Source organism: Manacus vitellinus, unplaced genomic scaffold, assembly GCF_001715985.3.
Source record: "Manacus vitellinus isolate BGI_N305 unplaced genomic scaffold, ASM171598v3 scaffold_54_pilon, whole genome shotgun sequence".
Classification (NCBI taxonomy): Eukaryota; Metazoa; Chordata; class Aves; order Passeriformes; family Pipridae; genus Manacus; species Manacus vitellinus.
The window spans coordinates 966,811-1,038,392 of NW_021940645.1; the positions used below are offsets into that span (position 1 = coordinate 966,811).

Genomic DNA, 71,582 nt, shown 5'->3' on the forward strand with positions numbered 1-71,582 from the left:
GAGCGCGGCGGCACCGCAGGTGATGCTCCACGGCCAGGTCCGTTTCAGCTGGCGCTTCACCTTCCGTGGAAATAGAGCGGTTTCATTTTGGGACTATCTGGATAAATAAATAAATAAACCCCCAAAATAAAACCAAACCCATGCCGTAACAGAAGTTACTTGTTTGTTTTTTCTCTTCCTCAGTAGATCTTCAAAGGTGGTGGTGGTGGAAAGAAGGGTATTTTTAAGATAACTGTCAGGACAAGATTTTTCCAGCACTGCTTTTTTGTTTGCTTGGGGATTTGTTTGTTTTTTTATAGGGATATAAAGCTTGTGACCTAGAGCTCTGGAAAGCAGTTTCTAGAGAATAGAAGTATACAGGGTATATGTTGTTCGTGAGTGCTCCCTGGTGTGATAGTCTCCTTTCTGCTCTTCTAACTTCCTGAGACACTTTATACTCACGATAAATGTGTGGCATTTTAGGTGCTTGGGAGTGGAAGATTGAGGTGCTAGTACTGTTTGCTTGACAGAAGAATTGTGTGCATAGAGAAGGGGTCAGGTGGGAATTCAAGTCCAGTCATTAGCGTGAAGTAGAAGTGAGCTGTGGGGGAAACTAACTTGCAGGTTTTGTTTTCTGTTTGTGTATTGGTTTGGGTTTGTTTTTTCTTGGTTTATGTTTTGGATTTTTAAAGAATCCGGGACATTTGTGTTGGTTCTTTATCCTCTGGTTAATGGCACTTGAAGAAATTACTTTTAGGGTGTGATTTATATCCTTTTAGCTCTATTCTTGGAAGGTGGGGAGAGAATATAGTGTTGTTTCCTGTCCTTAGAAGATTGTCGTGTTCAAAATTGTAATGCCACTGAAACAGCAGTTTTTAGGCATAGCTTTCCAAAAGTTTGTTTTTCAGCACTGTCATAAATGCACTTCCAATATGCGAGTAAATTACATATTTGGCATTTTGTTTTGTTTTTGTTGATCTTGCTCACAGATGGACTTGCTAAAGGTGGAGTCCAGCTCTAAATTGCAATCATGGAAAATTGCTTTTCTGGCTGGTGTGTGCACTATGCGATTTTTATTTAGTGTAAGTTGATCCAGTTAACTTCCTTTGTAGCTTCCTCTGTGTAGAAGCATTATCTCCAGTCCCCAAATCAGTCTGAATTGAGTCTTATTTCTGGGCACAAGCTTTGCCTGACATTTAGTGCATTGTAGAAAAATTAATCCTATGCTGTTTTCCTGTTTAAAGCCTCTTTCCTGTCCTCTCTTCCTCCTTGCAAGGGAGAGAGAGGGTGGCAGAAAAGAAAGAAGAAGTATGATCTTTGGTTAGGAGCAGTGTCTGTGCAGGAGCCCTCCCATAAGTAACATACCTAACAGGACTGAAAGGGGGTGTGCTCTGGTCTGACATTTGCTGGCCTTAGGCCTTCTAATACTTAATAAAAGGGCCATAAAAAGACCTTACTCTGACCCCTAAAATACTGTTTAATTGGGACACTTTTTCTTTGTTATTGAAGATGTAACTTTGCTCTCAGATGTCAGAAGAAGATTGTTGGCATGGTGTCTTATGAATTTAATCATATCTGGATGATGAAGTTTAAGTTGTATGCTAACTTCTAATGAATAACTGAGGAATGTTTCTCTCTTCTATTGCTTTGTTTTAAGGCTGACCTCTGACTTTTTTTAGAGGGTATTTATATTAGTTAATGAAGCTTTGGTGAGTGGCTACTAGTTGGCCATTACCTGTAAGTGGCTGCTTAGAAAAAAAGGGGGGTAATTTTTCTGCTGACAAACTCCTACAGTTAATTCTCATGGTCTTCTATCAAGTTTCTTATTGTGGATTAGATATGGCACAGTTTGAGCACTGATCAGTGTGAATAAATTAAACTCTTGTTTTGAATCTCACTGTGTTTAGTTTAGAATTCTCATTGGGGTGTATGTGAGGGGAAGCGGAGTTCACAGAGCTATTGTCTAAACTCTTCCACAAGTCCTCCCTTTTATGTAGTTTTCTGCTTTTACAAAAATTTCCACCTGGGTGGGGCATGGAAAAGTGTGTGGGTTTCAGATGCACTTCACTTATGGGCTCTCTGTGCCTTGCTGCTTTGCACTGTGACTACCTGGGGCAAAACTTCCTGGTTTTGGTAGAACGGGCTCTTGTGTTTTGGCACCCGTGGTGCACTTCTCAGGCTAGGAGGGCTGCAGTTGACAGAACTCATGAACATTCTATGGTTCTCATGTTGCTTTAAGCTGAAATACCTCAGATAAAGTAAATTAGACCTTTAAACAGTAAATGCTGCAGGCTGTTGCCAAAAGCGAATTAAGAAGAGGTCCTTTTCCAAATGGCTTCTGATTGTATGTCCAAAGGATGGTCATGCATCTTCCTCACTAGTATTGCACAGTCCTAAAATCTGTGGCTCTTCTAAAGCTGTAGTGTTGGTATCTTGTGTGAAAGTACAGACACTGCCTTCCAGCCCTTGGCACAGCTTGGGCAGGAACACGATCCTTCTCCTTGACCCTTTGGGTCCTGCTCAGACAGCAGCATCTGATAAAGGTTAAGAACAATGTCAGAGGTAATCAAACTAAAGCTTATCAAGGTTAGATATGTGTGGGTCTTAAAGTTTAATAGTTTGTGTCCTCCCAAGTATACAGAGACCTGATTTTAATTTAGCAAAGAAGAAAGGGAGGGGCTGAATTGTCTAGGCTCAGATGACTTAATTTTAAAAGCAGCTATAATTTATTACTTAAATATAGTTGAATGTCTTGCATTTGAAATTTTTTTTGCATTGTAAAACAACTTCTCTTTATTCTAGATGACTGAACAAAATCTGCTTTCGGTATGGTCAGCAAGCTGAAAAATCATTGTTGGGTAAATTCTATTTTAGGCATGTCACAGATGAGGATAACAGCAACGGGTTTAACCTGCAGAAAGTGATGATCCTCAAATACTGGCAATATAAGGGATTGTGATGTTGGCAGTTGAAACCACTGCCTTGAACGGCCAGGCTTTTGCTGACCTTTTTGACCAGTCTGACATAAATCTTGGAACTGAACCTTTCAGAGAGAAGCATCGTTCTGCTTGATTATTCACATGTGAATTCTGTTATCACTTGTGCAGAAAACTTTTAGCAAATGAAAATAAAGTGTACTGGCACCAAGAGGAACTATATCGAAATGCAGGGCTCTTAGCAGGATTTAAAAATAACTTTATTTTCCTTTCTGGTTCAAAGTGTGCCTTGGCCCCTGTTTGGCAGGGTGGACCAGCACTTGTTTTGCTTCAGTGTTTCCTGTCTTTCTTCAACTCTTTGGGAGCAAAGCAACAGTGTTTTATCGTTTTCATTGTAGTACAGCTCATAAATGATACGTGGGAGTGAAAGAATTGCTGTTCTTACCCAGAGTGCCTACTTACATGTTTCTTCTGAGAACTCTCTCTGTATCCTTGTCTTTAGAAGTTTGCAAAAGCTGAAAATCTTAGGCCTGTCTTCATCCTTAATTTGAACCTGAGTGTGAAAGGCAAGAGTGTAATAAACAGAGGCTTTGCTTCCCCTTGATCTTTGCAGTAAGCATTGTTGAATGTTATCCTAGTAGTACAAAAGAGCTTCCTCTGGTTTACAGTCCCAGTCTAGAGAACAGGCATTTATACCAAATGGATAAGGGTCTTCCTTGTGCAGAACTGTACTGAAGCCCCCTGATGTAGCTGGGGCTCTTTGGCACTAACTGGCTCAGGCACTTGATGAGCTTGTGTGTGCCTGTGAGCTTTTGGCTTTATGGGTTGTTTTATTTTGGCTTTTTCATTCTGTTTCAGGCACGTTGCTAGTGTACAGCCCTAAATATGTTCACGTGACCCAGCAGCCCTTTCCAGAAAGCTTTTTTTCCCCTCTTTTAAGGTTTTTGTTTCCTGCTCAAAAACTAAATAATTGATACTTAAGTCTCTCTGGAAAGGTGTTTTCTCTAAATAATTGATGGACCTGGAGTTAACAAAGGCAGGTTCAAGTTGCTGCACTTGCAGCAACAGGATGAAGCAGAGTATTCAGAGGCAGCTGAATGCTGTGAATTTTAATATTTAAAAAAAGGTCATTTGTTCTGCTTGGCAAGAGCTGTCTACTCTTGCTTTGGGGTATAAAATGAGCGCTGAAATATGTTCACTGACAGACACCCAGACACTCCTGGAATAGAAAACAGAAGGAATAGCATTGAGTAACTTGCATCTGAAGACAGACACCTCAGATGTTAGACTTGTGTCACTATGTGACAACAGCCTTCTGACTGCCAGGATATGGAGCCGATTCTTTTGATGCACACTGCTTTTCCCTCAACAATTTGTTATTAAATGGTGCTCAGGGAAGTGCTTAATGTTGTGTGAAATATGCCTGCAGTGGTGTAACTATATATAGTAAAGGGTACAAAACAGCAGAGCTTTCTACCCTGCCCTGAGAACTAAGTTACTTCAGTTTGTCTGTGTGGCAAACCTGCCGAGGAGAAAGGTTCATTGAAAAAGTTGTCTGACTTGAAACTGATGGAAGGCAATTAGTGAGATGACTCTTGGAACACAACAAGGTAGCTTTCTTTGCAAAGTGTACAGTGTGCTGAGGTTGCAAAGGGTATTTTGACAAAGTGGTCGTAGCATTGGTCTGCTTCTGCAAAGCAGGAGCGCGTGCAGCTGAAAGAACTTGTCCAACTGAGGCAAGTGAGAAAGGAATGTGTTTTTCAACTCTGGGTTGTTGTGTTTTGGTTTTTATTTTCTCTGAGCTGTGGTGCTCGTGTAACCAATCATGCTGTCAGCCTGTTGAGGTGGCAGTTTCCTGCGTTATCACTTTTTTTCCATCAGGAAGGCACAGGTTAGGATGTGTTTGTGTCTAACCTCTTCACCTTCTAACGCTGCTGTTGTTTGCTGTTAAGCTATTGCAGAGGCTGAGGTCTGCAGTGGAGGGAGCACTGACTGTGTCCCTTCACAGCCTTTGCTGCCCTGATCTCTAAATGGCACAGTGTTGTTCTTGGCATAATCTTAAGAGGTGGAAAGCCTGTTTTTCCTCCTTCCCCAGGGGCGGATGCAGAGTCTTTGGGCAAGACAGTCGAGGGTTTCTCACGACCTGCCAGAGCAATGACTCTTGGGGGAAGGGCTGGAGCTGTTCAAGCATGGGCTTGGCCTGAAGCCGCTGTGGTCTTTGTCTTTTTAATCTTTTCCTTGTGTTGTGGTAGCATGTGTAGAGTGCTCTGAAAACCTATTTGCAGTATCTCCTGGAGCATTAGCTTGTTGCTGTGTATTTGGGCTGAGACACATAGTCTGCCCAGGAGCTGGTAGTGGCATTGGTGATCCTGAGGCATTAGTAAATGTTGTTCTATCACATCTTCTGTGTTTTCTGGTGCTGCGTTGGAGGCTTATCTGCTAGTTGACTTTTGAAAGTTGCACAAGTGTGTTTCTTTACCAGAAAGTCAGTGGAGAGACTAATTACATGGTTGTTGAGCTGTCTACGTGGCTGCAAAGAGACATTTTCTCTTGTGGCCTTTAAGCTGGTGATTTTCCTTCTTGGCAAGTAGAGTAAAGTTGTCCTGGTTGTGTTGTGAATGCAGCTGGTGGAGGTGGAGGGCAGCAAAGGCAAGCTTAGAGCATGGTCCCCAAACCCTACATGTGTTAGCACCCCATTCCCCCAATAATAGGATCCCCTGGTACGGGGAGGGTGCCTCACTTGGAATGAGTGTTCCTCTGGTGTTTGAAAGCATAGGTCCTGTTACTTGGGGTGGGAGGGGGGGAAAAAAGCCTGAGGCTTCATGGATTGAACTCCACATCATGTTTCCATGACTTGGAATCAGCACTGTTTGACCAGAACAAGTGGAGGATGTAACTAGTATTTTACAGATACATGCAGTCATTTCTTAACATGCTAATTACAGGAGATCAGATGTCAGCACCGGAATCCTTTTTTTAACTAAGAGATACATTGATTTGGTTTACACTGTTCAAATAAACACCTATTTTATTATATGCAATATATATGTATTTATTTATATAATATATAAATATATATAGGAACATACAGTGTGAAGGCTAAGAAATATGGTGTGGATGTGGACAGACTGCACATTATATCCAAAGCAAGGAATGTTTTCAAGAAAACAAACAACAAAACCCAAAGCAAATTATATGGTCATCACTTCTTTATTGTATACTGCTATAATCAGTCTCTTGTTTTTCTCTCTTATGAATAAAGAAAATGAATGTGTATCCCTTTTGAAGAAAATGTAACTGGAGTTTGAACAAGTGGCATTCCTGGAAATGGAGAAAAGCCACAATATGTATAGAAGTTTAGGATGTTCTCTGAAGAAAGAGTGTATTTGTCAGCAAAGAAAGTTAGTGGCTTCCTGTCTTTTGTCCTCTAAGTTGTGACTTATTTTTTGTGATATAAAGTGCTGTAGCAAATGGAGAGAGCATTTTGTTCTAGAAACCTTTTGGTCTATGGGGAGGGAGCAGTGTATGGAATAGGTTCTGTTACTGTTACTGGATAGAAATAAAATTATTCCTCAGTCACCAAACAGAAATAAAATTATTCCCCAAACTGGAAATTCTGGCTCCTCAGATAAGATGTTTACTTTGTGAGGGTTCCAAAACCTTCTGTTGGAAGGCAAAAAAAAGTCAAATTACATGCTGTCTTTAAGGCTGAGTTTTGCCTTGCTGCTGTTGATGTTATAGGCAGTGGGTGTATATGTGCTCTCATAAGAGGTAGCAGAAAACAGCTGAGGAGTTTGGATCAGCTAAGATTATTCTGGCTACTTGTTCTAACAGGTTTTGTTTCCTGGAGTGAATAAACTCCTGGTCAGAATAACTGACACACTTCTGTGTGTTTCACAGTACTTGAACTTTCTGCAAAGTAGAAGGGAAAACATAGCTCCTGGCTTGTTGTGTGTACTAAATAAGTTACAGCCCAGGCAAGGTCCTATTCAGGTTAAACTGGTCCATAGCTTTATTCAAGAAAATTTTCATACACATGAAATATTTTTCTAAACTTTTCCAAGGTGTTAATGAGACATTTATTGAACTGTAGTGACAGTGTCTAGTGCTGTTTTCACTTACTCTGGTGTGATCTGACTGAGCTTTATCTCCAGGGGTTTATCCAGTAGCGCTTTTGAGGATAAGGTCCATGAAGGCCCTACATCCTGTGCTCCTGCTGTTGTCTGCAGTTCTTAAAGATTAGTAAAGAGATGGGTAGCTTACAAAAGGATCCTTCTCTCTTCTGCTGTGTTCTGCTCGTGTTTGGAAAATTACTGGCTTTTAGATGAGGCTTACATGTAACACTTCCTTTTCTCTGTTTCCTGTTTCCTAAAACTCTCTCTTGCTTTAAGTCAAAATAAGGCATATGCAGTCTATTTGTAGTCAACTACTTTGAACAGATTTTCCTTGAGCTAGGTGAGATATCCATGCATTTTAGTTGGTGCCTTTGTCAAGCATTACTCTATGTTGGAGCAGATAGTATCTCATCTGTCTACTTCTTTGATGAACCTTAGGTCAGGGGAACAGAACTAGCACAAACCCACTAAAATTTAGTGGATAATTGAGCTGTGCCTAAGTAAGTTATTGAATTATTTAGTCAATTACTAAAAATATTTGCATTTTAAATTTACATGGTCAATACTTGCAGTGTCATTAACTTTCATTCTGACCAGTTTGTAGAAATGAAAATGTGGAATCTGTGGAACTATTTTTGTTTTGTGGATTTTTTTTTTTTTTAAATTAGTGGTAGCATTTTTGGCCGAATAATAATACTTCTACATGTGAATATAGAAATAAATACTTGTACATGTGAAAGCAAGGCCAGCCAACAATGTCTTTTGGGAGCTTCTGTAGGAAGAACAGTGAAAAGTGAAATTATTAAAACTGCTGTTGTCCTCTGTCACAGCTTTTTAATTGCTATGGGAGCAGTCCTGAATTCTCTTGCTGTTTTCAAGTCTTCATGTAGTGTAGTTTTGTTTAAGAAATCAAGTGGGGCTGAAAATATTCCATGAATCATAGTTTGAGTAACTCCTTGATTTACGGTTTTGCAATGCAGAGCTTTTATGCCAAAGTACTGGTGATGTTAGTTGAGTGGGCAGTTTAGAAGAGATTCTTGATGTGCATGTAGCTTATTTCTCAGAATTTCCAGTGTCTAGATTCTGAATGTTACTCTGAGTTCGGAGTGCTTACATGTATTTCATATGCAACTCATCTGCATAAAACCAGTAGCTTGGTCAAAAGCACAGCATAACTTCAGTGTGAGTTATACAGGGAGCTGGAATTGAGCTCTTCTGAGTTGCTGCTTCATTGTTTTGGGTTTGGGAATGCTGCTATATGTTTCTTAAAAGTTTTCATAAATTGTAGTCTGAGCTGTAGTGAATAAAAGCTCATCAGTGAATCTTGAAACCCTTCCCATTTGTAGGGGATTGGTTCTGCTCTGAGCGATATAGAGTTTACACTGGAGCAACTTGTGCTTGAAATATTCTTCAAATACTGAGGACTTTGAGTCTTGACTTCTCTACAAAGGAAGGGCCCCAAATGATGATGTCTTAAGAATTTTGTCTGGCTTTGATCACGTTTTCCATTGAATTCCGAGATCTGTTATCTGCCTTTATTTTTCAGGTAAAACCTATTAAGGATATCTGTCTTGCATCCTGAGTCTTTCAGGTTAAAAAACACTCTTTTGTTGATTAATCCTCAGCTTTCCTCTAAGAATGAGCAAATATTTCTCTGCTCATCTGGGCTGCAGCAGAAGTAAATACACTATACTTGTACTCCTTAAGAGAAGCTTGTCTTTTCTTTGTAAGGCTCCAGTTTGAGTTCCTTGGAGACAAAATTGCAGAATGACACATGTTTGCCTGGAGTTACTGAGTCATGGGCAGGACTGTCTCTGTTTCCAGGAACAGATTAGCCTGTAAGAGCTCTGAATCCTGTCAGTTTGTCTTGCCTTTTTGTTGTACCAGTTCAGTCCCTACTGTGAAGATCTATGCCCAGCACCCAGACGTTGTACTGAACATGACCTTTGCTGATCAACTTCTAGCTAGACTGTGGAAAGAACAGTCTATTTGTTGTTCCATTTTTCAGAAGATCCAAAGAATATCTCTGAATTATTCCTGGTCAGGGATAAGGTCTTCTTTCAGCTTCACAAAAACTGCTAATGATTGAACACCTTCAAAGAATGACAATTATTTTTAATGGCACCATGGCTTGAATGAATTGATGCTTTTTGATACAGATTTGGTGTTGATGGATTAATGGAATTAAGGACTCATATCAAAACAAGTCATAGGCCAAAGTGCATCTGTTCCTGTATTTTAAAAGTTCTTGCTCCTCAGTGTGTTCTTCTTTTGACTTTGTTCATTTGCTTCACAAGCTTTACTTAGATTTGATGCTTTGTGTTGGTGAAGAATGGTGGAGGAGTCAACAGGTTGCCAAGTGAAATTTTTTTCTTTGTTTTCTCTTGCCTCAGTTCTGCCCCTGTTCCCCCAGCTTCATCTGTTTTAGCATTTTGGCTTCAAGTGTGGTGCTGGTGTAGGCTGCCATTGTAGAGGTGCTCATGAGCACACTCATCTACCACTGCTTTTGCCTTCCCATCCTTGTCCTTCCACCTTCTGACTGCACCCACACTGGCTTTTGTGTGTGCTCTGGCAAGGTAGGTTGGAAGGCTTAAAACTGTTTGCTTCTTGGTGCAAGATCACAGAACTGATGTGAAGATTTGCTGTATGGTTTGCTGTGTGATTGTTTGCTCCACTGAGTAGGTTGATTAATGATTGTGGATTTTAGGAGGGGCAGGGAGGAGGATCAGGACTCTACATATGGTGGTAGTACTGGCTGAACTTGGAACTTCAGCATAACTTAGGTCTGCCTTGTACAGTTAATGCCTCCAGAGGATTAAAAGAATTTGTGGTCCTAGATCTAGAAAAGAGATTTGCTTCAGTTGTTCTAGATTTAACATCTTATCTATGAGGCTTTCTCTGCATGTTCACATTGGATTAGTTAATAGATCACATCTTCTGTTTTAGGGGAGTTAAAGTATATACATTAGGAGTATCACTGCTGTAGCATTTTGAAGGTAAGAGTGGAATCGTGGGTGTAGGAATGCTTTGGAAATGGTAGTAGCCTTTTGATGAATGACTACATTTTTTTCCCTCCTCGCTAAAGCTGTGAACACAAAGTTATGTATTCTACCAAAGCAGCAGTGCTCTGCATTTAATTTTTAGAAATTTGTTACTGTGAGTGGGTGATAACTGTCAGCTGACCCAATGTGACTTGCTTTGTCTGAAATACAGTAGAGAACGTTATTAGTCTGTGCTGCCCACATACTACTTTAATCTTCCAAGTATTTTGTAGTATTGCCTAAGCATAGTTGTGTAGCCAGTGATGTGAACTAAATGAATGACTGATGTAGCAGATTTCTAGCCCAATAATAGATGCCTCCTACATTGGGAAACGTGACTGCTTTTGGTATAAACATGGGGAAGGTGGCTGTGTGGCCTTGAGTGGATTGCTTGGTCTGTTTGTAGTGTTTGGGGAAAAAGTCAGGCATCCCTGCACTTCAGATGTATTGTATCACTCCCATACCAGCCATATGCTGTTCAGTGGTCTGTCAGTTCTGATGAGGATAAGCAAAGAGAGTAAGTCAAATCAGCTCTTAAGATAGGCAGGTGTTTCAGAAGGTAATATGTGTCTGGGGAGCCACGTGCAGTTATAGGACAGCCTCTTGCTAATACTGGTAATACAATCCCCTTGTTTCATCTCAGAGCATTAACAAGAAGTGTTTATGTTAAAAAAGCATTTTACTTTTTCATTCTGTTAAAATACTGTGATTGATATTGACTGGGACATCTTACCAGTTTTTGAAGAAGTGGGGAGAAATGTCTTGCAAGCTGCTGGTCAAAACAATGAGGTAGCTGGGAGTAGTGCTTATCAATAAGGGTACTTTTGATGCTCTTATTCCTGTGAATAGTTTCACTGAAGCTGGGTCTTGAGCAGTTGAATGTAAGTCCCAATGCCAGGGAGGGTGACCTAACAAAAAGAATCTTCAAAGAACGCTTGTGTTTTAGGTCCTGAAATGATGTGCTTGCTGGTTTACAAGCACAGATTATATTTTAAGCCTCTTTATCTAGTAGAACCCCATTTTTATGGAATTTAATGATGTGCTAGCTGAATGCCACCTGCTGTCTCCTCTTTTCTAGAGGTAGCAGCAGCAAAAGCAGTACTTCTGACTATTAGTATGTTCATTTTACTGTTGCTGCTCCTGTCTTTTACCAGGTTCCTAATTTTTGCAGGGAGGGAGGCAGAACAATAATGGAGGCCTTAGTGTGCCTGTATGTGGAGAATCTTTGCACTGGCAGCTAGTGTATTGCTGTAATACAGGATTTATACTCATGCAAATGGAGTCTTGGGCTCTGCTCAGATTAGTGGGATTCTGCTTTTGTACCCTCTTTTTCCACTCTTCCCCAGGCAATCATACTTACTGAGTAGGACAAGTATATGAGTATTGATTGTTGAAATATAAATTGCCATTTGGAGCTAGAAAGGGGAATGAACTTGAGAACCAGATATTTTTTCCTTCTCTTGTATTCTCTCTCACCTGCAGTCTTAGGTAAGTGTGTCAGGGGAGTGGTACTTAAATAAGTGTTCTTTACTCAGATCCATGTTAGTAAGGTTCCTAAATGTCTGTGATGTTGAATGGGTTGAAAAGATAAGTAACTAAAGCTGAACCAGAGGATGAGCAAACAAAACTACTTCTTAGGAATGTATGTCACAAAACTCATTTTTATGAAATACAATAAACATTCCTAAATCTGACCCTAGGATGGGTCACATCAGGAAGATCCTTTCCAATCACTGCCTGTACTACCATAAAGTACAATTTCTTTTGTTTTAACAGAAGTTAAGTGCTTTTTGCTATAAAAGAATTGTAAGCATTAGAACCTAATTATAAGGTGAGGTTTTGGAAGGAAAAAAAGACTTGTTTTTAGTGTTTGGTTAAAACTGTATGAAAATCAACATCTGAACTGTGGAAATATCAGGTTCAAGTATTAATGGTGAATGCTTGCACTCTGTAGCCTGTAAAATTTTACAGGTACTGTTTCTGTAACAATGTGCAATAAATAATTTACTTTTCTTCAGACTCTTTTCTCTCTGAAGCCTTTACTGTGGCTACTGAGGGAAAGATGTTTGAATTCCGACTGAATTCAGTTTTACTCCTTCTCATCAATCATCAGGAGGAAGAATTTCTTCTCTTAATGATTTTTTTCTGTTGCTACTTGCCTGTCCAGATGCACTAATCTAGAGTTGCCTGTGTGTGATATATATTAAGCAACCTGCACTGATAGCACATACATGAAGGCTACTTAGGTGTTGTCTGCCTTTGTTATATATAAATTAATCTACTTCGTGCCAAGTGGATCAGTATGACTTGTATAATAACTACTAACTTTCAGTAGGATCTGAAAATTCCTCTTATGCACGTGCAGGCCATTTTAGCTTAAAAAAACCCAGAAATTACTCTCAGTCCACAAATCCTGCAGTCTTACTTCGTTATACCAGCTCACATTATTTTCCAGTGTTTTTTTTCCTCATAGCTACTTAAGGCTGTGGAGTATTCTACCAAAATGTACCCTGCTTAGATTTTTCTACACTGTCTTTGTATTTCTGAAAGCAATTTTAATTTGGTTGAGCAACAAAGAAACTTTCTGACTGGACTTGTAGAGGGATGAGGGATGTGTCTGGACCAAGGAGGGACTCTCAGTGGGATTCCAGACGTAAGCCAAACCTGGCATGAAAAGACCTCTGGAAGGAAAATCAAAGTCTGTTAGGGATCTGTGTTCATAGTCTTGTGGACTGGAGACCTCTTTTGTGTCCTTGATCTGTATGTGTGTGGTTTTAACTTTGGGGAAAAAAGTTTTAAGGCATAGCTTGAAATATTTGTGTTGAGATTTCAAAAAATAAGCTCCTTCAGTAAGATGCTGATGGTAGTACTTCATAATTGTAGAAAACAATTGGTATTTCACTTAAAAGATAAAGTAAGCTGTTTATTGAATTGAATGGAATTCTCAAAGCTGACAGGTATTTACTTCTTTCTTTTGGTGGGATCATCTTTTATATTAAGGTGCAGATTGCTTTCTAAAAAAAAAAAAAAAAAAAGTTCAAACTAGTTCACCACATCCACAGCAATGAGTTTTGCATTCCATGGTGCTTGATTTCAGTCTTTGCTGGGTAGGCAAGACTGACATGATTTTTTTTTTGCATGTTGTCTGTGAGTGTCCAGCCGGGCACAATACTTTTTCTTAGTTATGAGTTGTTACAATAAATTCTCATCCTTGCTTCCTTCCCTTTGCAAGTCTTTCACTAACATTTACCTCAAGTGAATGGAGGGTTGAATTGTGGAACTTGTCTGTCATGGGCAGTGCTCAGCTGTCCAGAATATGAGGGCAGTGTGAGTGCTTTGTGAGTGCTTTGCCTTCCTTGCTCTGGCTCTCCATTTCACAGCTTGTCCTCTGTTTTCTTATGCATGGCATTTTTGCAGAGGTGGTTTAGTTATGATACTCTGAAAAGCTGTAGTTCTTGGAAATATCTGAGCAACAGCTGCAGTTGAACCTTATCTCTAGTGTATGTAAGGAAGCAAAACTCTGCAGAGCAGATCGACTGTTGAGTGGTGGGGCTTTTGTTCTTGAGAATAAAACCTCTTACGGGATATGATTTGGTAAAGAAACATTAAAGTGTGGAATGGACCAGGTACAACTGCCTGTTGTATTTAGCAATCTGTAGACACTGAGGGATTCCACGTAACCACTTCCAACATCCTGCTAGCTGGGTTGCTGGATGTGCAATCCACAGTGTGTTCAGACACTTGGGTGTTGAGCAGTCATCTCTAAGTAAAATGGTTTTGAAGGAGTGACAAAGTGAATGAATGTCAGCTTGCTGATGCAGGTCTTCCTAGGCTAACTGTATAGCTGGTTTCCTTTCTGAGTGATCCCTCCCTGTTACCACATAAGGGTGCTTAAAGATAGGATTATTAAGCAGTTAAATAAGTAATATTAAGTAAATAAAGTAATTAAAGGGAATTGAGGGTCAGTGAGCTGATTTTTAAAATACCTCTGAATGGCATATGGTACAGGTTACTATAGTCCCTTTTCAAGAGAGATTTGGAAAAAACTCTTGAAATCTTTCACTGTAATTATTCTCATTGTTTCTCTTCTTTGCAGACGCTGTGCCATAGAAGATGCACTATTACCGATATTCTAATGCAGAAGTCAGCTGTTGGTACAAATACTTGCTCTTCAGTTACAACATTGTCTTTTGGGTGAGTATGAAATGTAGAGTCTGAAATAGTTTAGGCATAGCTCAGTTTTATTAACTTCATTCCTCTGTTAAAGAGAACAAGCTGAAATATTTACCTGAAAGCAGTAAACTGATGGATAGTATATACCAGGTGTTTTGGAATTGAAGAAGCTTATCCCATGTGAGAAATTAATTATTATTGAAAATGTGAGGAATCAGTATGCATGTTATCTATGTTAAGTTGCTCTCCTGTTAAAAGAAGTCTCTTACAACATCTCTTTTCAGATCATCTTTGATCTTTTTTGGGTGGTATAGCTGTAAATACACTACCCAGAAGAGAATAAAGGAGCTGCCCCAGAGATGTGTAAACAGCTGGCATTACAGTGTAGTCAAAATCTTACATGTGGGCAGCACACTGCTTATGCTTACTCTGTGGGCAGCAGAATTGTCTGATACAGTCTTGAAATACTTAGCTATGGACTAACCTGTCTATAATGTTTACTTAGAACTGTAAAAAGGTACAAAAGCAAATGTGTGGTTTCAGATGTGTATGGTGGTCAAGGTCACTGGAGGACCAGACTACCTTGGAAAAGAAGGTTATTCAAAGGTTAGTACATAGCATTGCACTAGAAATGGTTAACATGTCTGTGAGGGGAAAGGGAGGATACAATTCAGATAAACTTGACAATTCTCTTTGGAACTCAAAAGTCAAATGTTAAGAGTTTGCATCTGAATCCATGGAAAGGCACAGGTAGTCATGGAAAAGTGCAAATTCAGTGACTTGTTCAGTGCTAGCAGTATCATTGCTGAAAACCAGAGAACTTTTTGCTACTTGTCACCACCCTTGCTTACTAGTGCAGTGTTTTAACATGATACTGTAGCATGAAGCCCCAGGGGAGTTATCCTTGTGGGGATAACAGGGCAGAAAAGATGCTTGGTTTGTGTAGAAACTTGTTCCATTACTGGTCAAGTGGCCACAATATTGCATAGTGCAAACGTTCCTCGGGATGATGTTTTCCACATTTCAATTGAGGATGCCCATCAACAGGTCAAAAATCATATGCTTAAAGGCCACCAGCTCTGTTGTTGTTTTTCTTCTGTGTTGTCCAGCTCCATGTACCTGTAGTGGAGTGTGGTGTAGTAAGAAGTAATACTTGTGCTGGTCTGGTTCAAGCAGCAGGGGAGGGATATGTGGGAAAAGGATGCCTTTTGATTGTTCTAGACCTCTGCTTTTTTTCTAGTACGTGACTCATGAAGTAGTGTCTGTGACTGTTTCTGATGGGTAAACAACCTTTTAAAAATGGAATTTTTTTGTGTTTAGTGAGAAGACTGTCATGAATTTGCCTCTGATTATTCACAGGAATGAATTTTGTCTCAATGTTCTTTATTTTCTGCTGTCATTACACTCTTACATTTCCTTTTGACTGTGGTCTCTTGAAATTAATGACGAAGATCTAAGGATTTTTCTGTTTGTTAAAGAAAAATTTTTAAAGAGATGCAGAAGGATTGAGGAGAATTTGCAATATAACTTGTATATTTCAGCTGATCTGTTGGCTGGATTAATTGGTTTTCTGAACTAACACATGTAGTCTTAGTAGCTTTCTCAACAAATGGTCTGAGGCTTCTGCTGAGACATTATCAGGCTGACCCAGTTAATGGTGTGTAACTACAGCTCTTTTGATAAGATTTTGGCACCTTGGGTTGTGGAACAAGCTATGTAAATGTGGAGTGGGAGAGCAGACACTCCTATAGGCAATGCATGAATCATTTAGCTGACACAAGGATTCGGGAACATAGGAAAGCTGTCTGGGATGACTAGTCTAACAATGTCTTTAATTGGACAAATCCACCATTTGTAAAACAAAGTAAATCTCTTTGCCTTAATAGAACTGAAGGACTACAAAATCAAAAGGGGAAATGTAACCATAACTCAAAAGCAGCACTCAAGGAGGGAATGTTAATCTCGATTCACTTTTCTTGGGTTGCAGGGCAGGTGCTTGTGGGAGCTTGTTTTGTGAGCATTTGTGTTAGTGAGGGTGGCTGTTCTATAGGGGTATGAGGGATGATATATGGATAAATGTGCAGACAGGCTTTTGCCCATATAAACTGTTACAGTTCACCTGTGTCTCAACTCATGAGACAGTTTATGTGCAAGCCAGGTAATGTGTATGTAAATAAAAAGTTACATTTGTTCTTCTTGTCATACTTATTAAAGGTGCATGTTGACTTTGCCATTGTAGCTTTGAAGATACTATCAGTGACTGTGTAAACTTTCAAGTTAAAGCATGTGGTGATGTAGTAACTTCCAGAATTTTCACACTTTTCAGTGAGTGGTTACTTCAGTACTTCAACTACAGTTCACAAAGATTGGAGTGAAACAAAATATTGGACTCAGAGGGCACATATGACTAATAATGGAAAGCTTACAGTTTAATCAGCCTTTAGAAATGTACAAATCTAAAAGTCTTCTTTTGAAGGTGTTTTTTTTTTTTCGTATGGGTGATTTGGGAATTGAAAGTTCAAGTCCAATGGATTCTACTTAGTTGTGTGCAACTGGCTTGTAATATCACTTCCCTATTCTTCATTCTTGTAAGAAAGGGAATGGAGGTCATGGGAAGGCTCTGTATTCCTAGGCATGATTTTGATGTGTGATTATTTTCATCTTGCTTTTTAAGCGTGCTCTTAAGACTTAACTTGTCCAAGTACACTTGTTTTAATGAGTAGTGATAAGACCATACTGCAGCCATTAAGATAGCCCTGCAAGAGAGCAAGATAACAAGGCTGGACCTCCTTTTGTGTTTGAAAGACTTTTTTTTTTTTTCCTGTTTTTTTTTTTCTTTGTTTGTTTGTTTGTTTTCCACCCCCCACAAAAAGCTTCATTTGTCATAGTGAAGCTTAAAGACTGCAGTAATACCAGGTAAAGAGCTTGGTTCTGGCACCTTTCTGTTCTGAGTCATTTTGCTGTGGAGTGAGTCCTTCTGTGAAAGCCCTGGTGCAGGGAAGGAGGCAGGAGGAGGACATCTGAGCCCAGGGGGAGTGCAGGGTGCCCTCTCTCAGGGTGCAGCCCTGCTATATGCCTTCCAGCCTGAACTGGGAAAAGCCCAGGGAATAAAAGGCAGTGCCTCAACACCTGTCTCTGGTGCTTCCTGCTTTGTCTCCCGGTGAAGGTGTTTTTTTTTTTTTTGGACAGTCCAAGAATGGCACTTCATCCAGGGCATGGACACTTAAGGGAAGTGAAGGATTGCATGTGTGCTCTGCCAAGGCCTTTTACAGTTGCATGTGAGCTCGCTGTCTCAGATGAATTGAGAGGAGAGGATCAAATAGCTGTTAGCTGCTGTCATCTTGATTTATCTTCTAATGGTCTTTAGCTTTGTGAGTGATTCTTAAGGGTTGTTGGAGACAAAAGTAGTACTTTTCATTCATGCTGTAGAAGATGTGGCATTTTACCCTGAAAATAATGACGAAGGGCGAAAGTTCTGTTCAGTTCTGAGAAAGAATTCAGAGTTAGTTTTCTGAAAAATAAGAGAAGACCCAGGCTAGCATAAGATTTTCTGGCTTTTGCAGTCTATGTTGTTTTTCAGGAACATCTGAAACAGCAAGGCTGTGCCAGGAAGAGGAAAGAATCCACCACCAGGTGGTTTCCTGACCCTGAGAGGAAGAGTCTGGGAAGACACAAGGATAGGAAGGAAGGACTGTTGGGGGCTGATTGCATGGGTGGAGCTACAATGTAAAATAGAATTGTCCAGGGAATGGGGAAGTGTTCTCTGTGAGAGAACATATTTTGTGATTACAAAACCTGAGTGTAATAGGAATGCATTCCTATTACTCCTGATCAGACTTAGAGGCAGTCACAGGAATTCAAAGTTTGAATGGGAATGGATAATGCTTAAACATGATCTCGAGCACAGTGTCTGTGCATTGGTGTCACTACTGTACATTGTGAGCAGAGCTTACAGCTTGATGCATATGTTAATTTTTCATTTCCAAAGCAGGAAATGACCAAATGCTGGTAACTACTGGTTTAGTTTCCTTTTAAAGGGGCACAGTTGAGCTGCTTTGTGTGTTTCCATCTAACCTTTCATGGCTTAAATGACTCTCTGACACAGTAGTGAGTTGGGTAGCCCAGTTTGTTCTTTCCTACATGTCATTCAGATTTTAGTGAAAGGCAAATTTCAAAATGCTGCTCTCTTGAAGTAGCTGACTTGCTTACTCTCACCTTGGGAATGATTTTTTTTTTTGGCCTTGCAACTTCTCAGCTGCCTGTTCTTCCATTCATGCAGCCATTTTGCTCAGTGAGCTGAAGAAGGTTAGAACTTTTCCTTCAGATTAGGCAGGATCAGTTCCCAGGTTTGCCTCATAAGTCACTTGAATGCTGTGCAAGAGTGTTAGAGAGGGAATTTTCCTGGTGCTAATTCTCTGTAGAACTCTTGGCATGTTCAATCGTGCTAATTTCTGAGGTAATTTTGTCATCATGGTGTGTTTTACAGTAGTTTTCAATGAGGCACTCTAAAGTATTTTGCACGTAGTCTTTAAAGCAAAGAGATTTCATTTGGTTAAATAACTATTTTACTTCCTTGCAAATTGCTTGTCTTGGTGATTGTACCTGTCAGTGTAGTGGCTGATGGCTTTGTTTCTTCTGCAAGTACATCATATTTCACTGGTTTTTGCTAAAAGAACTTAATGTATGTGGTTTGGCTGCTTCTAGTGAAAAGTATGAATTGCTTGTCTTAGCTGAATTAAGTTTTAGATTTATCCACATTGATTCTATGAGACAAAGTTTATTTTTCTTCTGATAAACTCTTTTTTTTTACCAGCAGTTTGCATAGGTTCTCATGGAAATAATTTTGCAAAAATAGTATAGTTTTGTGAAACTGAACACTATAAAAGCATAAGAGCAGTGTTCATTTTCAGAGGTGAGAATAAAGCATGCTAATGAAAAATCTACTTCAGAATCTACTACAGTTTAATTAAGGGGGTAATTATAATGAAAGACAGTCTGAAGAGAACACCCTATTTATATATTCAATAGCACAATACTAGTGTTACAGTACCCTTAATTTGTATATAGAGTGGAAAATGTGTCTTCCCAATTCTTTTTCCCTCTCCTTTCTGTAGACAAATTTCCCAAAGATCCAGTTGTCTGCTGTGTAATTTACCTTGATTACTGCAAATTATACCAGCTGTCTTCATCTGTCTCCCAGCATTCCTGAAGCATTTGGAATGAAAAGGATGAAGGATGCATCAATTACATGCAATGTGCAACTTAATAACATACAAGTTTGGTTATTGACTCTTTTCCTCTCTTTTGCTGAGTTAAGGTGTAGGATTAATCTGGGTTAATATTCTGTTTATATCAATGTGGCTTTTAATACTATTTTCAATGTTGTGCTATGATCCAAATCATCAGTTTAAATGTTCTTGGTTTGTTCAGAGTCTGAGGTGAGTAGTCATTGTGCTGTTGCTTGTTAAGTAAGATTTGGATATTTAACACTGCGTTGTCCAGTTCTGACTCTGTGTATTAGTAGTGGCTTGGGTTGGTTAATCTGTGTGTTTAAGTCCTAAAATATGGCATATAATAGTTCCTGCCTAGACAGAAGTGTCTAACATAATTTGAGTAATTCTTACAGAATGACATAAATGACTCTTGCAGCCCTTTTTGGCTTTCCTTTCCCCTGCTTCCCCTACCAGAGTAAACCCAGAACAACCTCGCTTCCCCTGAGTGCAGCTTAGGACAGGCAGGCCATGCACCCAGCAGTACTTAAAATCTATATGTTTTCTTGGGTGACTGTAAGAGGGTTCCATTTCTGCTTCTTGCCTGTGCCGTGGGGAACTGACCATGATGCCTATTTAGTTCAAGGGACGTGCTGCATTTCCTAGAGGAAAAGAGCTCCTTTTTCAAAGGGTTTTTCAGTTATTGGGATTTACTTGTCAGTGTGTGTTAAGCTTGGCAGGGGGGAAGCAACCTCAGTCCTTTCTACAGAATCATAGAATCATTTAGGTTGGAAAAGACCTTTAAGATTGAGTTCAACCATTAATGAACCTGGCAAGTAAACTGTGTCCCTGAGTGTCACTTCTACATGTCTTTTAAATGTGTCTAGGAATGGTAACTAAAGCACTTCCCTGGGCAGCTTGCTCCAATGCTTGATAACCCTTTCAGGGAAGATGTGTTTCCTAATATCCAACCTAAACCTCAGCTGATGCAACTCGAGGCCATTTCCTCTTGTTCTGTCTCTTGTTACCTGGGAGGAGACTGATACCCACCCCACTACAACCTCCTTTCAGGTAGTTTCAGGGAGAGATAAGGTCCCTGCTGACATAGCTGGGTAGAATGCCATTTTAAGAAATGAGGAGCAGCTGCCCTGGGATTTTAGAGAGGTTATTTTAGTTTGATTATTGATGTTGGGTATTAAAGACAAACTGCCTGAGAATGGAAGAAAGGGAATAAAAGATTAGATTGAGGGAGTCTTGCTTAATTTGGATGAATATGATTCAGAAATGTTTATTACACAAACATTTGAATTAGTATAGGATTTGTATGTTGCTTATTGATAGTAAATGAATGGACTGTTAATCTGTCTTGTTTCAAAAGAGCTTAAACAAGACAAGGATTCAGAAGACAAACTATATCTAATCAGAGAAGAGTCTAATGTAGTGAGCCTCGACACTGAGAAGTTACAAGGATTCAAACATGACTGCTGCTGGAATTGGTACTGTAAAATGACTAAATAGAGAATAACTTCAAAATGCATTAAATACTCTGACATCTTCATTAGTGTGTGGGCAAATGTTTTAGAGCAAGTCATTGGGACGAGCGTAACTCCCACCTGCACGCTGTTGTGTGGAATTGTCAGTTCAGTACCATGTGCTTCTGGAGTAATCTTGAAGAATCAAAGTGAAATGCTTTTTAAGAAGTAGCTTATAACTTGCATAATCCTTTAAATCATTTTTGCAAGAGATTGACTCATGGGGAGGAATGTCCTATTACTGCTGTCTGAGATTGCAGGCAAAATTTGTTTTACTTAAACAACAGTGCTACTGGCTAGGTGTTCTGAGAATGTGGTTGATTAGTACATCTAATTTTTTTTCTTTTTTTTTTTTTTTCAGCTAGCTGGGGTGGCCTTCCTTGCAGCTGGTCTGTGGGCATGGAGTGAAAAGGTAAGGATAGAAATGACTGGTCTTATTTTGGTAGCTGCCCTCTCCAGCTTTAGTAAAGCTTCTTCTTCAGGAAGCAGCTGAGCTCAGGACCGTGTCCAAATGATCTAAACTGAGTTTAGTTGCAATTTTGTTCTTGTGCCTGATCTGGTGTTAAGCTATGGCCCTTGACATTTAGAGCTTTTCTTAATCTTCATGAATTGTTTCTCTTTAAAGACTGTATTTTCTGAAAAATACTTCTCTACCCACCTCTTTTTATTACGAACAGGAAATAGTGTGAGGAATGTAAGAGATATCACTTTATATTAAAAGAAAGCACTAAGAAAATCCAAATGTGTGTCTTTGAAGTACTTCAGAAAGATGGTCCCAGTCTTATGGCCATCTGTTGTCCACTTTACTCCCCAGGGAGTGCTTAAGTGATGATGTTTCCATGTAGAGGAACAAAACTGGGGGAACATGATCTGGCTGAATAACACTGTTATTTGTGACAAAAGTTTCTCCTAGCTAAATAACTCCCTGAATCGAAGGAAGTCAATGCAGACATGTACCCTACAGAGTTCTCCTGTTAAAAGAGAAGAGAATGGTAGAAGTATGGTATGGTTCAACCCCTTGAATGGATTTAAAAGCAAGGCTTTAATATGACTGTAAGCATTAGGAAAAAGTGACAATTACTTGGAGACTGACTAACCTGCATCTAATTAGCAGTGGAGGGCAGATGCTCTCACTGTTCAGTTGTGCTGCTGAGTAGTAAGACTTCAATTACCATCCCAGTGTTTGCATTTCCTTAATTGAAGTGTTTACACACAGCAGCTGTCCACAAATAGAGAGGTTCTGGGATTCCTCTGCTTTTTGGAAGGGAAAGTGTTTTGCAATGAACTTAATTCTGAGGTATTTATTCTCCTTCCCCCACCCCCCCATGTGCATGCACTCATTCTCACAACTAGATTAGTGTTATTATTGATATATAGTAAGCAGCCTATCTCCACACACACCAAAAAAAAAGAATTTTCTTTCCAACCCTTTAGGGAGGGTGTTAAACTTGTCTTCAATTTATATTCTCTCATGTTCAGACCTTTTCTGTTTTGTAGACAAGCACGTAGGATCTGTGTGGTTGGAAATTAATATCTCACAACTTACCCCCATTTGTCAAATTGACTTTATGGTACACTGAAGTTACTGGAAGGCAAACACAGACTCTTTCTGTCTGTCTTTTTTTTTTTTGTAAATTTGTCTGAACTCTTTCTGCTCTCTGTGCTATCTTGCAAATGAGTGCTTCAAAGCCTTTCCTGTGGTTTTGAACTTATAAATCGCTCATGAAATCTGTTCGTTATTTTTTACATCAGTTGTTCTGTGCTATGTTGTCAGTCTTTCATACTAGTGCCATTCTTCAGCCACAGTGCCTGTATTTTACAGATAAATATCTTGGTGAACAATAGATGGGAAGCAAGAGAAAAACATTGCAGAAGCTGTGCTGCAGTGGTAAACTCAAAGATAAACTATAAATGGTGGAGGAGTTCTGAACATTCTGTCTCTTACTGCAACATGAAGTACATTAGGTCCATTTAATTCCTCTGGTTTTTCTTGTCTCTTTTCTTTTTCCACTAGGACTACACTTTAGATTAATTCCTCAGCAGTCTTTTTCTCTGGATATAAATCCTGTGATTCTCTTTTAGGTGGTAATATATTGAAATGAGACTGCTGGTTTGTGAGAAGTGTTGAAAATACTATATGTAACAGCATGGAGAAAAGCAGGAACCTAATGACAGTTTATTTAAAAAAAAAGGGGTAAATGCACAGTCCTGTGCCTGAGATGAGGCAACCCCATGCACCAGTAGGGCTGGGAGTTAACTGCTTAGAAAGCAACTTTGTGAGGAAAAAGCCTTGAGCTCCTGTTTGATCAGTAAGTAGAATATCAGCTGTGCCCTCATGTCAAGGCCAGCAGCATACTGGGCTGTGTTAGCACCACTGTGGCCAGGGAGGAGCTTCCAACAATATTCACACAGTTGACGTGCATGTGGAGTACCACATCCAGTTTTGGGCACCCCGTGTCAGGCAGATCTTTTCCAGCTTTATTCTATTTTTAAATCTGTTTATTCTTTAGTCTGCTGATCTTTACATTTGTGCACAGAGGTCTGTAAACTGTCTAAAGGTGCAGGCGTGTAACTTGTGTTGTAATTGGTGGCAATGATACTGTGACAATCAACAGCCAGTTTGCACAAGTTCCTTATAAGAAATCAGGTCTGTCCTTGTCATGTGTATTTTGTAGTTTTCATACTAGTGAATCTCAAAACAGTAACTGGTTTGGCATTTGTTAATTAGCTGTATTAGAGATTTTCTTTTTTTAAAGACAATCCATAATTACCCTCTTTTGCCAATATATTTCAGTTGAGATGGTGACATAATGCTTACAAACATTAAAAGAAAGTGAATAACAAGTTAAAAGTGTGCAGCTGCAACTCCTAATTCACTGTTCCAAGTAACTGAAAAAAAGTTAAAGCCTGAGTTGTGTTATAGGATTTTCTGACAGTGACTTCAGGTATCAGACTTCATTCCTGTATACCTGTAGGAAATCTACATATTGTAAAGGGTAGCTTGTACTTGTAAGAGTTTTTACCATCCTGCAGATGGCACAGGCAGAAGCCAGAAGCATCTTTAGATATGGGTAAGGTGAGATGAGATGGTTCTCTGAGTTAATTCTCTTGTTTACTTCCTTCCTTCAGGATTTTGAACTTAACATCTTTTGTTAGGCAAGTAAACCCCCACAACCTTCTTTTCAAAGGAGCATGTTGTAAACATCAAATGTGAACTTGAAGAAACTGTTTTGAACCGGCAACATCTGAGGTTGAATAATAGAGCCCAGTTCCTGCCAACTTTTCTTCATAACATGCTTTGATCAGAGGAAGTTTTCTTCCAAAAGATGTTGCATGAGCAAGTGAAATTGTCTGAAAACAAAAAGTTTGAGTTTAGGTGTGGGAAGGAGATGGCTGGCAATAGTTGTGGAAGTTTCAACCTCCTGGTTGCACGTTGCTTGGTTTCATGGTGTGTTGGTTTTACAGAGACCCTGCTTCAGCCTGCCTAATCTTGGCATATGTGCCTTGCTTGTGGGGTCTGAGCCAATGTTATTAGGTGGGACTCTCATAATTAACCTGATAGACCAAGTTTGTTACTTAGCTGTGAGGTCTTACGGTTTTTAAGAATGGAAATGTCACTGGTAACATGTATCAATAAACTATGACTGTTTTCCAATAGACTGTTTCAGCTGTTAGTCACCAGCTGTTGCAAGGCAATTCTGAGCTCTACAGATCAATTTTTATTTTTTTTTCTTTTCATTCCTTCAACCAGTTTTGGTAAAAAAATTCTCTTGCTGTTGCCAAATTTAACAGCTCTCCCAGGATCTGTTATGGAACATGTTATGAAAGAAGATGAAGTCCTGTGTGTCACTGTAGTACTGTTAATTAGTGTCTTTTCACCAGCTGATGAAGTTTCTCCATGGCCACGTTTTCTCCTAATGCTGTATTTTGGATATGTTATTTTTGTTCAGTAAGCAACTGAATAAGAAGTGATACGGATTTTTCCCAGGGGTTCTCTTAGGTTGTGTATCCTTTGCACTTAACTTTAGCACAGGTACTTGGGTAGCAAGATGAGAATTTTTATTCCCTTGGCAGAGTTGGACTGCTTATTGCAAGTCTCTAATATCTTTCTCTTATACTATACATGGTTAGGTTGAGAATATACTTCATAAAGAAAAAAGATAGCAAACTTGTAATTATGGGATATTGTACTGTGTTTTTTTGTTGTTTCTTTGTTTTAAATGGAAAGCACTTCCTTGTTAAAATGTTCTGTGTGTCATTGAGTATATGATGAACACTCAGACTATTGCAAGGCTGCCTGGATGTCCCTACAAATCATTCTCATTAACTTTAATGGTTTCTGCTGTTTGTCCCTTCTATCTTTTGCATGTTCTATCTTGTTCTTACACATTACATTTGATGGATTTGATGGAATTTTAATGGTTGCTAGTGTAATAACTTCTTTAAAACCTAATCTGGAAATTATAAGGATTTCACTGTGTTAGCGTTACACTTACATAGACTTAAAAATCTAGGTAGACAGGCTTAATAGCTAAAATTACTGTCAAGATAAGTGGTGTCTCTGGATAGTTAACGAAGAAGAAAATATTGCTACTGAATCAGGTAAATTGCAATAACTCCTTTTGGTGTAAGAATTTTATCTGGGGTGAAAGGGGGCAATGTTTAGATTATACTTGTGTATTTTTTAAAGAGTTTGGAGCAGCACTTCTAAGATTATTTGGCACTAGAAGGGGTGTAACTAAAATGAGAGGAAAAATCTGCTTCCCTTGAAAACTAAACCAAGATTTGTATTCCCCACCACCACCTTTAAAATGTCACCCATAAGCTGCTCTGTCCTTAGAATCTCTCTCCCTTTTTGCATCTTAAACATTAGGATTGGAAAACCTATTTTCTTAAATTTTTTTGGACCATTATATTGGAGTGCCCTTTTGATTGATGCATTTCAAGTTAATATAAAACATTAATTCTTTTGCCTTGAAACTAAATGAACATCAGTGATAGTTTTGAGCTTTTGGCACCATCTTGTGGAATCCTGTTTGGCAGATAGACCTAGGAGAATGTAATCTGACAAACTGACTGTGCTGGATTGACTTGTTAAAAGAATTATTACCCAGAACTTTGGATTAATACTGCTGCTGCTGGGGTGAAGAAAGTTGGTGTCGTCCATAAACATTTTACTGTAAGACTTTTTCATGGGGGTTGTTGTTGGCAAGTTCAAGGGTTTACAACCAATTCATTTGGAATCACGTGGAAATCATCCAGAAGCAATGTTAAAGGAATAATATGCTTCTAGTGGTCACCTCTTTCTGTGCTGTTTTCTCTCAGGGTGTACTGTCTGATCTGACAAAGGTGACTGGTCTTCATGGTCTGGACCCAGTGGTGCTTGTCTTACTGGTGGGAATAGTGATGTTTACTTTGGGATTTGCTGGTTGTGTAGGAGCACTGAGAGAAAACATCTGCCTTCTGAAATTTGTAAGTAACACCATTATATGAGTCAATCATTATGTGTCTGAAAGCTGCAAATAATGAACTTGTAGCAAACCCAGGTAAATATGTATGTGGTAAACTTGCTGCCTTAACAAACCTCTGAGTAATAGTATTAAAAGCAGTGTAGGTTCCAGCCTATTTATTTTCCTCTTTATGGAACATGTTTGTTCCCTCTTCCTTCATTCTGCCATGCAGTGATGTTTTAGAGTGTATAGCAGAATCTAATGTTGTGATGTTAGGGAACATATTTAGTCAGTTAGGAATTACTGAGAGAATATAGTATAGTGGAACATAATTGTTTAAAAACTTAAAAGTTTCATGTAGATGTTGGGTTGGCAGAACTTTGGGGCTTCAGTGGATGATGTGAAATTTCTTAAATGTTTTATTTAGTACTGAGGCTTCTTTGCTTTAGATCTGAAAACAGTTTAGCTGGACAAAAAAGTCTGAAAAAAATTATAAAATTAGAAACAGCGCAAGAGGTAATATCAAGACTACTTTAGCCCTGTGTTTTAAAGATTGTCATTTATTATTATTTTCACTGCTGTGCATAATGATTGTGGTATGATGTTCATTGTACTGACAAGTTCAGGTGACCAAAACAAAATGATTGCTCTACCTTCTTGGAGGTTTCTTTACCTTGTATACTCATTTGAGAGGTCATGTTCTCAAATTCTGTGTCTGTTTCTGGTGGTGTTAGAGTAGAGATGCATTGAAAATGAATTACTGTTTTCCAATTTGGGACTTTTTTTTTTTCCTACAGTTCTGTGGAGCAATTGTGTTTATATTCCTGTTGGAGCTGGCAGTAGCAGTTATGGCTTTCCTATTCCAGGACTGGGTGAGGGACAGGGTAAAGGAGTTCTTTGAGAATAACATCAAATCCTACCGAGATGATATTGACCTCCAGAACATCATTGATTCGCTACAGAGAATCGTAAGTTCATATCCTGTCACTTCTTTTGTGCATTAGGGGAGAATGCTTTCATTTTTGTGATAGAACTATCATATTTTGTAGCTAATACTACTGTTACAGATGTTCTGGTTTTTTCTTTCTGTGTTGAAAGCATCAGGGAGGCAAGATATTCTGAGGTAGTGCTGTTCTAAGGCGGATTATGGAAGCTCTCTCAAGCATCCATCTGCACTGAACCTTCTTCATTTGCTCCCCTGTTCTGGTCAGCATTGCAGCACTTGCAGTGAGAAGTGAGCAACAAAAAAAACTTTCTCCTAAAAAAATTGTGCAATGAAACTGGTAGTCTGCATTCCTATTTTAGGAGGCACTGAAGTCTTATACAGGGGTGCAGCATAAAGGCTTTTATCTTCTGAGATGCACCTCATCTTGAAACAAAAGAGAATATCTTTAAGTGGGAAAGGCTTGTTTATAGTTAGACAGTTGCCAAGGAAGGTTGAAACTATTTTATGCTCTAGTGGTCCTAAAATCTTCATTTACTAGAAGACAGTGATGTACAGCAGGAGATGACAAGGCCTCTGCTAGTAAGGGCCTGGTGGCTTTTATTCCAGCAGCTGCTTTTGTAATCATGCCCAGAAAACAACCAGTAAAGGTGACTCTTCTGAATTTTATTTATTTGTGTGTGGTTGAAAAATATATATGAAGAGAGACAGAATGCATATGAGTACTTTGCAAAGAGGTAAAATGGTTGTCTCCTTTTTATAATTTTCCCTTTATGAAAGAAGGTTGGTTTTGTCTGTCTTCCATCATCTAAAATATCATATTAGAAATCTGTGCTCACAGCTCGCAGCTGAGTTTGAAAGCAAAGCATGTTTTAGAGTGGATACCAGTCTGGTCAGCTGTATATTACCAGCATGTTGTCTATCCTGTTCCTTTACTCTTGTGTGCATTGGTATGCAAGGATCCTCTGATTAAGCCTCTGGATGGGTTTCAGTGCTGTTTGGCTTTAGCTTTTGGTGCTGAGGGCACCTTTTGGTAAGGTAGGGCTCCTCCTGACCACAGCCAACACAAGTAATTGTCTTAGTGTTGTCCACTTTGATGTTGCTCTTTCTGCTTATCTAGTTTCGGTATAGTTGGCCAGGCTAATAGGCTAAGCTGATTTACAGTTGAACTCCAGTTACTTTTCAATGAAAATAAAAGGCAAAGCTTGCTAGAAGGAGTTAGTTAACCAGTCTAACAAGCCAATAAACCTGAAAAAGGAAAGACCAGAAAAGTCTGAATGGGTCTGTCAGTGATCCATACCCAAAAGTACTGAGGAAGGAGGGAGATGTGCAGTGTGAATTAGTAAGTGTGGTTCTGTAAGGGTCAGCAGTGTGTCCAAATGCCTCACTGAAGCCTGTCTTCTAAGGAGCCATGCTCTTCAGGCTCACTTGCTCTGTTCTCAGTGCGTGCCTTGAGAGAGAGCTTTATTAGGCAGCTCCTTTTGCTGGCTAATTACATTACTTTCAGGCCTGTGAGTGACCTCATAGTCTGTACCTTATTAAGGAAGAGAAGCATGTTTAGTGGTTGTATGGCTTTCTATAAAGCTGTAGGCATGTGAGGGACAAGGTACTAGAAAGACAAAAATAACCTCTTTTTCATTCTTTACAGTGATATATTAGTGACTTAAAGTCATTTTTTTTTTTCGATGCTTTTCTATTCTGAGCGTTCTGTTCAGCTCTATTTAGAACACACTTCCTGTGAAAATTGTGTATGCAATTCTGCTCTCCATTTACATCTGTGTCTGTCACAACTTGATAACTTCTGAATTGATTTACTGACCTCAAGTTGTGATGGTCTTGCAGACAGCTAGGTTAATGCCAATTTTGTGACAACAGGCAGTGATCAGAGGAGAGATGTTAGGGAGAACCCAAGGGGCTGGACCTTCATGCGGTGCCAGGAGAATCTGTATGATGGTATAATATTTCAAGTACTCAAATTTATAGAGAAAGATTTGTACCCTTAAATATCCAGGCCACTAAACTGCAAAGCATAACCCAATAAAAAATTAGCTTTCATTAGTTCCAGGAGGTAAGCATTCCTTAAGTTGTTAGGGTTATTACATCACACTGTTTAGGTCAAGAAACTTATGTGAAATACTTCTAGAACCAGGTGACCTTTGGAGTTAGTGAGACTTTACCAGTTCATTCATTCGTATCTGAAAACCTTCTGATATAAAAGAAAGGAAGTATATTCACAAATGTTTGGATCTACTTTTTAAAATAAATAAGGAGAAGAATACTTGTTGATTCATGAAAAATTAAGCATGTCACAAATTTAAAGAAACCTTTTTCCAGAGCTTTTCTGCTTTGTGTGACTTGGAAATAATGGGTTACAAAGTGTTTATATAAAATATTTTGTTTCACCATTGTATCAGTGTACACTGATTGTGTCTGGTAATTACATCTAAAATGATAATTTTTATGATTTTGCTTGTCATGCTGAAACATGTTTCCAGGAGCAGATGTGCCAGGTGTATTGCTTTAATTTCAGAGAGCCACATTATTGATTACTCATTTTTTATTCTGGTGTGGTCATTGATTCTGCACAGACTTAGGGATAGTGAAGATTTATAAATGAACACTTAGCATGTAGAGGTATTTTAGACACATTTTACCCACTGATATTTGTTTATCTCTTGCAGAACCACTGCTGTGGTGCCCAAGGCCCTGAAGACTGGGACTTTAACATATACTTTAACTGCAATAGTGAAAGCAAAAGTCGTGAGAAGTGTGGAGTTCCTTTTTCCTGTTGTATACCTGATCCTGCTGTAAGTTGTGCCCTGGCTTTGCTATTGCTCTGATGTTGTAGAGTTAAGTAAGTGCTTCCTGAATAAGGTGTGGTGACTAGGGCTTTAAAAAGGATGGAATAGAAATATGAGAAAAATTTGAGACATTTTTGATCATTTAGGAGATCTCTTAGGGTTCAGATGTGGCAGCCTGTTATATAGTTGAAAATGGATAGTCACCAGGGATTCAAGCTATTTTAGTATGGTTTGAATCTGCAAGTAGTGGTGGCTGGTTTTGTTTCCTTGAGTCCCTGGCCTCTATTACCTAGCTTAGGTGGACCTGAGAGCAATGTCTAAGCAGTATGTTGGCCACAGTTAGAATTAATGTTACAACATCCCTCTGCCAATCAAGTAGGAGTAACTCCATTTGCTGGTTGTTTATCAGCAATTAGCAAAGTGCTCATGCACCAAATTTGAAGCATTTGAGTCAGTTCTTGTTTTTGGCAAGATTTAGTTGCTTATTGGTTAGATCTGTTTACTAACTGTTATGAAACTTTTTGACCCTTTCACTGGATGTCAAAATGTAGAGGTAGAAACTAACATATAGTGCTTTGTAGCATTAGTGGGAGTAATTACAGCTCAAAATCCATCTGTTGAAACTTGTGTGGAGCAGATAACCATTGGTAGATTATTACAATCAGAACTCTACCAGTGGTTAAATATAGAAATCAGCCAAGGAAAGACTTTGTCGGGGAAATATTCAATATTCAGATTCCCCAGTAATTATTTCCTTGTTTAGTTGGGAGCAGTACTGTTCTAATGCAAATTTTTTTGTTGCTGGTGCTGTATTTAAGGAGAAATAAGTATGTTTAAGTCTTTTTAATGTGAGATTCTCCTACTAATATTTTAATGTAACTCAGTAGGCATTTTGTAAATTATTCTATAATTGCATAATATATATTTTCATAACTTTTACACGGGGGGGAAAGTCTTTAAAGGAATGTCTTTGCGTCCTTGGTAATAAATACTGTCACTTCTCTGACACTCCTAATGTTTGTGAACATAAAAGACAGAAAAGCTTGCTGTGAACAGAATTGAGTAGAGTTCAATTGATTTATTTTAAATCTTTTTTGCTTTGCAGCAAAAAGTTGTGAACACACAGTGTGGCTATGATATCAGAAAGAAGGTAAGGTGCTGGGACCTTGCTGTCTGTCGTGTTCTGTGCCTGCATAGACAAAACTATAAAAATGGTGGGATCGCTGGTGGATATGTCAGCTTAAAATTCTGGGAGCTGACTGTGCTACATGATACTGAAAGTAGACTGAGGTAGACATTTTCTTTTGTTTAAAGTAAACTTGTACTGTGTGAGGGGTAGAGAAAACAAGTGATGAAACAGGTAAAGGGAAAGGTAAAGGTGTTTCAGAAAGGGGTGGGACTTGCATTTCAAATGTGTGTTTCAGTTACCAGTTGTAGTAGTCTACAATAGTCTGCAATCTATTGTTCAATCTACACTCTGACAATCTATTATCTGATAATTCTACAGTATTCTAATAACAGGATTTACAGGAAGATATTAACATCAGTGTCTGACATTGCTTGATTTATATATGTATTTTTAAAGTGTGGTTAAAAACACCACTGCATAAGTGACAAAATTAGTATAGGTTTATCATGTGATTGATTTTATGGTAACTTGAGCAGAAAACTAATATTCTTATTCTTCCTTTCTGCATTCAGAGCAAGAATCAATGGGAGGATCAGATTTTTGTCAAAGGATGTATTCATGCTCTTGAAGCTTGGTTACCCCGAAATATCTACATTGTTGCAGGTGTCTTCATAGCTATCTCACTGCTCCAGGTTAGTTCTTATTGTTAGGATTCTTTGAAAAGAACTTCAGTTTTGCAGATACAGACCTGCTAAAGGTAAAAGCAGTTCTGAACAGAGGTAAAATGAATGTTCTGAGTATGGGTTTTTTAGATATGAGAAGGGTATGACACAAAAAAGAACTATAGGGATGGAACTTAGAGGTAAAAATACCTCTTGCTTAAAGCAATGAAGGTCATATAAAAATACAGTACAGTTATAATATGGTATGTGATAATTGTGATATATATTGCAATATTAATGGAGTCATGTTAATATATGATTATAGAAAATAACGTGATACAATAATACTCCCTGCTTTTCCATATGTCTTGGAGGGGAGATCTGCTGGTTGTCTACTCCAGTAGATCTGAACTACAGCCCATCACAAATTTGAAATGACTGAGATACAACACCATCCTTCATGCTCAGGTTCTCTCTCAGTAAGTGATGTGCAGCATGCTGATCAAAAACCTGAGAATGTAAGAGCAGGGAAATAGGTGAACAGGTGGCAAATGTGATCTTAGCAGAACCAGATGGAGTTGCTGTGACTTCTATTACCTTGTCAGTGCTTGGTATATCAAAGGAAAAGAACCAAAGTATAGCATGTAAGATGACTTCTTTCAAGGTGGATCCTACTTTCATTGTGGCAGTTCTTTACACTTACCTTACTTTCTTTGCTATGGAAGTGCTTCACTTCCATGAGAATTAATAAATCTGCTACAGAATATATTTTCCATGTAATGGACAATCGTTTAGTGTAGAGTGCTGGCAAAATACCTTTTCCCAGCCTTGGTAATACTGCCCTCTGTAGCCTGAGGGTGTGATTGATTTTGATTTATTTTATTTTAACACCATCTAATGATAGTGCTTCCATGGATTTGAGAAATGCTGTCCTAAGAACACAGCATCTCATTAGAAAGACATTCAAGATAGGAAGTTTAATCTTTTGGCAGTATGTTGACTGAATAACTTGACAATGTTGTTCTTTCTTCATATCCTCAGTCTCTGTGAAATCACTTTCAGTCACTTGTATTTTCAAACCGGATCTTTCTTGTGCATTAAACTTCTTCGTGGTGGGACTGACTACTTTTAATTCAAATTTTTCAAAACTTCACCCCAGTTTTATGTTGTTTCTAAGAATGTTTCAGGAAATGTGCTCAGTTATGAATTTATCTTCAATTTGTAAAGGAAGATTTCTCTGAGAACTTGTGCAAATGTTAAAATTTCATATTTAAATGTCTCAGAATAATCTGGGACTTCCCTTAGTACTTCTGTGACAAGAATTTAATTTCAGTACAGGTAATTGTACATTCTGTGTGTATTTAAAAAAAATTGATCTGAAAACTGACTGGATTATCTATTCAGAGTTGTGAAATGAATGCAAATATCTGATTTGTAACTTCAGCAATAGGTTAGCATGAGTGTTTATGACACTCAGACTTGGCTAAGTGGATTTCTTCCAACTCAAAGGCATCCAGAAGCTTATTATTTTGAATACCTGTGAAGTTTTCATAAAACCATCTTTCTCATGAGTTTTATTTCCTGCAAGATTCTGTTGCCTTTATTATATTTTAGTAATAGCCATGCTTTGATGGATGATCCTGGGTATGAAATGATATCTGAAACTGCATACAAACAATTTACAGACTGGTGTGTTACAAGTGTTTATCTCACAAATGGCATGTTTTTTATCTTTTTAGATCTTTGGGATTTTCCTAGCCAGGTCATTGATCTCCGATATTGAAGCTGTAAAGGCAAGTAATGCCTTCTGAATAAAAAGCAGACACACATGTTGCAAAATAGTGTATTTTACGATTATTGATTGGACACCAAGGTGGAAGAAAAGCACGAACTGTGAAATACTCCTGTTATTAAAAGCCTTATGTGGATTTTGCCCTGCTCATGCTTTTTGTTAGAAGCTGGTACAGAAGACATCTCCAAACGCACACCTGTCTACCTTTTTTCTAACAAGACAACTCAGTGCACCAGTGTTGATCTCTGAGGAAGAAATGGAATTTCCCAACACACTGGCAGAACAGATTTTAAGGGCTGTAGCAGGAAGACATAAAATTGCTGTAAACTCTTTCCCTGAAGGATTGCTATGAAAATTGTTCTGTCTTCACTCTTAACTGTCGTCTGTCTTAAAATGTAATCTTTTCAGAAGGCATGTACTGATTTCTTCAGAATCTTGAAATCATATTAATCTCTGCAGTAGACTCATGCAGTCTTTTTTGGCAAGATATCCAGCAACCATAATCATCAAGGTATTGGAAATTGGAGAAAAAATCACAGGTTGTCTAGTTCTTTAATTGATTTTCAGTTGTGCAGAACCCATGCTGTTTTGAAAATTCAAGCCAGTTCTCAGATAGTAAAAATCTATCTCTAGCATTATATGTTAGAAAACCCCATTTCAGGCAAGAGGGTGTGAAGCTCTGGTGGTGTTTCCTGTCTGAGGAAAATTTAACTATTCTTTATTTATAGAAGAAAAACCTCTTTAAAAGTGCTTATCCTTTCATTGATCACTAATATCCTTAAAAAGTGCTGTCTGTGTAAATTGCCAAGTGCAGCTGGTTTCAGTAGGTAGCAAGCATGCTGTTAATGGCTTTTTTAATTCCTCTGGTTTCTCCCACAACTGCTGTATGGATCTTCACAAGTCTGAACTGATACTATCAGGACCAATGAAAGACTTATAAATTCAGCATCAGTCCTTACTGAAATATGTTTGGAAATGAGGAAGTACAAAGTTAGTGAAAGATTAGAGTTGTTGGAGTTTTAAATTTTCTGTAAAGCTATTAAAACATCAGTTCTGCTTGGTTCCATGGTTCAAATGTGAATCAAAACATGGTGAACCAGAATGATTTCTTCGCAGTAATTTTCTGCATTAAGCTGAACTATTCCTTCCGAGGTCAGGGGTTTTATTTTAATCAAGAGGAAACTAAACTCTCTTTTTCCAGTCCTCCCTTCCTGGGAGTTTAGTAGATGGATCTGTGGTTCAGTAAGAGTTCTAATCTTTTCTAGAAGACTTTTTAGTATCCTTAGCTTTAAGGTAAAAGTATGTGGCTGAAAAGTTCTTGAAGGTAGCTGTAGCTGTCAGTTTTACTGTGGGCCATATAACTAACATTGTTTACTGCTTCCAGTAACACCAGATTTTCAGGGAGAGTAGGTTTATTTACAGTGCCTAACATAGTGTAAATTTTAGAAAATTATATATTTTTATAATGATATTTTAGTATATGTAGCCTGCCTGAAAGATTCAATGCTTGGATTTCTAAAGTATATGGCTTTTTCAGGAAGCCAGATTTTTAAATCTCTCTCATGTCCTTTTATTCTATAATGCATGTATTAACAAATATTTCACTGGCAACAGTTGATCAACAGTAAGATCTTAGTGTCTGTGTTGGTTATCCAGACATCCTTATAGCTTGTAATCTATGATGCACTTCAGACAGTGCTGTACTTCTCATGTGTACTTTAGCTTTCATAGTTCTCTTTCTGGCCAGTGACTGAGACACAACAGGAAAAGGAAGCTTGTCTAAGGATGGCTGATTTCCTTACAGTAACAGAGAACAGTCTGCTATTCACTCATCTGAAAACCTAAAGTAAAATGGCTAGAAGTACACTGTGATTTTTTTTAAACTTTGATATACAACAAGAAAACAATAACAGTAGATCACTGAGGGGAGAGCAAGAGGCATTTCTTCTGTAAAGCCTTGAATTTGAGGTCTTTTACTTATTTGTTTAATGCATTGGGAGTAGCCAAAAATGTGCAATCGTACTGCTGCTTTGCAAGTGGCAAAGCAGTGTCCAGCAACCTTTGCTTTAAATTCTGGTGCTTGAAACTTTACACCACCTCATCAACCAACTTAGTCAGTTAATGTTTTGTGTAAATAATCTGATGTATGTAAAATTGGAGAAGGATACTTCCTGTTTGTAACTTTTTATTCATAAAACATTGCATTGAAAACTGCGACCAGGGACCATGTTTCCCTTTGCCACTTTTTGACACAGAAAGCTCCTGATGCTGGGAAGGAATTCCAGCAGTTTGGTGAAAATCATGCCAGTGTCAAGAATGTCTGTGGAGTTCATGCACCAAAATTAGCTGCTGACAAGAGCCAGCATTTTGGATTAGGATTCCAGGGTCTGCAAATCTTGCCAAGTTGCCTGAAGACAAATGAGTACTTGGTTGTTTGGTTTTTTTTTTTAAGTACTGTTTGTGTGCAAAGCAGAATTTAATTGTTGTCTTTCCACAGTTTGTTCTTGACGGCTTTGACCATATTAACACCAGCTTTGTATCAGTGCTTCAGTTATTTGGAGCTGAATTGAAGAGAGAAGTACAGCCTATTTGAGGATCTTTAAATTCATGAAGTGATTTTTCTTTTTTACACTGTGGATAAACTTCTCTGTGCTTATTCAGTATAATTTTTAAAATCCCTGGGCTCTGTGCTGGTTTGCCCCCTAGACATTTTGAAGTGTACCCCCATTGATGGAGCACATGGCTAGGGTAATGTCAAACTTAAAATGGGAATGTTTTCTGCTTAATTTTATTTAGCATCTCTTCTGTGGACCTGCAGGGACTTCATGGCTAAAGATTTAGGTTATGGTTTAAAAAAGTCTTGTCAGCAGAAGCGGCTGGGTGTGAGCCTGCCTCTAAAGCCTCCAAGGAGAAGGAATTCAGTGACCTCACAGAGGTTTGGTAAATTGTTGAGATTGCAGAGGTTGCATTTGGAACAACTTCACAAACACTACAATGGAAACAAGATTTTTAATGAAGATGTCAGATAGGAGCTCAGACTTGAATAACTACACTGAGAGAAGGAAACATGAACGTGATCACTTTTATTTCTCTGAAATGAGCACAATTTATTTCCGTTAAGCCAAGTATTTGTCAGTATGTTTGACAGTGCAACTACCCTTTTGTTGCTATCCATGTACCTGCATTTGGACACAGTTCCCCTGGACATGAAGAGGAAGGTCAGTGTAAGCACTGAAAAAAGTGCAGTGACCAAAGGACCTTCGGTTGCCTCCTGAAAATCCCAATGTTTCTTCCAAGAGGTCTTCAGTTTTGGTGACCTCATGCAGTGCCATGTGCATAGACCTGTACTTCAGTCCCCTGAGGTTGATGTGGTGATTGACTGACGTGTAGAATTGCCTTGGTTTTTGTCTCCTCATTCCACCCTTCCCTCTTCCTTCCCCTTACTGCCTATGGGTTATCATGCAGCTTGAGCATTGTTCAGCCACTGGAAGAGGAGGTTCTGTCTTCTCTTCTGAGGTGGCTTTTCTGAGTGACTTTCAGTATATTTTTTTCTTAAGCCTTAAATTTTATTAAATAAAACTTGATGTTTTCTACTCCTGGAGTTTGATTTCTAAAATCTGTTGCTTTCATTTACTAGTATTTCACTCTAAGGGTTAGACTGGCTACCAAGACTGCAGTTTGTGGATAACTCAGAAATGGTAAAGATCCAGTGGTGTTCATTTGTATATTTTGCTGAAACTAATTCCTGATTTTATTTTTGTTTGCAGTCTGGGCTGCTGAATAATAAATAACACTGATGATTTTTTCTCCATTGCTAATGGAAAGCCATGAACTAGCAAAGAGCTGCAGAAGGGTTTAGAGAAACTATTAAATCTCCTGACATCCAGAAAGTTAAACCTGCTGTTTTTCTTTTCTCCTGTGTGGTCAAAACCTGCTTCTGTTACTCACCAAGTGACTTGTCTGGGATGGTTTTATGAAATTCTCTTTCTTAAGAGTATTCCTGAGAGTGATGTTTGGTGATGAGTGTAGTAGGCCAAGTAGTGTTACTAAGTTTTGCAGGTGGGAAGACTTTTGCAGGAACAAAGTTGAAATGTTTGTTTGCAGACAGTTTGTTGCAGCCAGTTGTACTCAAATTGTTTGAAAATTGTTGGGCGTTGTTGACTTTGAAACATACCATGTTTTGTAACAGTTTTCTGAAGATCAGTACTTGTTTATTTTTTTCACAATAGCTTTTCTGCTGGCTAAAAAAAAAGGTTGTTTTTCCCCAGCATTCTACCACTGCAGGGGTTTGGACATTGTAACTCTGCAACATTCCATTGCTTCAAAAAGTTCCCATAAGAACAAGTTGTGTAATAGAATCTGTTACCTTTTCATCTAATCACCAGTTTTAAATATGAAAGGTTTCTGTAGAAATGTTTAGACACATTTGCTTTACTACAGTTTTTCGTTATCTGAAGTTAAACCCAGGTCCTCTTACTGGTGATAATGGAATGCCAGCTGCCTCCAAATCTTCGCCCATTCCCACTTGCAATATCTAATTAGCTTTAATTTTGTGTCTTGTGTAAGCACTGTGTGTTCACTGACTGCAGTTTCTTGTAACCTTTGCTTCTGCTGAGTCTCATTCCAGGTTCCAACATGTTACAATACAGCTCTGAACTTAGAACTAGACTGCAGCCTCAATTATTTAGGAATATAGCTTGTGACAGTAGCAGGGTAAAATTTTACAGATGAGCTTTAAAACTGGAAATTGAAGGGAGAGTTAGTTTAAGGATAGTTTGTGTTGGTTTTAATGTGGTCACTTAACAGCTGGACTCACAGTGTGATTCATGGTGTGCAGAGGTTCAGTTGGTGCCTGTTGGCCCTTTGCATTGTTTAGGCTGCAGATCTAATCCACCCCATTTCAGGTTATGTGATATAAGCTCGAGATTTTTATGTAATTATTTTCAAGTCCCACTGATGCAATTTTTCTCGTGTGTATCCTAATGGGACAAAACCAAGCAGCTTAAAAATGCATAACAGAAGTGGTAATTGCCTAATGCTTCTTCTGTGATGTTTTCTGAGATCACTTGCTTTGACAGGCCTTATTCCTGCTGCTGTGTCTTAGCAGATCAGCGAAGAGCTGCAGTGATGCAAGAATCAGGAGGCCAAGTAGATGGGCAAAATCAGGTTTATGTACAGCTTTAAAAGCAGGAGCTGTGCCTGGGCTTTAGTAGTGTTGGTTGTGTGGCCACATTGCAAATGCAAGGTAGGGTTGCAAAGGTGGTGCTTTGTTTGCCCCAGCAGCAGTGCTGGGTTGCCACGTGGAAGAAGGGATCTATTGAGGTGGGTCTCCTCTCAAAACCTGTAATGTTGTGACAGCTGCCTTGACCACATTTGCATTGCTGTGACTGCAGAGTTGTTCCAGAGTTTCTTTAATCTTGTCCTCCTCTATTTCTTGTCTCAGATCACCTGAAAGGGAGAAGAAATTCTGACTTTCAGTGACATGCAATGGCATAGTGGCTCCCAACAATTGTAGTAAAAAAAATTTTGAGTACTTGCTGTTTTAAATTAGCTGGTTTAATTCAATTTTTTTTTCTTCCCTTACAGCCATTGGAAGTATTGAATAGGTTAAGATTTTTTTTCTCCTGTTTGACTTCCAAGAACTGATTGACAGAAGAAAAATACTTTGAAACTATAATACAGAACAATTTCCAGCATTTTTTTGGCTGTATGCTTTTTGTTAGCATTTCATATTAGTAAGCATGAACTCTGTTACAGCTAGTCTATAAAATTCTAGGTATATACACCTCTGGAAAAAAAGTCTTATAGATCACACATGTTCTGTCAATACTCCATTGTAGCACTGAAGGATGCAAGTGCTTTATCCCTATTCCAATATCTCAGTGGCTACAGGGAAAAAATAGAGTATACTGCAAAATCCAGCTTATCTGGCAATATAGGGTGGCTCCAAGGTTTGAAAGGCAGCTCACCTTATGATCAATCCCTGCCTAAGCACAATCATTATTTTCAATTCACATAATTTTTTTATTAGGATGTGAGAAACTGCCACGAGATCTTTGGACTCCTGGTTTCAAGGGGGTTGTTTTCATTTAGGGCCACACACCCGGGGTAGTCTGATCTTGCTTGAAGCCATTTTAAGTGTTCCCTAACCCTGGAGTGACACTGAAATCATATCCTTTTCATGCTTCACGAACAGTTACTGTGCAAAGGCAGCATTGATAGAGTTGCTGTTTTATCTCAGCTTCTGGTTTGCTCACAGCATAGGCAGAGCAAATGAATGCCTGCCTGTGGACATGATAGGGACTCTTTCTTTGAACACAGAAATGCTGTGGGACACACAGGGCCTGGGCCTGCCAGGCACTTTTGCATGGTGAAGTTGGACAAAGATGCCTTTATGCCAAGGCTCTAATTTTGCTATTTCAGGACTTGATTATGCCACTGACTCACTGGAATAAAGCCTTGCTTTTTTTTTTCTATTTTATTCAACTGATGGTTTAATCAACTTTTCATAAAGAAAGTTACTTGACTATGATGTTTGCTGATCAATAAAGAATGAACCTGTTTAATATCCTTTACTCATTCACTGGAGCATCACAAGCAGCACATTTTGGTAAGAGAAAACACTTGTCTTTGTTACAAATATCTATCCTTTCATCAGAGACAATTTAAAATGAGGTTACCTGAATTAAGAAGCCTGCACAGAAGACCCATTGAATTGTATTTCACCTCAGGGTTTGTATTATCATCTTGTAGAAGTTTGTGTAAACTTTGAACTAGCTGTGATTCCTTAAAAGATTCTTCAAGGGTTTCTGAAAAATAAGTAAACAAATGTCTGAGGTGTTTTCTGTAAAGAAACTGGGAAGTGAACATGCTTGCTTTCTAAAAATTCTTGACTGGCTTCATTTCAAACTGTCTATTCTGGGATGTCTTGGGCAACTGTCTTCTCTCCTGGAGAATTTCTGTATTGTTTTCTGCACAGTATTTCCTCACTGGCCTCTTTCTTGAAGACAGAACTATAGCCTTGTAATAGATTAAAATTTGCAATGTTCAATACTAAAAATGTTGATTCACATTAGTTGCCCAATTGAGTTTGAGAGTCTTAATGACAGACAAGCAGTTAAGTGGGCTGTTTACAATCTTACTAGTTGGTATAGGAAATTCCAAATTTCAACTTGACCTTTCCTCTTCAATGTACCTTTTGATGTATGTAGATTTCTGTGGTGTCTGTCTGTTGTAATAAATTGAGAGCCATTTTCAAATTATACTGGACAAATCTGAAAAAAATTTTATGTAACTCTCTGGAAACTAGCTCAGGAAAAGTAGCTAGAACTTCATGGTTTTCTCATTGCTTCATATACAGCTTCTACAATACCTCTTTGTTTATGCTACTGCTTTATTCTTTCCTCATCTGTCTTCTGAAGATTATTTCCTCCATTTAGAGTTTTCAGTAACCATTCAAGTATATAACTTGTCCTTCATTTAGACTTTCTCATTTTTTTTTAATCTTCATCAGCTTTACTTTCCCTCTGCTTTGTTTTGCGTTTTTTGTTTTTTTTTTTTGTTTTTTTTTTGTGTAGGTTTCTAGCATTGTACCATGCTACTCAACAGACTGCCTGTCCACACAACCTGATAATTTGACTTTCTCCTAAACAAAAAAATCTTCAGGTAAGTCTCAAAGCCTATTGCTTTTGTGATCTGGGTGGCTGACAACCTTTATTTCGTGCTGAAGAGCTAAATCTAGACAAGAAGGATGCTTTTTCACATGTGTTATGTAGAATTAACAGCATGACAGTGTTAATAATTGAGGATGTTGCACAGATATCTGCTTTTAGGAGAACAATACCTAAATCGATTGCAGATGCTACTGCCAAGGCGTTCAGAGCCTCATTCTGTGTGGCAGCATGTTCACTTGTTGTCATGGAAACCAGATGCTTCACTCCTTGTGCCTCCTGGATGGCTTTGACCACTTCCTGTTAAAGCAATGGTAAACCACGTGGAAATCTGACTTACGAATGAAGTAGAATGAAAAGAAATGAGATTGCACTCTTCAGCTTCTGAATAGATGGAAATTATTTGCCTGCTCTGGTGCAAACTGACAGTATTTGAGACAACATTATTTGAGTTTAGAGACAACATTGCTTTCAGCATTGATCGTAGATGTCTGCTTAGGGCTGGTCTAATTTACCTGGAATATCAATACTTGGAATTAAGTATGAATGCATATCTGTAAGATAAATACACATTTTGTCTTGAGTTTTATTTTGTCCTTATTCCACTCTTTCATTTCAAGGCTTCAAATTGGCAGAGACTAATTTTTCGTTATCAAAGCCTATGCAGATAGTATCTACTTTTTTAATCATTACCTTTTTTAATCATTAAAGCATGGTTGGGATGCCTGCACATAACAGCATGACTTCTGAGAAACAGAAACCTATTCTAAAATGCCAGCAGATACAAGTCATGCCAGGTTAATCCACTACTAGGTGGAGAAGTGGGCACTTCAGAGCTTCTGGAGGACTGACATGTAGGACAGGTCCGGGCTATCTTTGCCATTTTAATTTGAAATTTGAATCATCTTTATGGCAATGGAAAAGCTTTACATACTTGTCATTTGTCAAGCCTTATTCAAGCAGGGCAAAAGTTGACAAGTGGCAGTAGGTAACCACACTGTTTGTGTCTGTGGGGTGTCTGTGGCTGTGGAGGGCACAGGTTTCCCACTTGCTTCCCCCGTGCTGGTGTTGAGGCAGACCACAGAGGTTTTTACTGTGACCTCCCATGTTTTTAATTGTAAAGCTACATGTGTAAGCTTTAAGAATATTTGAGAAAGATAAAGTAGAAAGGTATCAGACCAATAGTTCTCTTACTTGGGATCTGTTGTGGTGCAAGATCGATGCCAGCAGCCGATTTGCTTCCCCGCGGACGCCGGTGTGGTCCTTCATGTCACACCACTGCACCAGTCTGCTGAGCAGGGTGGGGTCTTGGCCCAAGATTTCAGCTGCATCAGCTGAGGAGAAAAGCCATCACCCAGAGGCATTCAAAATCAGACTTCTCAGTCTGTGTCATAGGAATGTGAATGCAGAAGTAACTAGGGCTGCAGGCCTGGGCTTTTAAAGGTTCTTGGAAATCTTTACCAGAGGAATGCCAAAGGAATCTTGGAGGTGAAGGATAAAATAAGCTGTTCCAATAGACCTATCCTTTAAAGAGGTTGCTGATGCAGGATTTAAAATGAGCAGCTTTGTATGTTTGACAGCAAATATTCTGTTGCTATACTGAAATTTCTTTGTGAGGAATATCCCTTTCCTGTTTGGTTTCTTGCACTATGAGCCCTGCACAAGTGTAATCATGGGCTCTTCAGAGCCTGTTCTTACTGTTTTGGTGATAATTACCATTGGTGATGTGGGAAGCCAAGCCTTAGTACAGAATTGCAGCAGTAATTGGATGACCTGAGCCTTAAGAATGTGTGTTGAACTGTGTATAAGGCATCATCAAAACTTCCCCTTGAGTGTGGAAGAGCCTTTTAATTTGCATTCCCCTGTGTTTCAAGAACCCTATCTCAAGACTTGCTAGAAGTATTAATCTGTGTGGCTGACATTTGAAAAAAATCTCACTAGGTAACTTTTCCTAAGAAGTGGAACTCTAATTATATGCTGAGGTTTAGGGCTGGTTGCCACTAAGGGAGACTGCTCTCAAAGTTCTTTGAAGTTCAGCAGCAAAAGGAACTTTACTCATCCTCTCTCAGTACTGTCAGTCTGACATAAGGGACCACGTGAGTCTTACTACACTTAATTAATGTTTCTTCAAAGTGCTCTGGATCAAAAGTGACTAAATGGTGGGAGGTGATTTCCTAAGCAAAGGAAAAATGCAGACATAAGGGTGCTGAAGGCCAAAATACTCTTTTTTTTAACCAAATATATTAAGTAAGGGTTCAGCCCTGAGAACATCATGGTAAATAACTGTACCTGTTTCTGTTCAATACTGAAGACTTTTTGAAATCCTACATCTTGATTCTACTGGAATTATCTTCTAAGTGAAGGGTACTAGGAGAAAGATAAAATAGCAAAGTGCACAACTTAATCTGCCTTTTGAGGGAATTGAATGCTCACCCATTTGTCTTTGAGCACAAAGAGGTGTTTTGTGAACTGCCAGACTGCTGCTTCTATGTGTTGCAGTTGAACTGAGGATATAAATGCACAGCACTTCTGGTTGGGCACCAGATGTAGCAACTGAGAGGCAAAAGTAGTCACAGGACAGACACTCACTTTTGGTGTAGAATTACTCTAATGGCAAAAATATATTGTGACTATAAGATTTAATTCAACTTTTGGAGTCTCATGTAGTTATCTGTAATTAAAGGTTTTTCTTGTTGTCTTATTTTTGGTTATCTTGAGTCCTGTCCCATGCCCACTGCTCACCCCTTGATGATAGAGAACCACAGCAGTTGAGCATGAAATGTGCATTGTGTACTGTGACAAAGGAAAGGTGTGGTAAAGCTCTTCATTGAAAGTGTACATTCCCTAAGAAGGGCTATAAAGGATCTGTGAGCTTTTTGCAATATTTTTCTGATTTTCTAGTCTTAAAATAGTTTCAGGCCTGAAAGAAAGTAGTGAATGAGATCCGTGGTCCTTTGGATGCTGATTCAGAGAGGGGAAAAATGCAGGGAAAAGTCTGTATTGTTTTAAGATACTGAGAAATTTGTCTCTTGGACCTTTACTGATGCTAAGATTTGAGGAAGAACCAACATTAGCATCTGTAACAGAAGGGATGGGTTTGGGTGTAGGGGCATTGCCCTGCTCCTGTCCCTTTCTCTGGCTGTTGCATTTGTTTTGAGATATTCTGGAAAGGATCAAATAGAATGTGTACCAGAAGGTCTGTGTCAATAAACTATGTGATTACTCCACGTATTTTACAGGAGATCTAAGTTAACCTGTAGTCATTGTTTGAGCAGAGTCAAATGGGGAAGTGCAGACACTTCCTTTTTTTTTATTTTCCCAGTATACTGTGGATCAATCCATGGGTGAAAATCCCACAAGAGATTTGGGACCTTATAGTCTACTTGACAGGTTTTTTTGAGTTAAGAGTTTCTTGTCATTGCAAAGCCACCTGCATGTTATCTCCTGTAACATAAGGTTTTTGTTTCTAGGTCAGATGTTACTTGTTAGTCTGAGATCATGGTAATCCAGTTTAGTACAAAAAGCTGAAAGAGGTAACAGGGTGGTGAATAGAACCAGTCTAAGAGATTTGTTCAAAGGCAGGTTCTTTACCCAGTTTGGCAGAGACTTCCTGATGTCTACCACCATTTTATCTCTTTGAGATAAAATCCAATTATTCTTAACAGGAAGACCTTTTAACTTGCAAAAAAACCCCGAAATTTGAATAAATTGTGTGCGATTGAACTTTCAGTTGAGCTGAAAGTCCTTTGGCTATTGAAGTGCAGAAATTATTCTGCTCCTCTGAAGCAAAATGGTTCAGGAGTTAATGTTAACATCTCTCTAGAGTAATGAAGCTGACAGATCTGCCTGCAGTTTTCTATAGTTAGGAAGAAACCTACCTCTTCTAGTCTGTAGGCCTCGGCATGCCTGCTGACAGTCACAGTAATGAATTCATACTAGATAAGGCAATTAGCTAATTTAGTGTGGACTTCGGAGTAGATGTGGGTGCATGAGAGTTTCAGGCTGAGTTAATTAAGGGCAATGTTAGCTCATGGGTAAACAGAATAGAAAGTAATTAAAGGTGGGAGAATTGTGTGCTCATAGACAGGAATGGGTAAACACTGAATAATCTCCTAGATCTTTTTTCTGCTTTGCACTTTGATAACTGTGTTATTTCAGAAGTACCTCTTGCCAAATTCCAACTTCTCACTATGGCTGGTAAATGGAATTCAAAAAACCACCTAATTTAGTGGTTTAGATCTGTGTTATTATGATGTCTCAATTTTAAAAGCTAAATGCTCTCCCCTGTCACAATTCCGATAGGATTTCAGAGAAATTACCTTTTAATGACTTCTTCAAAGCCTGAGAGGAAGGTGATGCTAAGTTTCTATATATCCTGCAATGTCCATTTCCTACCATGGTGAAATGAGTGAAAGCAGCTTTTCAGTGGACTGGAATAATTGCAAATTAATATGAGGGATAGATCTAAATTTTATATCATGCATATTAATTTGATAAAGGATGCAGTCAGAGTGTCCTCAGTGGTGAGGTTGAGTGCAGTGTGGAATGTAGGAGAGTGAGGGTTTTTTCCTCTTGCATACAGTTATTGAGTTGGTGTCTATAATTGTTCTGTATCAGTGACAGTTCCCATCACAAAATGGTCATAACTATTCTGGTTCTGGTTTGGACCTATCCCTTGTACTGATTAGTGCTCTAGAGCAGCTGCTCTGGTGATATGAAAGGCAATACCAAACCCTACAACACTCATTTTTGTGTTCTACTGTGGTAAGAAGCTAAATAAGCCTAAGGATAAATTAAGATGTAGTAGATCTTTAATGTAATTCTGACATTGTGCATGTTCCTCAAAGATGTACCTTTGCATATGCATCTCTTTGTAAAACTGAATGAAGTGCAAGTAGGTAGTGCAGTATTTCACCAGCAAGATAAGCCTAGCAGCATGTGTATATGAAGACTTCATGATGGCTAGTAACTCATTTCTTCTGCCTCTCTCCATCCCAACCCCCTTTGTTCCTTTTATATTCTCTGTTTCTTTATTGATTTTTCTCTCCTGTGATTTGACAGTGTAAAGTATTAGCCTTACTCTTTTCTATCGTACTCATGGCTTGCTCTCTATCTGTGGAGGGAAACATCTTCATTTAAGGCCTTTGCCCATTCTCAGAGTGCTGCAGATTCTTCCCTTTGGTTTGTTTCTCATCTGCCTCTGGGGCTGCCTGGGTCGGTGTGGAAAGCTTGCAGCCGCTGGCAATCAGCTCTGTTGGAACCTCTCCAGGTTGGTTGGAATTAGGTTAGCAGGACACTTAGCCCATCATCTTGCACATCCACTGTGTTGCAGGGCTAGGGGAGCAGGGGGGTGTTTAGTTTATCTCGGTAAACACTAGCAATTCCCTACCTTGACCATCTGCTAACATCCGTAATGTTCCAAGAAGTTTAAACTGCACCGGAGGACTCTCTGATCTCAGAAGTGCTTCAATCCGTTCTGCAACACCTTCCTCCAGCATTTGAACCTTGCTAACAACTAGAAAATAGAAAAGAGATGTTGATGTGAAGCTTAGTAACTACACAGGCATCTGAAAATATAGATATGACATAACTGTTCTGAATTTTATACTGCATTATGCTTCTAGCAAAAGATCCAACTTGTTAGAGAGCTCAGATATAAAGTCAGGACTTCAGGCTTCTCTTTTGAGATAAAACCTTTCTAGGAACTGCTGTTAGGTTATTTTGGTTACTTTTGATCTTACCCCTGCCTGGAGCCAAGTACATAAGAGGATAAACACAGCATTGTCATTTCTTTCTTCTTCTGGTTGTAATAGATGATCCATCCATTCGCCCACTCACATGAGAAAGCCTGTTCTGTGCTTACTCAACTGAAATGAGTGGCAGAAGGGACTTACACAGCCATATTTCTAGAAAATGGATTTTCCTTTTGTGTTTGAGCTCACTGTTCCCCTGTTGTTCATGCCTTTGTTTCTGTGCTCCCTAATTTTTGTGTCTTTACACCAGTGGTTGGTACAGTAATCCCTGGTAATAATCAAGCTTGTCTGGAAAGAGTCCTAATACTGCTTGACTGTGCTAGCAAAAGCTGCTTCCTCCAAAGCAATTTTCTTCCCATCTTTTGTATGCATTTTTTGTGGGGTGGTGAGGAGGACAGGACAGTGAAATTAGGGAGATAACTATTACATCCCTTTGTCCTTTTATTGGGCAAATTGAGATGCAGACCCTATTAAGTAACTTGCTCTTAATGTTCTTGTTTTTCAGTGGCACAGACTGATTCCTTTCACTAGACCAAAATAACTTTTTTCATTTTTTTTTTTTGTAAGCACCTGTTCTCTTTTGAGATCAATACTTGAATGAAAGACTTCTTTGTGTCTGTTTGCAAGTGTTGGCCCATATTTAATTCATGTGTATGGATCTCCATTCAGTCTTTTTCTTTTTTTCTTTTTCTCCAGGTAACACACTGTATTGCTGAGAGTGATAGAGTGCACGTGTTTCTAGAAGTGATGTATTAGTGTTAGGGAATGTCTTACACATGTTACAGATAAAAACACAGGTATTTTTGTGAATTGATGAAGAAAAGTACAATGTTTTAGTGGAATAGTGTTTTAAGTGCCTATACACTTGGAAAGATCTAAAATGGGTTGTAATAGACTTGAACAGATAATTAAAATAGACTCTGTATTGATATATTGATATTTTATAATTCAGAGTTGAGCTTCTTAAAGTGCAACTTCAAAGGACATTAAGATTTACTAGTTCTGTGTGTAGCAGCCAGTGATATAGCAGTGAACTTGTAGGTTGCAACTACATTTTTCTGAAGGTTTAGGTCCTCTAATCTTTGCAGAATCAGCTGTGTTTATTGCTTCCTTAAGAAACTCCTAAGGAATGCCTGGGCTTGGCATTGCAAAAAGTTGGCCTTTGGTATTTGTTGGGTAACAGATTCTGTTGTGAGCTAGAAAGTGATCATCTCTGCTTGTTGTCGAGGGAAACTACATCAAAATTGCTCTCTTTCAAATGAGTTTAATTGGTGTCTTTGCTACTTGTAACAAATCCTATTGTACATTTTGCAGGAATGAAGTCAGTAAGAGGTAAGCATGGGACATACCTAGGCTTAGAGAAAAAAAAATCCCCTTTTTCGTTCCAATAATGATAGTTACATTTTTCCTGCTAATTTATTCTCCTAATTTCAGCTGTGTGGTTCTCCATGATTTGTCCCGATTCCGTGGTTTTTCTCCTCATAGCTCTGTGTTAGATTGTAACTTCTGTAAGGTAGCTGGCCTGCACCTTTGCAGCACTGCATGCTTTATTAACACCAAAAAGAAATCTGCACAGGCCTTTGCCTGCTGATGTGAGTGCTGGTAGAACATCTCTTCAAAGAGAAATAAAATAAACATAGTATCAGTGAGGGGCTTACAGTGTCAAATGCATTTATTAAAATACTGAGTGGACTGACGTGGTTGGCTAGTCTGATAATACTGTAAGCCAAACTAAATAAATTTTTTGAGAGCATATTAAAAGTTGAAAGAAATAAGTGGAGCTCTGAGGAGAGCTATCTGTAAGAAAAAAATCAGTTTTTCAGGCTTTAAAAGGAAGTAGTGGAGGCGAAGCAGCAACAAGGATGTTCTGGAGCTCTTAGTTGTTTGAAGTAATGATTATGTGTAAAACTGTTAAACCAAGCATGCTGGCTAGCTTACATAATAAAAGAGGCAAACAACTTCAAGTTATTTTATTTTCAGAAAAAAGCACTGGTGTTATGCTCTGGAGTACTGTCTGTCAGTGTAAGGACTGCATTGCAGGGTACTGTTAAGTCTCTAACAGAACATTTTTGGCCTGAATGGTACTTCACATGGAAGCATTAAATTTGAGATGAGAAGCAGCATAATATTCTGATGTGTATTAACAAAAGATCACAAAGTGGAATGCTATAATGGTGTGGGTGGGAAGGGACCTTCAAAGGGACATCTTGAACTAAGTCAGGTTGCTCAGAGCCCCACCAGCCTGACCTTGAATGTTTCCAGGGAAGGGACATCCACTGCTTCTCTGGGCAACCTGTTCCAGTGATTCACCACCCTCATCATAAAAAATATCTGCCTTATCTAAGTCAAAGTTTACCCTCTTTTAGTTTGTCCTACTGCAACATGGTCTACTACAGTCTGTCCCCATCTCTTATTCAACTCCCTTAAGTACTGTAGCTTTTGGGTTGAAAGGCCAAATTTGCAATGAATATTGGCTTTCTAGAAGAGCAGATTTATGAAATCCCTACCAGCTATGATGTGATAGCTGCACCCTATACTCGGTATTTTAAGCTAGAAACCTTATTCTGAATTTTTGTTTTGAGCAGCTGTATGCTGTTAATATGAAACTATTTCAGCAGCTGGCAATGAGGTCACACTTTATTGTATTTAGACCTTTTATATAGATGAGTAATTCTTGATGAATTATTCAAACATGTTTCTGCAGGGGGGGTAAAGTCTCTGTTGCCCCTCAAAATGCAAGGGGCTGGAATTGGTGACTTGGCCAGAGCTGCACAGGTCTCCATTAGCTGACCCATCTTTACAAAGGATCACAGTAAGTCAGTTGTCAGCAGGCTGTGTACCTGGTACAGCAAGGTTCTGAAGTGCACTGAGTGCAGCGTGTTGAACAGAGGTGTCCCCGCTCCGCACGTGCTTCTCCAGGAGATCCAGGAGCTGATGGATGACTCCCAGCTGCACCATCCGTAAACAGTTGCCATCTGAAGAAAGAGGCCAAACCAAGCAGGTGGGAGAGGTAAGAAACTCAACAACAGAAGTAAATGATGCAAACTGAGAATTCAGGGAGCCTTTACCTTGACTGTTTTTGTGTCTTGATAAGATTGAGGCTAAAGCTTTTGCATTGTTTTTTGCAACCTTTAACTCTCGAGATGAGTGGGCATCAGCTACCCATGAACTGATGCTGAGGCACCTTCTGGTAATGCTTAGCTTGAGAGAGCTTTAGGGACAATCACTGTCAAATTAAAACCATAGATTCTCCAGTCTTTTTGTATTTTCTCAGTACTGCTGTATTTCCCACTATATATGTGGTGGAATACCAGTGGCATTTTCTACTTCTCTCCAGGATAGCTTTAATGCTCCAATTTTGCTATTCTGCTGGTTTAAGAGACTATTGTGAGACCAGAGATCTTAACCACCAATGGTAACTCTGATTACTAGTTCTGTACTGCTGTTACCCCTTGTTTTCTATGAAATAATTTGTCATTAAGTACTTACTGAAAGAATCAGACCTAGACCTGTTTTGAGAAACACACTTTCTGAAATGAGAAGTCTGTTTATGTTGCACTCATATGAAGCCAGGAAAATACAAGTTCACTTAGAGAGATCTGATTTGTTTAATCCTGGTGAAAGAGTAAATTTGTATATCCAAAACCTACCACTTTGCCCAGCAATGCTTTGCAGTATTTTGTCACTGCATGTCTGTCTGTCTCCTGTCTTTGAGAAGTTGCTCTGTACAGGTGACAGCCCTTTTGTTATCAGACACTGCTTAGGTCACCTCTTTAGGAAATGGGAAAGTGTTCTAAACAGCAAAAGGAAACCCTGTATACTACTGTACCCTTTCTGAAGGAAGTGTTTTGAAGATGCCATTTGGCAAATTATTTTCTGTGTTTTACTTTATGCAGTCTATTATACACTTCAAGAGAAGTATATGCCTGACATCCATCCCTATTTCCATTTTGCTGTGTGTTACCTTGTGACTGCTGTCTGTTAACATGTGGCAAAACAGAGTGAATATTATGTAGAAAGACCACATCTTCACCTGGAGTGAATGGTTATCCATGGAATTATACAAACTTCATGCAAGTATATAATCTGACCAAAAATAGCTTTAATGCTTCTTGTGGTTCTAACTGCATGACTGAGGTATACAGCCTTCTAATTTTTGTATGTATAGCATGTAAAAATGACTCTAGTAATTTTAACATCTTTGCTGGTTTGGATGTTATTTCCACCTTGTAGTAGTAGACACTCCTCTGTGTTGTCTTTTGAAACCAGCACATACTATTCCTTTCATTTATTAACATTTCAGTTAGTAGGCTATTCCCCCCCCCATTACTATATCCATTAAATAAGAATTTGTCAAATGCTTATAAAGTGTAAGTGGATATTTTCATGAGAGAGCTGACAGTCTGTGAAATAGTTGGAATTCTACCCATGCAAAAATCTTTTGATAGCATTTTATGCATACATTCTTTAAAGCTAGTGGTTTTGCTTGTGATTCTTCAAATATTCTCTTACCTGGTCCTAATCTTTGGAGATCAGATATATGAGGAAAATTACCCAGTTGTCTTTAGGAACCAGCTCTGTAAGAATAGGTCATCTCTTCTGGTCTGATAAAATTCTACAGGCAAAATATTTTGATCTTTATGACTCTTTTTGACTAACCTTAATTGCACTTAATTTCTCTCCTGCCCCCACCTTTCAAACAGGAATGGCAGAGCATTTTTGATTTTCTCATGTAGTAAACAGGCAGAGCCTATTAGTGACTGCCTTGCTTTGATTGTCACAGAGCTCCAAATTGCTGTTCTCTCCTATGGAGTTCCTGCTTGGATAGCAGCAGAACCTCCAGTTTAATGGCTCATAGTCAAAGTCTGATAGGAACAGCCACTTTCACAGCTGCAAAAGCTGTCTGTCATCTTTTCACAGCCTGGAAGTCATTTGATGCTGAGATCAGATTTTCATAGGACTTTTTTTTCTCTTAGATTAAAGGCTGTGCATACATCAGTGGCACATCTTGGGACATGAGAGGGATTATTCACTTTTTCCACATGAAACATCTAATGGTGGTGTGGGGAAGAGGGAGGGAGAAGAGCCAGTGACAAAGCAAGCCATTCAGTTGAATAAATGGAATTTAGCCAGTTTAAAGGCACTGAGGGCATTTCTGTGGCCTTTGTAGAGCTGTGATGCACAGTGGCTGATTCAGAACAAGGTATAAGGCAAGGAAGAAAGGGAGTCTAGGAAGGATGTGAGGGGGAGGTGGAGAGATGCGTGTATGATAGCTTGCTTTAAAAAAACCCAACCAAACAAAAAAACCCCCCAATATTCAGACAGATGTGAGGGAATCTTTTATAATAATTAAGCATATATTAGTGAAGAAAGTTGAGCAATGTTGAGGTCCCTTTTGTTGAGTCTGAAGCCAATACAGTAGCTTTGAGTGAGAAAGGACAGAAGATATGGTGGGGTACCTTTTGCTGACTGATTCAGCACAGCATGCCTGCCTTCCAGGGGTGTGCTTACAAGAGTCTCTGTGTTTCTCTCTGCACAGTATAAAAGGCTCATATAATAGGAAAGTGAAAGATAAAATGGCTTTTTTGTTTTTTGTCTGAGTAACCCTCCCTTTCTAAAAGTGACTTTAAATCTGAAATATCAGTAACTGTGTGTTATTTTTTTCTTTATTTCTAACAAAGGTATTTGCCATGAAATATTTCCAGAGTCTCCCCTCTACTAGAGTGTGATTTAGGGGAAAAAAAAAAAAAGCAAACATGTGCCTACCTAGCCACCCCATTTTTCATAATTATGTCCTCAAATTAGTTCATCATCATTAGCATCTCTAACTTAAACATACACAGGTCTCCAGTCTGCAGAAAAACAAGAACGTTTCAGAACCAGGGAACAGTGAAATTTAATAGTGTTGCTTTTCTCTGCCACCAAACAGTGGCTTTCTGTCTTGGAGGGTTAGAGAATGACCAACCTTACCATTTTTTTGTAAAATTAGCAATAGCCATTGCTTCTGTCTCTGTAGCTGCATGTGTTTGAATGTGGTGCAAGTATCAATGTTCTAGGAGATAATGCCACACCCCTTAGCAAAAATCTTCTGTATGTATTTATCTGTGGCATGACATATAGAGAACATCTCATATCTGTTCATAATTAGCCCCAAAGGGAACTGTTCTGTCAGTCTTTGGGGAGGTTCAAGTCAATGATGACTTAGATTGTTGTTAGAGTTAATATTCTAAGACCTTTGCATTGTTGATTGCTTTGGGATTGAGGGTGGTGGGATGCAGTGTAAGTGTCCTGTTCATGATGTTTTATTCTTTAATCCATATTGCCCAAAATACAACATAGCAAGGCCACCTGAACTAAGTTCTCTTAGGTCTTGAGCCTTTTTGTGTTTTTCCTGAAATCAGCTTAAAGTCTTAGTGGAAAATCTGGGTCAGCAGTGTGTGTAGATGCAGAACTTACAAGAACTACAAGAAGTTACTACATTTCACTTGCTAATCCAGATGTTTAAAGTATGTACACAGATTTGGAGTAGTGAATGGGGAAGCATGAATAGTTCAATACCATGTGACTTAATCTGATGATTAGCTTTAAATTTAAAACTGGCTCTTAAGCCATCTTTGAAAGTAAAGTTACAGAAGGGTGTGACCTGATAGCTGTACCTGTGGTTACAGTGGCTTCAATTCCTTGTGCTTGCTTTTGTGTTCTGTGCAGGGGCAGGCACAGTGGTATTAGGTGTCCTGAGGCAACATATGTGTTAGCTTGAAGGTAAGCATGGCAGCACAAGCTCTATACTCCTATAGGAAGTGAGGAGTGTGGTGCTCCAGAAGAACTCCTGTAAGGATGATGAAAGATTTTGGCTGGGTCCCTGTTAACAGAGAGAATGGCAACTCGTCTGCTAAAGGCACCTTCTGGTTTTCTTTCTTTATGTATCTGGACTGTAAGTATTCCCTTTTTTACCTCCAAGAAGCAGAGAGACGATGAGATCTGATGCAGCCTTCACAATGCACGTGTCTTCAGCTTGTGAACTACCTTGGAGCCTCAGCAGGATCTCAGACAGCACCTCTGGCACTCCTGCCTCCACCAACTGCACTTTCAGAGCATCTGTAGAGAGCACAGTAAAAGCACATTGAAAGCTTCTTGGGTCTTTTTGGAAGCATTTTGAACTAGGAAGCTAAATCCTTGAACTTTAGCCAGTCTTCTTTCAGGTGCAGTCACTGTTTTGGTTTTGTTTGTAACAGCTTTCTGGTGCCAGGGTGACAGCGAGGCAGAATGAGCAAAGCTTTCTGCCTTGGTCTTTCCCATTTCTTGTGTTGCCAGTCATGAGCTTTCATTTCTTTAAAATCTGTGTGGGGTATCTAGGTATTTTTAATAGATTCATGTCAGTGCTTGCTACACCACTGCTTAGTGTAGACACCTTCTATGGTATCTGCTTGTTCTCATTTTTTAAATTAAAAAACCCAATCTATCTTGCTGCTTCCCTGTTACACACAATGGAGAATAGAAGTTTGAATCTGCTGTCTTACACATCTATCCTAATAGAGTGGAGTGCTACTCCCTCTCTCCTTTCCTTGTTGCCTCACCTGTTAAGCTTCAGAGCGTTGTTCGGGCCAGGATTTCACATGTTCATGTGGTTTATTTCTACTGAAAGGGTTGCTGGTTCCCTTAGTAGGATCCCATGGCAAACTTGGAACCCAGAGCTTAAACTAGTGCAATACCCCATCTCCCCTCCTTCCACCCAAGCCAAAAGGAGCCTTACCATTTTCTGCAAGTGCTTGCAGGACCTCAAAGACAATTTCTAACCTTTCATGGTTCACTGCTCTTCTCAGGTGTTTCACCAATTGTTCAGCAACATTTGTCTTGCTTAGAGCTTCCTTAGCTGTATCTGTACATGTGATAAAGTCAGGATTTTGAATGTTTATTTGATTAAATATTAAAAGCCTACATCCCTGTAATCTGAAGTGATTTGATACTGTTTTTGAAGACTTTTTCTGTTCTGATAGATTTGTCTGTCCCCTTGGACAGCACTGAGACAGCAAAACTCTGTTCTTTCTCCCCCTAGCTTCTTTAATGCTGTTTTTCTGTAATTCCTGTAGACCTTATGGGTGTCAAATTAATCCTGTCTTAACTTTCACTGACTCTTACAAGTCTATCTTGTAGTATGATTATTTAATGGAACAAATTGACACATGTCAGTTAGCTGTAGTAGTATATTTTTTGCATTGATTAGATGGTTCTAGTCTTTCTGGGATCCTAAACATCTACAGGATGTATGTTAGCAAAGCTTGCCACTGTTAAATCTTAATTGTTTTAATATAGTACCAGTAATTGCTGGTACTCCATGAAGGAGTAGTTACTTCTCCAGTACAGATACTGTGGCCAGTCTTTGATTAGGTCTATCAGTAGCATTTAAAAAACAAAAGTCAAAACAAACACCATTCCCCACCCCCAAAAAAAGCCAAACAAACAGAGGAAAAACCAAAACAAATAAAGCCCGCAGTCCTGTGGGCATGGAAAGGCAGTGACAGTTTGAAAATGATATTTTATTCCAAGATGCAAAAACATTTACTTACCAAGGTCTGCAAGATTGTATAAGGCCAATAGAGCAACGTGGACAAGTGGCTCACTCTCTTCATAGTCAGTTAATATTCGGGCTAGTGATGGGATTACTCCAACCTTCACCAGCTCTTCCTGAAGGTCACCTGATAAGGGAAGTGGTAGAAGTTAAAGGTGATTGGATTAGGGACTAATTAAATCAGTGAAAAGGGTTGGACTGAGATGCTTAGCAGCAAGGTAGTCTGGTTCTTTCTCACAGTTAGAATTTGTAAAGCTTTTGTGCTGTGGCTTCAGGCTAATGTGTGTGTGGGAGAAATGCAAGTTTGGGACAGATTTTTGCTAAACCTCCTGGTGCGACTTTGACTTAAGGAATTACACCACTCTAAAAACATATAAAGGCAATTGCTTGTGCATTTCTACTACTGGTTCAGCTTCCCAAGAAAGTTCTGATGAATGGTATTTCTTGGGATGTATCTGAAAATTGAGTGAGGAACAGACAGTTGGCTTTTTTATCTTTGGGGAATGGGAATCTCCACCTTATTGTACTATGGCTTCTTTTGTTCTGAAGGGCTGGGAGATGAAAGGTACTGGAAATATATGATAAGAAATAGTGACTCATATAGCAAATGTCCATATACTTGCTTTTTGTGTGTTAGAGTAATGATTAAAAAAAATTCGTTAAATGCTTTACCAATAGCTGGGATATTGTAAGATACCACTGAAAGACAGACTGCTTTAAATTTAATCTAGGGAAATCATGCTCTTCCTCATCTTGGGAGCCTTGGAAGGCTTGAATTCCAGGTATCTTGGGAATTTTTATGGGCTGAGTAAGGTTTTTAAGCAGGTGTAAATTTTTATGACTTAAGGGAAGTCAACAAAGTAAGTAAAACTCAATTTGGTCCTGCTTCTAGCATACTGACTACGCTTGTCTCCATCCATGTGCACACTTGATGAGGAAAACACTGATAACTGCTTTCTTTCTTTTTGTAGCCTGTCATGTAATGAATGAAAGCTTAATATCTAAAATGGTTTTGAGAATGCCAAGAACTATAAAATACAAAGTTGGACAGTGATGGTTATTTAGCAGTACAATGGCACTGTTTTGCAGCAGTGTCTTGCTGAGAACTAGGCTGTAACTTGTATGGCAGATCCCAGAAAGTGTCTGGGTGCCACTGTGGCCTATACAATTGTAATTCAGGTAGAGAATTGGTTAAGTTAGTTTTTCTTTCCTTTGATGTACTTATTGCTGTGCTAGCAATAGAATTTATTAAATCATGTATTTTATAGTCACAACCATCTTGGCAAATCTGTGCAGGGCCTGTGCTGTGCCAGAAGGGAAGCAGCTGTGCAGTGTGGCCATATGCTGTAGCAGTGCTGGTGTGCAGCAGTTGCATGAGCCTTGCATGTAGTTTTTAAGGGGAAGGCTTTTGAAATTATTATGTGGCATTCCTTGGCAAATACATGTAACTTGCAGGGAGCTAGTGAAATCTATACCAGGTACCTAGCATGCTTGGATTTCATAGGAATGGTGCAGAGTGGCAAATCATAGCTCTCTAAGTAAAGCTGTGCAGATCCATGCAAGGATAGGAGAAGGCAGGTTGAAGGAAGAGGGTAATGAATAGAAGATACTGGGTGAAAATTTCCATATTACTTTCAGTATGCAATAAATACTTTTGATAAGTCTGGGAGTTAAAAGTAAAAGAAAAATCTTTGACTGTTTGGGCAAGTAAATGAAAATTGTTTAATTTGTGAAACGAGCAGGCAAGCCTGTGTCCAGGCAATCTTGAGCACAAAGATCTCCTACATGCAAGCAGTGGTCCTCAGAGAAGACTATTCCTTGCATAGATAATATCTCAGTATTTTAAGGTTTTTAGAGTCTGTTGTTTTTTCTAACACACTTTTTAAAATCCTTTGCTTTATTACTTTGCTCTTATGACTTTCAAAGAAGATCAAGCCATTCAGGATTTGGGCCCAAGGCAGATATGTAGAATTGTTTAAGATGTGTATGAGGCTCTGCTCCTCTTGTACTTAGAGAGCAGTTCTGACAAACTTTGAAGTCAAAAATACAGCGGGAAAACCCAGAGTGCAGGAGTTGCTTGGAGTGCATTCAGCCTGGTACCTGTGAGCTGTGTGAATTGTATATCTAACTGGAGGCTGAAGTACATAAAGTACATGTGCTCAGGTCTCATAAAATTATTATGAATTACAGGTTATAATGCCTTTTAAAATAATGCCTTAGAGGTAAGGAAAATGAGATTCTCTTGTGTGGATACTTACGATTGTCATAACAGATACGGCCAATAGCCCTCCCAGTATGAAGCAGCATTTCTTGGTCTCTGCTCTCCAGCAAAGGTATCAATACTGGAACCAAATCTGCTTCAATACATGGTTTCTTCATTTCCTCTGTAGGTAAAGGAGAGGGTTTTGCCATGTAGGAGTAAAACAGTTGCAATGCCAGTAGCTGGTGGCCATGAAACAAAATTCAAGAGTGGAAACATACAGCTAATGTGCTGTAATGTGCCTTGTAGTTGCACTTTAGCAAACTTACCATTTTTGGCTATCTCTGAAAGCACGTGGGCTGCTTTCACTGCACATCGTGGGTTGCCCTTCAGGATTTTTGCCAGAGTTAGGAAGATCCCACTCTCTCTGAGTAGGCAGAAGGATCTCTGCTCTGTAATGATAAGTGTTAGCAATACCTGCTGCAGGTTTGCAGCCGTTTTATTTTCGCGTTTCTTTGTTTGCTGGAGTTCTGAGTGGTTATCTGTGGGATCCAAGGTTCTGATTTAGCAAGGTACTTAAAGGCTGTCTCAGTCTAAATATATGGGCACATTCATCTGCTTGAATTGCAGCGAGCATGGTTCCAGCTGATTACTCTGCTTCATGCTGAATTGAAGCACAGGTGGCAAAGCAAAGAGGAAAACAGTTTCATCTTCTCTGACTATAAAAGGCTGCTTGCGTAAGGCACGGGAAGTCAGGGATTAAGATGCTATTCCTGAGGTATGGCCTAGCAATTAATTTTGCAGGTAGGAACAGCATCTTTTATTAGAGTAGCAATTAGAATAGTCAATTCCCTTAGCCTTTTTTTCATTAAAAATACAGCTAGCTGACCTTAATGTAGTTAATCACTATCTGCCATGAGATTCAAATAAATGCAGGTTTATGTCTTTTTAGGAGAATGTGCTGAGACTTTAAGGACTTCTGTATAAGGAGACTAGGAAGTACTTTTTTAAATGCCTGACAGGGTCACCCTAAGTTAATCCTAGGAGTCTATAGTAAATAGAAGGTTAAATCTGGAATTTCTCTGCAGCTTCAGGTGTTTTAGTGACCAGTAGCTTTATTTGGTCACAGATAGATTTGTGATTTTGTACAGAGAGAAAAGATAAACCATAATAAAAACAATAAAACAAACCAGCCTGAGGACAACTATACTTCCAAGAGCAACCCCTTCTTGCAATACAGGTTACCACAATAGACAAAACCTGCAATGAATGCTTTTGGATTATGCAAACAGTTAAATGTTAATCTGGAGTGATACTTAGCTATCTTCAGTAAGAGCCAGGAGAATCCCATTCAAACTTTCAAGGATCTGATCTTCAGCTTCTGTATCATCTCCACAAAGCCCAAGGTATTCCAGGTGCTTAGTCAGGGTTTCTAAACAGAATGGGATAGAAAATGGGGGTGAGCCAGTATGGAAAATATTTTGAGTTCTTTATGGTTGTTCTTGTCAGTCCCAATGGCTGATGAGATCATTTCCTGAAGGGTTGAGTTCTAAATATGCTCATTAAATAACTCTTTTAATCCAAGAGCATGAGGTCAAAGGCTTGGTCCACTTCTCCAACAGCACATAGCTCTTGTACAGGCATAAACATGCAGAGGTAAATTCCATCTGGAAAAAGAAATTAGCATGTAATAACTGTGGCAGAGTTTGAGGTGGGGAGGAGAGAGGAATAATGAGAGGACCCACATCAGACCTGTAATTTCTAAATACTTGTTTATCATAAAGATAGTATCTGCAGTTCAACCAGCTGAGTGTCTGCTCTGATAGTGGCCAGTGGCAGCACTGGAAGAATGCAAGACACAAACAGATGTGATAACACACTTCTCCCTTTGTTTCTGGCAACCTGGGCCATAGATAAATACCTAGTATTTACATCAATACATTTAATACATTTTAATCTACTTTTATGCAATAAATTTGTTTACCTATTCAAGTTAATTCATAATTTTTATCTCCACAGCGCACTGTGACATTAAAAACCACAGTTTCACTGTTGTAAGAGGAAGATACTTCCCTTTGTTTTAAAATATCTATCAAAACCCTCAAAATGAATTGTCTTACTACCCTACTACTCTTACTATAGTAAGAGAAAGGAAATAAACTTCACTATTAGCCTTTCCCATGCCTATTATGGTCAGATGGATTTTATTATATTCCTCCATTGTAATTCCTCTGCCAATTCACTTAACACTTTTATTCTTTTGTTATTTTTTTTTTCTTGGGTGAGGAGCTAGATTTTAAAGTGTTCTCAAGATTCGGGTGAACTGAGATTTTGTTTTCTACTCTGTTAGTCTTTTCTGCAGCTGTTCCAAATGACTTGTTATCTTCTGGGCAGAGGGAATTAACTTAAACCCCACCAGCATTCATAATTAGGCCATCTTTTCCCTGTGTAGGTTGTCTTCTATTTACAGACACTGAACTTGATGTGCCTCTTTATCCCAAGTCATACAGGATGATGTGATTTTTCTGCAGTTCTGTACAGTGTTATTTGAATACTCCAAATAATAAAAAAAACAATCTCCTTACTTCTACTGTTTCTAGATTGTTTATGAATATATCAAATGACACAGGTTCTGGCAAAGGCAACCTCTAATAATTTTGGTTTTCTTTAGTGAGAGTAGTCTTTATTCCGCTCTTTAGACTTCATCAGATAACCTTCTCTCATATCCCAAGATAACTTAGATAAACCCTATTGAAAGGTTTGTAGAAATTGAAATGCATTATTAGCAGTATCTCCTTTACTGATCTTCTTACCAGGTCTTAAAAAACATCTTTAAAGAGAGACAGGTTGAGCTTTACTTGCCTCCACAAAAGTCACATAGACTTTCCTTTTTTTATAGTGTCAGTGTTTAGTAACTCTGTGCTTTACTATAATGCTATAATTTACCTATGCAGAGATCAGATTTCTGTACTTTAATTTCCTGCATTCTTTGCAACTGTTTTTGTAAACTCATCCCACTCTTACTGCTTTCCACTCTATCAATTCTGTTGTTGGTCTAAATGATATTCTGCATGTCACAGTTACTGATTCAACAGTTCATTTTTTATCCCTTGTGAACTCAGGAGTATAACATGCATTTCTGACGGTGGGTTATCCCTTATTTTATTGATTTGTTCTAAATCTTCTGCCCTTTCAATATGAAGATTCCTCCATCTACTTCCTGAAGACAAAAAGACCTAAAGTGCTTGAAATTAATGTAAGAAATAATGCTGGAAAATTGATGTCTGACATAGTTAGTATAGTAGGATACAATATAGGATGTTACCAAAACTGTAGCAAAGTAGCATTTCTACTTTTCAAACTGTAATTGAAAACAATGAGGCATGAATCTTGCCCTAGAAATCCTTTACTGAGGATTAATAATTGATCATTCATTTTTGTTGTTTGATGAATTCACTAATTTCTCTTTCCTTAATGTATCCATTAGTTAATGTGAGATTTTTTTTTAAATTAAAATGCATGACTTTAGTGCATACAGGAATTTACTTCAGAGGAATGAGAAGTATTTTGAAGAAAGGATGAAGCCAAGGGAGCAGAAGTAGAACAAAGTTAAGGGCTGTTACTGCCCTTGAGAAGAAAATTTATTTGACTTAAAAAATTAAAAGCAGTTTTTTAAGAACAATGACAATTTTGCTTTTGAGCTTTAAACAAAATGCCATCTTTAGACAAATGGCTGGGTTCATCAGGTCCAGTTCTTCTGTCAAAATGTGCTGAATAAATGATTTTATATGAATGAAGTACAGTAGAATGCAGGTTTTTCACAACAAACAAACAAAAATAAAAACCCCCAAACAAACAAACAAACCAACCCCAGACCCCCTGACCTGAACAACCTGACAGTTGAATCAGCTTTGATCTTAAACTGGATCTCAGGGAGCAGGCAGAAGGCAGCTGTTGGCATTTGACTCTGGTATTCTCTAATTAGAGCAATAGTGATATTTACAATTACATTTCTGATACAATTAGGATCTATCAAAAGATGAAAAGACAACTGGATCTCTTAAGTTGGAGGAGATGGTTTTACAAATAGCAGGGAATAGTCTATACTGGTCGCTCATGGGGTTGGTGTTGTGATAACTGGAAATCCAGATGCTTTGTTGTTTCTCCAGGGAATAGATCAGTAAAATAACACCATATGCATAATGACAAAGTCCTTGTAAAATATCCCTCTGGTTATAGGCTGTAGTGTTTTGAAATGAGTAGTATGAGCATCAAAAATAGACCAAGTAACTAGCTAAAGAACTACTTTCATAAAAGTCTTGCAGAAATTGTAGTCTGGCATTTAACCATAACAGTATTAAAATACTGAAACTTTTTCTCAGATCCTCAGAATTTTATCATGGTTGTTATTTATAAAAATAACATCAGTCCCATCAACATGGGACTGATTCCCCAATACTCCCTGTGTTTAAATCCATGCTTCTGGAGAGGAATTGAAGCAGACACTGTAAGACACAGCTATTTTGGTGGAGAGGCAGTAGTACACATAGAGATTGTGACTAAAATTGACCAGAAAAGGCTATTTTTTGCTTCATGGAAAATTCTGCGTTGTTGACATTTTGTTTCATCCCATGCTGGAACAGAATGTTGACATGGTGGAACTTCAGGCAAAACAGAACAATTTGTTTCAGCTCTTTTTTTTCTTTTTTTTCTTTTTTTGCAAATGTGTTTCTCTGACAGCCTGGGGCTGCCTGGCCGGCTGGTAGGCAAGCTGGAAGGGAGCCAGCCAGGCCAGCCAGCTGGTCAGACAGCAGGGAGTGCCTTCTGCCTGGCTCTTCAGGAGGGCTTTTAGCAGAATAAACATGTTCTCAAGGAATATTATTCATTCTCTTGAATCAGCATTTTTATCAGAGTGTTGCTGATCAGCTTTAGTAATTCACCATAGAAGCGGGGGGGAAATGGGCTCAGGATCTAATTTTACTTTCTCACTGATTACCTGCAGGGTCTTCTGAGTTTAGAAATCTCTTAAGATTGAAGTACAGAAGGCTTTTTTCCTGAGCTGAAGGGATAGATTATTGATTCACACATAAATCTGTGTATAAGATACTGAGTAGAACCAGACTTTTGCTGTGGGAGTTGGTTTTTGATAATCCTAGTGAGAGTAGAAACAATAATGCAGAGAACGTGCTTGTACCATGGAGATTTCATCTGGTTTCTGCACTGGGGAAAGAGACATGAAGTGTGAGCTCTTTGGATCCCTTGGACCATCACTGTGTCAATTCCCAGTGCAGATTTTGACCTATAAAGTATTTAGGGAGTGAGAAAAAAGAATTCCACGTGTCTCTCAGTGACTGATTATACCCCCTTTAAAACAGCAATGACTTATCTGGTTATTTTCCTCTTTTTATAGCCTTTCACATATGTAGGAACTATCTTCTATTATTTTCTAGAGGAAGTATAGACCCTATCTTGCAATATAAATACTACATTGAGTATGACTTATTATTGTCTGGATCCTGAGCAGTGTGAAGTCTGTATGATCCAATTTGTTTGAGGGCTTGAGGCAACTTAATCCAGTCCAATACCTTGTCTTTCACTGCCACTTCCTTTAGTAATTTCACATACTAAACTTATTTTTCTACCACTTACCTCTAGTATACTTTAGAAAATTCTTCCACAGATTATTATTATCATCATCATTATTCAAAGTGGCAAAATAAGATAATGTGTTTTTCCAGAATATAAAGATATGGTAACAGTAAAGGTCTGTATAGCTCAGTGTAATGTCTCTAGTAGTAGATGATTAAAGAACAGTAAAAGAAAACATTGTGTATCCTTTCCCAGGTATAGTTTCCTAACTTCATAGGGGTTTTCTTTGCTGAAAGTTTCATCTTGTTCAATTTCATTTAAATTGATTGAAGTATTTATGTTGAATGTTGTTTTGTAATTTAACTTCCAGAACATGGACTAGAGATAAGTGCCACAAAGTAATTTTGGACTGAGAGAGAAAATAACTCATTTTCTCTCATTGAAATAGTCATCTGGCCTTCTCTTGGCTCTGCTTTTCTGTAAATGTATTGTATCTCCAGGGCAGGAAACACAAGACTATTAAACATATCCTGTGTAACAGCTGAGGGATCAGTCCATATTGATGAACTGCTACAGTTCTGCAGGTCAAGAGTAGCTCAAAGGTATAAGATGTGTCCTGAAGAAACCAAAAATTTAAGTCCTGATATTGGAAAATACCTTTTGGGTCTATCTAACAATGTAAGAAAGGTTGACCTGTGTTCTTATTAGCGTGGCTACCTGTGAAATAATGTAACTGTAAGCCTGCATTTTGTCACAGTATTTTTTTAATGCTATTCCCTGAAATAACAAAAATAATTCCTAGTTCGTGGCATCTCCCACATAAACCTATGGTAACAAATGTACCTGCATGCTGAGTAGAAGAATTAGGATATAGTAGTCAAAATAAGGTGCCAGGTCTCCTTGTCTGGGAATATGATATTATATTTACTTCATAGAGGTGTAAACTGGGGATGGAAGAATCTAGAGGGGCTGGTAAGTATATGTGTGTTAAGAGCACCTAAAGCCTGTAAGGTCAAACACATTCCTACTGACTGTGAATGGTGCAGCTGTATGATTATAGCACTTTGCTGCAACCATGGGAAGCAAAAGCTACTGCTTTTAACTTTGTTACCAGGGAAGGGAGGAGAAAGGTGCAATACAATTTGAGGAAAGATTTATTTATTTATTTTTTAAAAAAAATTTCTCCGTGGTGAATTACTCTATTTCATCTCTAGAAAGCCATGCAACTGTTTTGGGACTGGGCTGACTTATATTCTTTCCAATAGAACTATCTTATCTTGGTGCATGAAGTAAAGTATTGGAGGAATAGATCCTCCATCTCTTCAGACTTTCAAACCCATGGCAAGAAAATTGTCCTATAAATCAGATAAGCTATTATCTGTGTCTCCATGAAAAGCCACTTATGGCCATGTTAAAAGATATGTTTTGTGTCTTTGTCACTGCACTCAAGGGTGATGAGATGTAGGAGAAAAATCACAAAATTAAAAAGGAGCTGGGGAGAGAATTTAAAACCAATATCCTGAGGATGAAAGGGATATAATTATGAGCAACTCCTGACCTGGCTTTTTTTTTTTCCCCTTCCCTCTTGTTTCTCTCTACAGAGTTTTAGATTACTCATGTCTGTTCTGTAGCCATAAAGAATTCACAATAATAATAAATTTCAAGGCTTCCTTTGGCTGAGGTTTTTAAATTTTTTCTGCATGGAAGTTACTAGACAGAAAACATCTGTAGGCAAAAAAATAATTCTGCTTTGTGGACAAGTTTGCATTACTGAAATTAGAAAAGGGGGAAGAAATATTTTGGAACATTTTTGAAAGCTTGAGACAACATTTTAACTTGCACTTCTAGTGAATGTTCACTGGATTTTCCTTGGTTTAAGTTAGCTGAACTGAGTTTAAGGTTTGATCCAGTGTGTATGGCAGGGTGGAGGTTGAAATCAAAGCTGTTGTTTGTAATAACAACAATTCATTCAACTTGTGCAGTCCTGTAGTTTATGGCCACGTGGGCTTATATAGCTTTTATATCTTTCTTACCCCTGCATCCTTCAGTGACTCTCTTCAAAGAGGAAAGGAGTAGGAATGGGCGATGAGAATATTGTCATTGTCTGGGAACTGAAATATCTCCTGCTGCCCGCACTCACAATCTGAAAAGGGCCATATTTTCCCCAATATTATTTTCTCCTGGTCTAGACTATTTGTAATTATTCTCAGTGGACAAATGCATAAGAGTTTCTAAGCATGATTTAAAAATACTTGCTGCCAAGAACTGGACAACAGAGGAAAGCCCACTGTGTTGTCCACAAAAACCAGCCTTTGCTCATTGCATTTACAGCCTTTCTGGACTGCACTGGCCCATCCTGAACTCCTTAGAGCACTGCTCAGTGCCTGGGATCCTGTGGGATGGGCCCTTGAACAGGTTTTGAAGGAGATTTTTGCTGTTTAGCCTGAGCTGCAGGTTGAAAGGATGATACAGACAGGAATTTAAGCCCAGCTGGCTAGCACTTACATTAATGTTCTCTATAATCACAAGGATTTAAAAAAATTCCTATAATCCATGTCTAAAATTCTCTTAATTGATAAATCAGCCAGGACAGTCACAAATACTCTCTTTGACGTGGTGTCATGCATGGCACTATTTTTTTTTTCTTCAAAAAATGAGGTAAAGAAATCACCTAGCAGTAAAGTAGAAAAAGAAAATGAACAGAAAACATAAGTGGGTCATCATCTGGTTACCATGGGTGAGGAGTGTTGGATTTTTAATGCCTGAACACCAACCATTAGATAGAAAGGTTGATGCAAGGAGGTGGCAAGCAGAAAGTATTTAAAAGAGAGATTTAAAAAGAAGAGAGTGTGCTGATGCAGAAAGGGCTTTCAGTTGGTAACACATACCTTTTGAGAACCTGTACATAGTTCTAACTTGAACAAAACATAAGTGAATAAAGAACTTGAAAATGGAATCAATTAAAGGAGGTGTAAAAATATTGCATTATTGGAGTGGGAATCATACAGTTGAAGCTTAGAGTTTCAGAGTGCAGTAACTCAAGTATGAAGCTATAAGTGCATAGACAAAGGCTTTTTTCTTTGTTAACAGTAAGAAACAGAGATGGACAGAAGAAATTTGCAGAAAAATAATAGAGATGTGCATACTGATATTCCTTGTGATAATCCAAATTGATATATTGTCATGGTGAAAAAAAATGGCAATTGATTTTGAAATGTAGATTGTTTGTCGGGGGGAAACAATTCTATATTTTTATAATTTTTGGATAATTGAATTCCACCAAGGAGGGAATACAGGAAAGAGTGTGCATGAGGAAAGCTATGGGTAGACAGCAGATCCTATTGGCCTGTGGCTGGTGCTACACCCTGTGGAGTCAACAAGAAAAATGGCTACAGAATCCTGACTGGAAACAGATAAGTGGAAAAATATGATTATCCTAGTATAATATAAAGCAGGTCAGTGAGATAAATCAGAAGAAACCCAGCTGAGTGCAGTCAGGGAGAACACATGTGCCCAAGGGATGACCTATAGCATGAAAAGCTGCTTAATTGTATTCTGTGAAATTTACTCCTTTTTTTGAGGGAAGGAGAATAAGAATAAAATTCACTTCAGCGTAATGGAATCAAAATGTTGTAAACCTGTATGCACCTTTTTTACATGCCTGGTAATTTAACTGTGACTTAATGCTTAGGGAGCAGGTCTGTTTGACATACACCAACTTCACAGGCTAATGCTAAGCCTGAGCTCCCAGCTGCTCCAGTTCCTTGTGCAAGGTAAGGAAATGCCAGCTTTTGGGTCTGGAAGGTAGACTTACAGGAATAGCCACAAATGTACTACGCTCAAAAGCAATTAGTAACGGACTTGAATATTTCTTTCTTCATCAGCAACAATTTGTGTTTGGGTCATATTTTCGGGTAGATTTTTTTTATAAAAAAAGTGAGCAGGAAACTTGCTGGTTTAAGTCAGAGTTCAACTTCTTTCATAGTTGTTTAGTTCCAGGAGGTGTTGGTTTCATCATATATTGCGAAATATAAGGGCAAATTGTCAGTGCTGGCAGAGCTGTGTATGAGCAGATAATTGATAGGACAAATTGGGACAGATGGGAATAAATTGACTTCATTTATGGAAATGAATGAAATCTCTCTGTCTTGCTTGCTCACTGGAGATCTAGTTTTCTGCATTTGTTACGAGTGATGCTGGTCTCTAAAGATAGCTTTGATCACGCAGTTAATATACATCTCAAGTATGTTGCTTATGTGGTGGGCTTGCTATCTGCTTACTCTCTGTGGTTTTGCAGCACAAAGTGAATTAAAGGAACCCTTCCCTATGGTTATTATGTGTGTATGGGAAGTGGGCCATAGTCTCAGCCAAATAGCATTCAGCTTAATTTCCCTGGCTCCCTAAATTTAGCCTGAAGAGCTGTCAGTGGAGGAAAAACCAATTAGACACCATAGCAGAGAAAACACTAATTTCCTTTGGCTGACAACCCCTACAAGGGGTTTTTCAGCAGAACAAAAGAACAGCTGTGAAAAAGAAGCCTTTGTGCTGATATCAGAGTATCAGCTGAGTCCTCAACTATCCCTGCTAACCAGTCTGTGGGGAGCATGGGTGGATGTTGGAGACTATAGACAGGGACAAGAAAGCTGTGGTGCCCAGACCCCAGTGTGTGTTGTCAAAAGAAAAGATGCTGATGGGTGTTGGAGGCAGACCACAGAGTGGTGAGCTGGATGGCTGGGAATGTTCCATCCCTGACTCCCAGCTGGCTGCTGCCTCTGCAGTGAAGCAGAAAAGTCTCATCCCTGGCCATGGCAGTGCGTGTAATCCAGTTCTCCACAAGGACTTGTTGCAAAGTCCCCTGGTTGGCTGTAGATGGTTTGGTTGGTGTATGGGTGTTACTAGAGTGTGGCAATGCACAGCCAAAGCCAGAGCATGTGTCTGAAGTAAAGAGAGCATCACCATGCAGAGTCTTGGGCTGGCTGCACTGGGAACCTCAGCCACGTGGAATGGCTGTAGGAGCAAGGAGGGAGCCCAGTAGCACAAGAGCTACAAGGAGAGATGGCAAATAACAAAGCAAATGCAGTTATTGGCCTTTTGTGCCTGAACTCCACCTAAACAGGCACAGCACAAAGGTCCCACCGTCTGGACAAAAATTCTTGAACTTCTAGGGTTTAATTAATGATTGTTTTCTGTGCAAGTAAACTCATAGGCCTGAGCATTAGTCTGTTCTGCTTGTGTGTGACAAATTTTGTTTGAGGCAGGTGTAGTTTTAGGAGGCTATAGTACAGTGGTATGTTGTTGGACTTGAGAGGGTATTCTTGTTTCCTTTGCTTCTCTGATGCAATGCCAAAAAAAAGAAAAAACAATGTTTTTGTAGTTCTTGAAAGGACAGATCTTTTGTCTGCAGCTCGTCCTCCACCTGTACCTATCTTATCCTGGCTGATTGCTTGTATGACTCCACCCAAGATCTGGAAAAAACCATTGAGAGAGGAGGGTCTTGTCTCTGCAGTGTTGAGAAAGACAAGGGTATGACATGACCTGTGGAGTGGGGTTCCTTATTAATCTCAGAGGTTTCCAGAATTAAGTAGACAGTAGTGGGAATTCGCATGAGTTCTGTCAAATGTAAATTTTTTTGTGGCACTGTCTGAAGATATTTTTTTAGTACTGAGTATTACAGTGTCAATCCTTGTGTGCATTTGACCCATTTTATAGCCTGAGATGTGAAGAAGATTCTTGGAAGACAGTGTTGAAGTTAGTTGCATAATGGATGCACTAGAAATATTTTTTTTTCCTGCTTAGTGGGTGTGTTTGGCTATTTTTATGCAGTATAAGATACTTTGTACTGAAAAAAAGGATCATTCTCAAGTCTGACACACATTTTAAAAGTTATGGCCTTATAAGGTCTGTCAATGCTCAATACAAGTAACATGCTCTGCTCTAAACCTGAGTTGCTCAGCAAAATCTGCTTATTGGTACATCACTTTATCAGTGGCTATAAAGGGTTACTTTTATGCTTGCTTCCAGCACAGCAAGAAGGATCAGATTTTAAATGTATGCAGGTGTCCTAACAATTTGGAAAATCCAATGATTTTTTGCTGGGTAGTTTTTTGTTGGTTTGTTTTAACTTAATTATGTTGACTGGGTGTTACTTGTGTTGCATGAATAGGTTTGAGCTCTGCTGCTCAAATGGGTTGCATTGCCTGGGCACTGAAGAGGGGGGCAGGCAGGGAGGACTGGAATGCAGCCAGAGTTCTGCAAGGACTTGCTTCTGGGACCTCCCAGTAACTGTTGTGTGCTGTCAGTGTAAGAGGGTGATTATATCACACAGTATGTTTGAAAGGGAGCAGGCTTACACAGATGGACATCTTGGGAAAATCCTGGTTGTGTCACTGAAACAGATTCAATAAAGCAGTTAGCACACATTGTTATAAAGCATTTTAGGGAGTTCATGTCTATAGTTCCAAGATAACATGAGTAGCTTTTATCTTGGGTATCTTTTCCTAGGCTGAATCTTGCAATAAGGTTTTCATGCACAAGTTTATGTTTACATAATGTTATACAAGCTTTTTTGAGAGTACCTAGTTGAAAATCTTAGTATCAAGTTCAAAAATCTTTGTGTGTTCTCTCACTTTTATTTGCCTGGCAGAAATGCTTGCAATCATTACAAATTATCCGTGTAATTTTTTAAAATACCAAAATGATTATTAAAGTGTATGGGAGAGGCTTTAGAGAAAGGCAAAAAGGACACATTTAATAAAGAGAGGGAGGAACTGTCTGTGAACAAGTCATAAGATTCTTTTTGCTGTGGTGAGCTCGTGCATTTTAGTCAAAGTACTTTGTGACTGGATTTCTTCCTATTGTTCTACTTCTCTTGCATAAAGAAGTTAAAGAATGATAAAATGCTTTTGATGAAATAGTTTTGGGGTGATAGATATTTCAACAACTGTGTTGAGCAGTGCTAATTCCAAATACTTATTTCTGATATTTCTTACTGTCTTAAAATATTCTCTAATTTGTAACATGAGCTAATTTTTCTTAAGTGGGTATCTACTTTTTCTTTCTTGGATTTGTGTTTTTGAAGGAGTTTCTACAGGTCTTTCAGTAAAACTGAGCTGCTTTTATTCCCAAGTATTTTTAGACTGAACAGGGCAGTTTTACACTCTGAACTACCATAGGACCACAGGAAAGTCCCCATACCAGTTTATAAATAAGAATATACTGTCACTGTACTTTTGCTAGACTGAGTCCTGAATAAAGTACTTTTTCTCTGTAGATTTTATTTTAAATTGTATCTTGATTAGAAAAAAGCTCTCCTCAAAAAATGGATTTTTATATTAGAATAGCAAAAGATAATTCATCTCTTTCCAAGCAACACTGTATTTTACTACCTTAATTTACCTTTCTTCAATGAAGGTGGAGGGGATCCCAAAGCACAAGAACCATAGTTTTAGGTGAATGAATATTAAAAATTACTTGGATTGTCAGAGAACAAGAAGAGGTGGGTTGGGTTTTTTTTCAGCTTATTGGTGACCTTGCAACGCAAACAAATTGTTAACAACAGAGAAGCAAAGATGAAACCACAGATAGTGAAGTGCTGCTCAGTATGGGCCTTCAGCAACCTTCTCAAACGTTGCAAGAGCTGTGTTTAGCAGAGCACCATGGAAATGATGCTTAGAGCCTTTGAAGAGTTTGCTCAAAACTGGTGTTTGGGACCCTGTGTCTCCTCCTTCAGCCTGCACAGGTCAGGATGGCTTTATTGACTTCGGTGCAGTCTAGATTCAAGCTCTACAGAACTAGAGTGGCTAAATTTTCATTAGGTACTGGACAGCAACAGGCTTTGTTGACTGCAATTTATTTAAGTGCATCTGACACAATGCTTTAAAAATCTAAACGAAAAAAAACCACCTGAATTTAAAGCAGCAGCTCTGGGATTTCCCTATGGTGTTGATGTATTAAGGTTATAATGTTCTTGAAGCAAAAGGTGAGATGCTGAGGAATGCTGAGAAGTGCACACCCAAGGAATTTGTAATATTGTCTAGGC

The 71,582-nt window shown here is 38.7% G+C and overlaps 2 protein-coding genes across 2 annotated transcripts; one reads left to right on the top strand and one right to left on the bottom strand.

Moving 5' to 3' along the window:
- Positions 1-14,164: 14,164 nt before the first annotated feature.
- Positions 14,165-37,370, top strand: TSPAN14 (tetraspanin 14). Its single transcript, XM_018081600.1, has 8 exons — positions 14,165-14,265; positions 21,348-21,398; positions 26,312-26,458; positions 27,234-27,404; positions 30,061-30,186; positions 31,286-31,330; positions 31,882-32,001; positions 33,711-37,370. Exons 1-8 carry the CDS (start codon positions 14,185-14,187, stop codon positions 33,780-33,782), a joined length of 813 nt encoding a protein of 270 aa, XP_017937089.1. The 5' UTR covers positions 14,165-14,184; the 3' UTR covers positions 33,783-37,370.
- Positions 37,371-39,077: 1,707 nt separating this feature from the next.
- LOC103762946 (rap1 GTPase-GDP dissociation stimulator 1) lies at positions 39,078-58,139 on the bottom strand. The gene is made up of 10 exons (XM_018081565.2): positions 58,014-58,139; positions 55,754-55,882; positions 54,940-55,065; positions 54,141-54,284; positions 50,027-50,161; positions 46,823-46,948; positions 42,628-42,767; positions 41,607-41,733; positions 40,444-40,572; positions 39,078-39,211 (listed from the first exon to the last, which is right to left on the bottom strand). The coding sequence occupies exons 1-10, from the start codon at positions 58,132-58,134 to the stop codon at positions 39,078-39,080; spliced, it is 1,311 nt and encodes a 436-aa protein (XP_017937054.2). The 5' UTR covers positions 58,135-58,139.
- Between the last annotated feature and the right edge of the window lie 13,443 nt (positions 58,140-71,582).

Coding starts and splice junctions, on each gene's coding strand:
- LOC103762946 (XM_018081565.2), bottom strand. CDS start 58,134: ATGAAGAAACCATGTATTGAAGCAGATTTGGTTCCAGTATTGATACCT. Junction 54,285..54,939: donor GCAAGCACTTGCAGAAAATG/GTAAGGCTCCTT, acceptor TGCTCTCTACAG/ATGCTCTGAAAGTGCAGTTG. Junction 41,734..42,627: donor TGCACCACAACAGATCCCAA/GTAAGAGAACTA, acceptor TTGCTTTAACAG/GAAGTGGTCAAAGCCATCCA.
- TSPAN14 (XM_018081600.1), top strand. CDS start 14,185: ATGCACTATTACCGATATTCTAATGCAGAAGTCAGCTGTTGGTACAAA. Junction 27,405..30,060: donor TTGATTCGCTACAGAGAATC/GTAAGTTCATAT, acceptor TATCTCTTGCAG/AACCACTGCTGTGGTGCCCA. Junction 32,002..33,710: donor TAGCTATCTCACTGCTCCAG/GTTAGTTCTTAT, acceptor TTATCTTTTTAG/ATCTTTGGGATTTTCCTAGC.